This window comes from Myotis nattereri (assembly GCF_964212035.1).
Source record: "Myotis nattereri genome assembly, chromosome: 1".
NCBI classification, from domain to species: Eukaryota; Metazoa; Chordata; class Mammalia; order Chiroptera; family Vespertilionidae; genus Myotis; species Myotis nattereri.
In genome coordinates, this window is record NC_138075.1 from 78,294,500 (window position 1) to 78,346,932 (window position 52,433).

Here is a 52,433-nt window from a genome sequence, read left to right on the forward strand (position 1 = left end):
GTCAGGCTGTCCCTTTTCCATTTGGCTCTGGCTGTCCTGGCACCAGAAGCCTTTGATGACTAGGCTGTGGGGACCACTTCTGCCTTCAGCTCCCTCCACTCAGCTTGGTGCCCACATTGCCACCTTGGGTAACGATGAGGTTCTTCCCAGCCTGCTAGTCTGCAGGTTCTCAGCACAGCGTGCAGAGCAGGAGCTTAATAACACTTCGTGACTTCACAGAAGAAACGAGAGAAGGTTTTTGGTTCAAAATGAGAGGTGGCTATTTGAAAGTGCTAACATTGGGTCCCTGGGACAGAGCGAGGGCCTTCAGGAGTGCCATCTTGGAAGGAAACTGGCAACCTCCTGAAGAAGATAGGAAATGCCTGGAGACTCTGTCTCAGAAGGTCATTGAATTATCAATACCACCAACCTCATTTCCATTAAAAATTTTATTACATCAAAAGGAAAAATCCCAAGCCCTCCACAAAACCAACCAACCAACCCTCTAAAACCTAAACCAACTCAAAGACAAATTATTACCCAGATATAACTAACTCCCTGCTCCCCCAAACAACCTTACATTAAAAAATCCAAAAGAAATAGATATGCCAGCTTCAAAAATATTTATCCAAAAAGTAAGGCATCCACTAAAAAAAACACACAAAACAATAAATTGAAGGTGGGAAGGAGGTTGGAGGAATGAGAAGAAGGAATAAGAGGATGGTCCCCTGACCCTCCAGGGGCCAGCCCCAGTCTGCCTGGAGTCCAGTCAGAGGGACCATAACTCAGACCAAACCTGGCATCTCACCAGGGCAGGGGCAGGCAGGCTGGGCAGGAAGCTAGGAGACAGGAGTGGGCCAGAGGGGCTCCCTGGGTGTTCCAGTGTGATCAGATGAGATAGGGAATTGGGGGAACTCCTGCTTTGGGATAAAGGATCCTAGTTCTTAGCACAACAGGTGTGGTGGGAAGGCTCAAGGACTAGGGCAAACACTACCTCCTTCCTTTGGAGCACAGGGAAAGGCCGCCTCGGTCAGTCCTCATACCATGGACACAGGCTTTCCTGAGGACCTCCACAGAGGGCGCCTTTGGCCACTGCCTTCTCACCCTGCCCTGGAGGCCATCCAAAGGCAGGACAGTGGTGAGACCCGAAAGAGGGAAGGGTTGTTTGAGTTGGGGGGAGGAGGGAGGAACTGGCCTTCAGAACACACTTTCGCCCCAGATGGCACCTCTGGGGAGACGGGGAAAGCACCCTCTCTCCTGGGAAACTTTTCATACCAGGTCTGCCCTGAAGGTTAGAAATAAGGGAGTATTTTTAGGTCCAGTTCTTGGATGGGAGGTGACTTAAGGCAGATTTGGCTCAGGTTTCAGGCCTGAAGGGCTTGGGGAACCTTCACACCCAGTCTTAGGTTCAGGAGCCAAGGTCCAGAGAGGAGGAAAAGGGCACGATGGGGGCGCAGGCAGTGCTGGCTGCGTGGTATGTGCTGGGAGCATAGCTGCTGGGTGACAGGTGACTGTTCCTTCAGGGGGGTGGGGAGGGAGGAGGAGCTGAGCCGCTTTGTCATTAGGAGAGAACTTTCTGGCTTCAGGAAGCTTTGGCACCCAGTTGGGGGCAGGATGCAGGGGACAGGGACAGGGCTGGGTTTCTGCAATCTGAGCCTTTCCCAATCTGTTCTACAGGCCCGGCTTGGGGTCATGGGAGGGATAGTTCCCCTGCCTCATTGGTCCTTAGCTCAGAGGGGGTGTGGGGGAAGGTTGAGTAGGGGGTTGTAGGAGTGGGGGTAGTGTCCTAAGGAATCTTACTCTGTACAGGGAACCCACACTGGGGTGGGTAGAGGCTTGCGGGGAGGAGTGGGGAAGAGGGCAGAGGATTTCTTGGGTCCCTAGTGAAGGGAGGGAATACAGGTCTCTCCAGATGACTTTTAATGGTGACAGATTTGCTCGAGTCTGTCCCTCCCCAACCTACTCACTGTTGCTTGTTGCTGCCACTTTTCTCAGAGCTGAGGCCGTTGGCTCAGGAATGGAAAGAGAAGGCAGAACTGAACTCAGGCTCCTGAGGAGGCAACCAGGTGTGGGTCGGGGAGAAAGGCCCGTAGGGCGCTCCTGCAGCTCCACTCTCCTCTCACAGCTTGCACATGGGCAGCCCTGGTTTGGGGCACAGGTCCTGGGGGTGAAGGGCTGGTTCTTTGGGTACAAATGTCAGTGTCTTTGTTTATAGTTTCTCACCACTCACCCCCAGGTCCTGCCCCTGCTTGACAGAAGCAGAGGGGGGCGGGTGCTGGGGGGCCCCAGGCAAGGAAGGAGGGCAGAAAGGGGGTGAAGGAGGGCGGAGGCAACTGAGAGGGTACTCAAGGCTGGGGCTGTTTCACTGAGTTCTCGTCTTTGGAGGCAATGGGCTGGTTGATGGGCTGGTACTGCTCCTCCGTGCTCTCACTGATCATCTCTGTCTCCGAGCTCTCCCCGACATTGGGGTACACAACCACACACATCTTCTGGCTCACCAGGGTTATCAGCTCTGTGGGAAGAGAACACAAAAACTAGGTCAGTGCCAAGTGTCCCACCATGCTCTTCCCTGCTCTCCTGTCCTGGCTGTTGCCTTAGCAGAGCCACGCCTGCCTTCAGAGAATTCTCCCTCCAGGGGATGACCCTCACCCACCTCCTATATCTCTGGGCAAGATCCCAGTTTTCCACCATCCCCTTGCCCACTGACTACCAATTCCAGGGTCTCCACTGGTCTCCACCCAGCCCAGGGCAGCTCTTGATAGCGATCAAGTGGCCTATTCGTGCAGGCCTAACGTCTGTGTGGAAATGGCAGTTGTTCTTTCCTCAGAGGTACCTGGGAAGGCACCTGCCCTTTCCTGCCCACAACTCCTTCCCCAGAGTTCTGTGGCCCAGCCTTGGCCTCCTGATTCTGGTGGGGCTCTCCTGCCAGACTGCTGACCACTCTGTCCCAGACCAGGAGGCTCTCCTGCCACCCAGAGCCTTCAACTCACTGATGCAGTTATGGACACAGATGGGCTTGTGTTGCCAATAAACACCCAGGAAATAGACAGGCACTCCTGTCAGCATGATGGCCAGGCCAATGCCACACACTACGGGCTCCGACCACAGGCTGAAGACCAGCAGGAAGGCCCAGAACAGCAAGTAGATGATGGGGAACAGCAGGCTGATCTGTGGAGCAGAGGCGTGGTTAGCTGTGTGGACCCCATGGCCCCAGGATCAGGGCAACCTCCCTCTTCTTCACCCTCAGGGAGCCCCTGAGTGCAAAGGCTGGCTTCACTCAGCTCTGAGGCTCCCACACCCTGAGGGCTGATAGGGCAATGCTGGGTCAGCAGATGTTGGTGAACTTGGGCCGTGGGACAAGAAGAGGAGGGGGAATCTAAGGAAGGAACAATCCTCACTGCCCATCTCCTCCCTCCTGGGTAAGATCAATCAAGGCCTTGCCACCCAGGCCATGTGCCTGTGGCAGCCTGAGCAGCCCAAGGGGACTGGGAAGCTTGCTGGTGCATTGGTGTGGTATATGCTTGCTGAGAACCTAAGGTGGAGGAGAGGTGGGGAAATGAATGAGGGGCGAGGAGGAAACGACCTGGGTCAGTCAGGCTCCTTGCCCCTCACCCACATCTAGGCAGGGCCTTCATCTGGGCACATGGCAAATAACCATCCCTCTCCAGGATCAGTCCCAATTTGTTTCTCTCAAGCAATATGAAAAATCTTCCAAGACCCAAGAAATCAGGAAACCTAGCATAGTATAAGGCAGTCTGGGGCCTTGACTTTATTCAGAAAGAAGCACTGCTCTCTGGGCTTCATGCCTTCTTGTTAACCACAGGTGGGAGTTCCCAGTGGAGTCCTCATCAAGCCTCTAGATCAGCGGTTCTCAACCTTGGCTGCACATCAGAATCACCTGGGAATCTTTTTAAAATCCTGATTTCTGGGCCTCATCCTCCAGAAATTCTGTTTCTTTGTTACTAATGTTGTGGCCTCACCCCATAACAAAGAAACAGAATTTCCGGAGGATGAGGCCCAGAAATCAGGATTTTAAAAAGATTCCCAGGTGATTCTAATGTGCAGCCAAGGTTGAGAACCGCTGATCTAGATTCGACTGCCTTTCTCCTCCATGTCCTCTCCTCCCAGGGATAGTGCATGTGGTGGGGAGATGGGCTTCTTCTACCACCTCTTCCTCTAACAGGCTTCCTAAGAGTGGTAGAAAGTGGTAGTGGAAACAGAGATTTGGAGAGCCCTTGATTCTCAACTGGAAGAATCTTCTAGAAGCATCTAATCTCCCTCTGTTTCCAAAATAGAATTGTTCAAATAATTCAGGATTATACTCTATTCTTCCAATTTGCAGGAATACCACAGCACGATTGCATATTTCATTCTGAGCAATCTTGTCATTTCCATCACAAAGTTATTTCTTGTATGAATAGGCTCAGTGGGTACCCTACTATGTGTAGAGCCACAGTAGTTTAAAAAGGAAGGCTCACTCATGGCTGGCTGGAGCGAACTGGGAAGCTTCAAAGAAGAGGAGTTGCTTGAAGCTTATGTGGAAAATGGTTAGAATTTGGATAGGCAGATGGGAGGAGGAAACTTGTTCTGGGATAGAAACATTGCACAAGTGGATCTAGCTATCTGGAGGGACAAGGAGGAGACTAGCCAGACTAGGGGGTCCAGGGAAATGTTGGAGAGATAAAGGAGCCTTGAACAATCAGGTGGAGTTTAAGACAGCCATAGGAAACAAAGGAATGATGCGATGAAAATAGAATTTAAGCTAACTCATCTTTTCAGCTACAGTTTGCTCTGGTCCTATCCCCAGCAGAGAAAGGAAAGAAATGGCTGTCCCATTCACACATGGCTTTGCTTCCCAAAGGGTCTGTTACCATCATAGAGATGATCTATGATCAGCAGCTGAGAACAGGGTGATTGACAAATCTGTGCTGCAGCTAGAACCAGAAGGGGCGGGGGAGGGGGGACCTTCACCGGGAGGTTTTCCCACCTTGATGGGGCGGGGGATGTCGGGCTTCTTCCAGCGAAGAACTATCTGTCCAGCAACTGTGACCCCGTAGAAGAGATAGTTGATGAAACCCACATAGTTGATGAGTGTGTATATGTCGCCGGTGACCAGCATCAGCAGGGTGGAGATGCACTGTGGGGAGTGGGAGAAGCATGTTAGTGATAGAAAGGGTATTTGGAGACTGGAGCTGTTCATAGGTCAGGACTGTGCCCTTGCTTCAGGCAGATGGTGCCATTTCATAAAGGAGGTCTCAAAACAGAAAGTGTATAACCTCCCCTAGAAACCCAGGTCATTGCTAACACCTTCATTGCCAGGAAGTTCTTTTTGACTGCAGGGGGGATATTCAAAATATTTAATCATTGGTGTGGCATGGGCATTAACCAGCCAGAATAGAATTTGGCCAAAAATAACTGGATTGGCAACACGGATGGCACCCGGTTCCATGTCCACCCTAGTCTGATTTATATTTCTTCCTTGGGTATAGCTCTAATTAATTTCATTTTATCCTTTTAGGGAAGATTGTTGACTGCAGATTAAGGCTTTATCTTGCCTTTATCATCCTCCTCTCCTGTCTGAGTCATCGAATTTATTTTTTCCTTCCTTTTCTTTCTTTTTTAAACATGATAAACAGTTACAGCACTTATTAGGTGCCAGGCTCCATTCTTCACATTCTACAAATAGTAACTTGTTTAACCCTCATAACATCCCTGTGGAGTTTTCTTGATAGAATCTACTTTCCAACTTCAAAATCATCTCAGTGGCTCTCGGAACAATGTTCTTCAGCTGCCCCTTAATATGTTAAGGCCAATAGAAGGTTTAGTTTTCCTGTGAGATCTGAGGTGAAAATAATTGAGAAGATTTTAATGAATAAATAAGCCAGATTCTTACTGTACTTGCCTTGCAGTTATGGTGCTGCACCAGTGGCTCAAACTGAAAAAAGTCTGTGGCCCGCTGGGAATACTGAGTTTTCTCCAGCCACCTTTCACAACTAACCAATCATGATGACCTTTCTGTGCCCAACATTCCGAAATTCCCTCAATGTTATACAACGAATGCCCTTGACTCCCAGAAGCTCTACTATCCTAGTCTTACAGCTTCTCTGGTGGACCACAGTAATTTCCAATATTTTATTCAGGATCCAGAAGGAAAAACAAGAACTTATAAGGCTCATGGGGATAAATCTTTGTTCCTTCTTTTTTGCTCTCTCTAAAGGATTCTACTCTGGGGTCATTTTACTCCCATTCCCCCCCCGCCCCCCCCCCCGGATCCCAAGTTTCCTTTCCTCCATTTTCAGTGTACCAGTCTTCCTTTCTTTATTTTCCTTATTGGTGTACTCTTAACACTGAATTTGTTTCAGTGATATTTCCCAAGAGACTAGCAGAGCCTCCTAGGGCATGAAGATCAATGGGGAGGGGTAGGAGTGTGCGGTGATCGGCTGGGAGCAGAGACACAAAGTGGCAACCCTGTGGGCAACAGGTGCAGAGGAGAGCCAAAAAAGACGTTTCTTTGGGAGGTTATAAAATCTTGAGGAAATCACTTCATTCTTACCCCAAAAGATGGGAGAATGGAAATGACCTGGCCTGAGAGCCTTAAAGTCTTTCACAACTCAGGTTCTTTCCTTGCTATATCTCTTGATATTAGTAAAGCCTATGCATACCATCGCCAGACTATCTAGGACCAGTGAAACCCAGGAACAGAGGAAGGGTTACAGGGGTGTGTATGGGAGTGTGAACTCCCAGCTCAGAGCAAGCTCAAGGGGAAGGGTGTGTGTAGGACGGGCAGGAGGGGCCCTTACTGTAAAGAGCAAGGCTGGGATGGGGGTGCAACGCTTCACATGGATCATGGCCAGCACGCTGGGAAGGTGGCCCTCCCTGGCTCCAGCAAAGAACAGCCTGGCAGAGAGAAAAGCAGATCAGCCTGGGATGGCCCTCAGACGACAAAAGGAAGCTCCCTCATCCATGCCCCCACCCCCGCCTCTGCCCACGCAGGAGCATCACCCCTCCAAACAGATAACCGCCTTCCCATGCACATCTCTCAGCCCACTAGTCACAGGACCCACAATCCCAAATGCAGATGCAGGCAAACCGGAAGCAGCCGTAGGTAAGTGGATGGATCCTGGGTGTGTGGAGACCCTGAGCGTGGCCTGAGTGGCTTGGGGTTACGGATGATTGTGCTGTTACTCTGTGGGTCTCTCTTAATGCTAGAGTGCTGTTGTGGGAGTGCTTCTCTCCTTTGCCGAAGGCCTTAATCCCGCGGTTCTCAACCTGTGGGTCACGACCCCTTTGGCGGTCGAACGACCCTTTCACAGGGGTCGTATAAGACCATCCTGCATATCAGATATTTACATTACAATTCATAACAGTAGCAACATTACAGTTTTGAAGTAGCAACGAATATAATTTTATGGTTGGGTCACAACATGAGGAACTGTATTTAAAGGGCCAGAAGGTTGAGAACCACTGCCTTAATCCCATAAAAAAATGTACCTTCTGCATCCTCAATAAATACATGGGGATTGAACTGTACAAGGAAGGCCTTAAAAACATTCATATCCTAGTCAGAAAGTAGTTATCTCTGGGGCGGGAATGCTTGGTGGACCAGAAAGGGACACATGGGCACTTTGGGATATGTGGAGATGTCCTAGAGCAGCGGTTCTTAGCCTGTGGGTCGCGACCCCTTTGGCGGTTGAACAACCCTTTCACAGGGGTCGCCTAAGACCATCCTGCAGATCAGATATTTACATTACGATTCATAACAGTAGCAACATTACAGTTATGAAGTAGCAACGAAAATAATTTTATGGTTGGGTCACAACATGAGGAACTGTATTTAAAGGGCCAGAAGGTTGAGAACCACTGTCCTAGAGCTTGTGGATGGTGGTTACAAGTCTGTCTACAATTGTTGAAACTCATCCATCTGAACATCTACGGTCTGTGTATTTTTTTGTATGTAAATTGTACCTAAAAATTTATATCTTTAACTTACTTAACTTTTCCCAAAAAGCCATCCTAATGAAATGAATAGAGAGTTAGTGAAAGGTGTATATACAAAGATATTCTGATAATAAAAAAAAGGGAAATATCCGAAATGCCTAAAAGTAGGAGATTGATAACATTATGGTATATTCATTCTATGGAATATTGTGCAGTCATAACAATGTTATAGAAACGAAACTGATTACACCCAAAGCCAGTTACGCTGAGCAGATAGAGCGTCCGTCTGCAGACCAATGGGTCCCAGGTTCAATTCTGGTCAAGGGCATGTACCTTGGTTGCAGGCTCCTCCCCTGCCCTGGCCCTGGTAGGGGCTCATGCAGGAGGCAACCAATTGATGTGTTTCTCTCACATAGATGTTTCTCTCTGTCTTTCCCTCTCTCTTACACTCTCTCTAAAAATCAGTGGAAAAATATCCTCAGGTGAGGATTAACCAAAACAAACAAATAAGCAAACAAAAACTGGTTACATGAAACATGCTCACACTATAATGGTAAATGAAAAAAGCAGATGATTCCATACTTTATGATTCCAACTAATTGAAAAATTATTTATGGGGCATGTACAAAGATACATTATTATGCCAACTAATTATTTCTAGGTAGTGGGATTAGGAGTTATTTAAATTTTCTTCCTTAGATGTTATAGAAGCAATTTTAAAATTCTAAAATAGAAAAAAATTTTGCAATCAAAATAAATATTATATTTTAACTTTAAAAAATTAAACTTTTTATTTTAAGATAATTATAGATTCTCATGCAGTTGTAAGAAATAATACAGAGCAATCTTACATATCCTTTACCCAGTTTCTCCCATTAATAACATATTGCAAAACTATAATATAATATTAAGATCAAGATATTGATGTATTAGAGTTATTTATAAAAAGAGGAATTTTAACATAAAAAGCAGGCCTTCTTTCCCTTTCCTCTCCAGAAATAAAAGAGAATACTATAAACTATTAGGAGTCATTTATATATTAGTGTGAATTATACCACTTTTTAAAAAAATTGATTTCAGAGAGGAAGGGAGAAGGAGAGAGAGATAGAAACATCAGTGATGAGAGAGAATCATTGATTGGCTGCCTCCTGCATATCCCACACTGGGGATTGAGCCCGCAACCCGGGCATGTGCCATTGACCGGAATCGAACCCAGGACCCTTCACTCTGCAGGTCGACACTCTGTCCACTGAGCCAAACTGGCTAGGGCCACTTTTCCTTTTTTTCTAAGATTTTGTAGGGAAAGAAGTGCTTAAGGGCTAAGAGGAAGGGGAGGATGTGATGGAGACAGAAATGCATAGAACCAGCACACTGGGTGTTCTAAAGAGAACTGTCATTTACTTTGTAATTTGTGCATGGGGAGAGTGAAGCTAAAAGCAGTAGCTCATCAGACAGGTGGGAGTTGATTATGGTCCCAAATACCCAAATTTTCTTCTCTGAGTGAAAATTTTCTTATTCTTTCAGTTTATTTTAGGGTTGAATCTGTGTTCACATCTGATGAATGCTAAGTGAGTACTTGACAGTCACTAAATAGCTTATTTATTTTAAAGTAGAATTTTGGATATTTAGAATCAAAGACTGCTGAGAACTGATTTTGTTTGGTCATTCTCTGCAAATGGCATTAGGACCTTTTCATAATGTCATTGGTTTGGAGACATACTATAGGGAATATTTTTCCTTTGAGTGCCATCAGTTGCCATCATCAAATGCCTAGGCCAGTGCCACTAGTTTCATGCAACCACATGGCACTGGCCCTCTACAATGCAGCCTCATGCACCCATCTGAGCCCCAGGTGCTCTGCGGCCCTCATCATGCACATAGCCAGGGTCCCACATTCAGATCCCTCCTCCATAGGCAGCCAGGACCAAGTGGGGTTGTCCAGATCCAATAGCATTTGCAAGTGGTGGTGTCAAGTTCACAAGTAGCAATCCTTGCCCAGCTAGCTGACAACGGAGGAGACGAGGACAGTAAGCATGACACACACCCACACACACTCCTACTCCTCAGGAAGGATCATCTTCTCCATACTCCAAAGCACGAAAGAGTAAGAGAAAGAGAAGGAGGGAAAGAGGAAAAAGGAAAGAAGGAACTGGAAGATGAGCAGAGGAGGCCTGGTGGGTGAGCCGTGCCTCTGAATCAGAGGCTGATCACACCAGGCCACACCAGGCCACATCTCCTGCATGCACACACAGCTGTACCACATGCACGCAGACCACTGCTTGGCCTGCCTGAGGGACAAACCCCACTCTAAAGTGACTGTAGCCAGTCCCTCTCCTCCAATAGATCCCAGAGAGCCTCATGGGTCATTGCTCTTCCACCGCTCGACCTTGGCTGGGGCCTCCAGGTGGCCACTGCTCCTGTGTAACACGAGGTTGCTTTGGGTGTGTCATAGGGTCCTGGGGAACAGGGATACCCACACTCCCTTTTTCCTGCCTGGATCCTGAAAACATGGCACTCCTTTGTCATTCCACAGGAACTCCTCTCTGACGTGATGGGTGGCTTTAGAAGTAGCTGAACTCAGGGACTTACTCCTTTGGCTGTATCTTTTGAGTAGGACTGTGCCCCGGGTGCAGAGGGGTTTTCTAAGAACCCTGGGAAGACCCCTTGAACTACACTAATGGAATTTATCCAGCATCTGCTGTTCTCAGCAGATATATGGAGGCGGGAGATGGGGACTCCTGGGCCCACTTGAGTTTCTGGCTTCCCTAAGAGGGATGAGGGACATAGCTTTAGACAAATGCTTTCTTTTCACTCTTTCCCAGCCCTCTCGTTTCACATGAGTGAGTCCGCTTGGGTTTCAGGGGTGGCCACTCGAAGACCTCCCACAGCTGCCTGTCTGTGGAGCAGAGAGGAGCCTGCGCCCACAGGGCATTCAAAGATGATCCTATCCCACCTGTAGACTGGTCCCAGAACTTTCCTGGGAGGCCAGCCCAGAGGCCCCAGGCACAGGTCCCTTCTGATCCCTTTCAGAGTGGGGTTCCTTTCTAGCCAGCACAGCCTGTTTCCAGAAGGGTGGAAAAGGGGCTCTGGAGACAGTCCTGCTACCAATTGCAGTCCCTGACCTGGGACTGCGTCAGGCAGCCTGGACCTCCTCAGCCTCCTGCTCCTACTGAAATGAGGTGGAATGGGGCTTTTTACCACTGCATGTGAAGGCACATACATCATAAGTAACCACATAAGCAGCATACACCTTTCCACGTCTACACTGATACACACATGCCCTCATGTGAGCAATCACCCTCTGCAAGGTCACTGCCCAGGTGTCCACACAGACCCTGCTGACGGAGACAAGCCCCCTACATATACACAGAGCAATATGCACAGCAGTGTGGCCCCTGGCCCTGAATGGACCTGGACAGCACTCACCGGGAGGAGGTGAAGAGAGACCCATTGACTCCTCCAAATGTGGACAGGGCAACAGAAATGGGCATGATCCAGGACATGACCCCCAGGAGCTTCTCTCCAAACGTCTAGGAGAGAAAACAAGGGATGAGCAGCAAAGGAGAGGTTATATCTCTGCACCTGTGCATCACTGCTAGGAATGCTCCCTCCCAGGTCCACCCTTACTGAGTCTCTAACTAAGCCCCTGAGAGGAGAGATGGCGTTCATGCCCTGTCCCCCATCCTACACCACCACTTCCCGCAGAGACCACTACACAGCAGGGAGTCAATAACTGGTTTGGGCTAGCTAACTGAAGGAAGCAGTGTTTGGTCATAATACCAATACTAATACTGCTAATAATGAGCTAATACTTGTTATCCTCGATTTATGGATGAAGAAATTGAGGCACAAAGCAATTCAGTAGAATGCCTAAGGTTATACACCCAGGACTGGACACCAGCCATGCGAATCCAGGCCTCACTACAGTGTACATTGGTGAGGCAGGCTGGTGAGGGCTCCAATCTCAGCCCAAGACTTAGGAGCTGTAAGACCTTGAGCAAGGTTCTTAATTTTTGAGCCTCAGTTTCCCATCTGTAATTCATAGGGTAAGAATTTCTAAATTCATAGAACAAGTTATATTGGGGGGGATGATAAGAAGAGGCTATTAGGTAGACTGAGAAAGAAAAGGTGGTAAAATTATAGACTAGTCTTCATGTATGGAAGGAATATGAAATATCAGGGGACCAGTGTTTCTATATTCTCTGAACCAAGTACACGCTTGATCTATAGCATATTATGGGGAGTGGTTGTTTAAAATAGCTGTTCTGCTGGGGAAGGCTAGTCTGGAACACGCTGCCATGGGTCACTGGGGGGCCTCTTCCTTTAGTCTTCAAGGAGACACATGATGACGTTGTTTGGCAGGGAGAGGCCATGGCCCAGGTGAAGCCAGGTGAGGGCGCAGCATGTCTCCTAGGTCTTTCCTGGATATCAAGGACCCCAAAGCTTTGGACCTGCATGATCTCTTTCCCCAAGAGCACAATCCACCCTACTTCCTAATTGTTTACTGGCATACACTTTTCCCTGATGAGTGAAGGAGTGAAGGAGTCAGATTGAGTGCTTTCCCGAGGTGCAAATGGAGGCAGAGAGAAATGGCATGTCTTGTGCAAGACTGCATCTTTCTGGGGAGAAGCCTGTCTCCTTTATACAATCATCACATTTAGAGTTTAAAGTGCCCTAGATCAGAAGTCAGCCAACTTTTTCTGTGAAAGGTCGGATAATAAATAATTCGGCTCTGTAGGCCATACAGTCTCTGTGGTAACTACTCAGCTCTGCCACTGTGGCTCTTCTAGGTTCAGCGTGGCCATCAGCTTGCTTCTGGGCACCTGAAGGTGTGGTTTCTGCCCTAAGGACTTGGGATGACTTCCCATTCCACAAATCCACGGACCAGGGGAAAGTGGGGGTAGCTCAGCAGGCAAATCTATGTCAACCTTCCTGGTTTGAGGGACTGTGAGTTTGATTTCTTACCACAGCGACTGCGTTTGACGCCAGCAGCTCCTGGGGGGACATTGCAGTGACATAAGCGACATTGGCAAAGACATACACAAATGTGACCAGTGGGATGGAGATGAAGATGGCTCTGGGAAGGTTCCTGTAGAGGGAGAGGAGGTGAGAGGGGGAAGGGCTGGCACCTGGGACCATCTGCCTCATCATGAGGTCCAGGGAGTGCCTTCTGTTTTGCTGCATGAAGCTGACCTTGCAGCCTTCTGTGATGTTTCCTCCTCCTGAAGAGGTGGGGGGAGGAATTTATCTCAATATGGGCATGATAATTTAAAGGAAATGAAACAGCTTAGGCTGGAAATACATTCCACGCCTATTGATTTTTTTATTGACCAGAATCTCCACAATGCACCCCTTCCCCTGCCTCAAGACATAAAGACCCACCTGTCCCAAAACAGGTGAGTAAGATGCCTGGAAACCATTCAGGGCACATTTCATTCTCTAAGGCCGTAGTGTTATCTCAGCACCATTTTCAGCCTTTAATCTACTCTGGTAGAGTCACCAGGTCATTTTTCTTCTCCTGGCAGATTGAGTGGCAAGTGGTCTAAGTTCCTGGGAAATAACAGTTTCTTCAGGATAGACCAGGTCATAGTCAGAATCGGGGATGGGAGGAGGAGAATTGGGCAGTGGACACCTGGTTCCCTCTTTCCAGTAGCAGGTGCCTCGGCCTTTCCAGGGAGAGAGGAAGAGCTGGGCTATTTCAACTCACTTGTAGGGATCAACAAGCTCCTCAGTCACGTAATTGAGAAAGTTCCAGCCTCCGTAGGCAAAGGAGCCCTGAAGGAAAGCCAGTGCAATGAGGCCGATGCTCGGTTCTTGGAAAGTCGCAAATGCATTCTTTGGCTCCAGCCAGAAGTATTCTCCTGTGGACACAAGAGGCAGGAGGCTGCTCAGCGAGACCAGTCAGAGGCCTGGCAGCCACTGGCCTCCCTGGTCTGGTTTCCACCACTCCCTGCAGTGATGATCCAGCTCTTTGTCTTGTCTCCAGTCAGCCTCAAGGATTGGAGAAGTGGGACCCATATAGGAGGAGGGAAATACGACTTGAGGACCTCCCAAACCTGTTAACCATTAGTTCAATGGGGGCTCAGATTCAAAGCGCAGCTCTGAATGTTCTTTTTTTACAAAGCAAAGGGACTTGGAAGGAAAGGTCAAGGGAAGGTCACCGGGAGGGCAAAGTAACTTGAGGGACTAGCAGGGTAAATCGGAGCGGGCCTGCTGGGATTTGGAGAGGCAGGATTAGAGCCCTTGGCAGTCTCCTGAGCACTTTCCCTGATATTTAAATTTGTACATTTTCATAAAGAAAGTGTCAAGAACAACAAACATTCAAAACATAAGCTTCCATAATGCTATATTAGCTCAAACCTGCCCTGCTTTCTATGACAAGCTCCAACGGTCTCTAAGGGGTGTGTTTGGTCTCCCTTTTCATGGCATAGATTTGCTGAGGACAGGGACCTTCAGCCAAGAGTTTATACGTTTCCTTCCCATCCTGTAGCACAGTGCCCTGCACACAGAGGTCCCTCCAGAAAGGTTGCTGACTGAGGTTGTAGTGAGACACAGAGTAACTGCTCACACTTTACTTATTCATTTGTGATCTGGCACTGGGACAGTAATAAGGAGATTAGAATGATCAGGAGGCAGCACTGGGGCCAGATTAGGAGGGACTCTATTTTGAAAACACAGCGCAGTGATTTCCTTAAGTCTAAATTCCTGAAAACAATATAACCTGCTAAAGAACTTAATCCAACTGATTAAAATAACTGCGGACATTTTATATAGCAGAACCTTAATTATGTTTCCTGGAGTGAAAATCCAGGCACCCACACTGCCTGTGGGCTTGTCATCTGACTTTCTCCAGGAGGCAGTGACACTGGGCAGAGCCTTGTGGTGCTTCGGATCCCATGGAAACCAAATACAGACTGAGGCTTGAAAAGGGCCAAGTCCAGTGGGGAATGTTGGCAAGGGCCCCAGGAACGTAGAGCTCTCTCTGCAGAGATTATGAGGAATTTAAAAACATATAAAATCTCCTCCTCTGTCCCCCCATTTGAAGATATGGACAAGGTATGATATAAGATGCAGGTAGCTTCCCTGGGGTTGGGGTGAGAGGGCCATAGGAGTCCAGAGATCAGGGGTCTTCAGAGTCATGAGGTCAGCATGGAAAGACTGAATCTGCTAATAGGCAAGGCACATTCTACTTCCTGTGGAAAATGGTTTCTCTTCCCCTTTGTCAAGCAAGTGAGGAAGAGAAGTCATTTAAGGCCAGAATTGGGAAATCTCAGGGTGGGCACTCACCCAAAGACAGTATGAGGGGTGGGTGGGTGTACATTCAAGGGGCGGGGTCCCGTGGTTTCAATGACACTCACCTTTGCCGATCTGTACAACCCCCATGACGATGATCAGGGCCAGGGCCAGGAGCTTCCCAGCTGTGAAAATATCTTGAACCCTGGTGGCCCACCGCACACTGGAGCAGTTGACCCATGTGAGCAGCACTGAAATGAAAGACCCCAAACATACCATCAGGGGTCATAATGAAGCTGCAGGACACTCTCTGCACAGAAGCAGAAATGCTCGTTGCTCTTAATGATGGAATGGTAGTAGACGAGCCAAATCTGAAAGCTCAGCCCCAGTGTCCAGAAACTTTGGCTCGGTTAGTGGGTTATGAATGGGGATTACATGCCACAAATTAGAGCTTGGTCAGAATATGCCCTGCCCAGGGCTGGAAGCCAGAAGTAGGCATGGAAGTGTGGACCCTGGCTTTGGAGGGGAAATCAGTAGCTGATTAGGGCACCATTGTAGGTTTTGTTTTCAAGCCATTGTATATTCAAGGAGCATTCTGAGCAGCTGGTGGGATTCTTGATTTCATCTTTCTGAGCCTGGTTTTGGGGCAACAGAGGTTTAGGGGAATTGTTTGTTACTTAGGTTTATCAAGGCATTATACATATAGAATACAATTTGTTTTTTAAGTGTGCAATTTGTTGAGAGTTGACAAATGTATTCAGTTGTTTAATCACTACCACACTTTCTATTTCCAACACTCTTGTATGTTGTGTTTCTTTGACGTCAGTCCCTTCCCCTAACTGGCAATCACTAATTTGATTTCTGACCCTATAGTTTTGCTTTTTCCAGAATGTCACATAAATGGGATCATACAATGTGTAGCCTCGTGTCTGGCTCCTTTCACTTATCATCATGCTTCTGAGATCCATTCATGTTGCTATCTATATATATTAGTTTGTTCCTTCCTATTGTCAAGTAGTATTCTGTTGTATAAATGAATCAGTTTGATTTTCCATTTGGCAGCTGGTGGACATTAGGGTTGCTCCCACTTTTGGTTATTATTAACAAAGCTGCTATGAAGGCTTGCACAGAAATCTTTAAGTAGATTGTAGAGGTCTTTGAATGGGTTTTTCATTTCTCTCAAGTAAATACACAGTAGTGGGATTCTGGGCTATATGGTAAATGTATATCAAACTTTGTAAGAAACTGCCAAACTGTTTTTTCTAAAGTGGCTGCATCATTTTGCATTTCCAACAGCAATGTGTGCAAGTTCCTATTGCTGTACATCATTGCCAGCACTTACTACTGTCGGCTTTAAAAGTCTGGCTATTCTAATAGGTGTTAAGTGGCATTTTGTTATAGTTTTTTTTTTATTGTCTAAAGTTTTACATATGTCTCCTCCCCACTCCCCAACTGACCCCCCCCCCCTAGCCATTCCCACCCCCCGCCTCCTAGGGCAAGCCCCCCACTGCCCCAGTGTCTGTGTCCATTAGTTATGCTAATATGCATGCATACAAGTCCTTTGATTGATCTCTAACCCCATCCCCCCCACCCCCCACCCCTCCCTGCCATTTGTCTCTGGATCTATTTTTGTTTATCAGTTTATGTTGATCATTATATCTCACATATGAGTGAGATCATATGATATTTATCTTTCTCCACTGGCTTATTTTGCTTAGCATAATGCTCTCCATCCATGTTGTTGCAAAAGGTAAAAGTTCCTTCTTTTTTATAGCGGCGTACTACTCCATTGTGTAGATGTACCACAGTTTTTTAATCCACTCATCTGCTGATGGGCACTTATTTGTTATAGTTTTGATTTGCCTTTCCCTAGTGATTAATGATGTTGAACATGTTTTCCTGTGTTTCTTCCCACTATCCCTATATTTTCTTGGAGGGGATTGGGGAACTTTTAATCTGCCTCTTTTCCTAGGAGTCATAGGCTCTCACAGAGATACCAAGAATGTGTAACCTCCAGGGCTGCAGGAGAGCGCAGGCTGAGTGCTACGATGGAGGGGCCCACTGCTTTACCATCACAGTCCCTAAGTAAGCCACGGGAGCTCTGTGATACAGGAACAGGAGTCTCAGTCAACTTCCTGGTGGTTATGAAGTACTTGAGAATAAAGGGGGGAAAGTTAAAATCCTCTTCCTCTCCCTCTGAAACAGTGACCAGGATGCCCCTTAGTTCTCCAAGGGTACAATTCATATGCGTAAAAGCACAAGACTCGTTCTCTTCCCCCAAGCCACTAACCAGGCCTGATTTCACATACTAGTATACAGCTGATCAAGTTCTATCAATAGCTTATCCTGAAAGTGTGCATTTACTTTCCAAATATTTTCCAACCTTGATTCTGAGAACATTTTGGCAGAGTAAGGACCTGACATTATTCTTCTATAACCTTCTTCCCTGTGCCATCTCTACCTGGCAAACTCCTCATCTTTCAAGACCAGCTCAAATGTCACCTGTTCCATGAGTCGTTATTACTTTACTTATTCCTGACAATGTGCCTGTTAGGTAAGATTTATCAGCTGCATTTTATAGACAAGGACCAAAGTTTGTCCCTCCGCTGTCTTCCCAGACCACTCTGTTTATATCTAATTTTGGCACTTATTTCTTTATATTATAATGATGTTTCTATTTCTCTGTCTCCTTGTAGACTAGGAGGGCGGGGACTGTGACTTTTTCATGTTTTTAATCCCAGAGCATATTACTGATGCCTGCAGCTGCTAGGTGCTCAGCAAATATTTGATACTTGAATAAAGAAAATGTCTTAGTTCATTAGCCCTCCAATCTCAACAGTCTACACATTTCACAATGCACACTAATCCCCCTGCTCTCCAGAAACTCAGCAAAAGGGGACACAATCCTCAGCGGGTTTCACAGAGCCAAAGAGCAAGAGGAAACTTGACTTCAAGAGAAGAAGCTCTGAACTCGCCGTGGGGCTGTTATCCAAGATAACGTCATACCGGGAGAACCAACACATGTTGCGGGAGGAAGGATATTAAGCGCCTGAACAGGGAGAGCATTTAGTAAATACTCGAATGTTCCAGATGGACTGGGATGTCCTTGATAAATACACATTTCGTTTATCTTACTCAATTCAATAAGGATTTCAGGATCACATGCCTCCTGACAATCCAACCCAAATCACTCTAAGCAACTGGGTTTCTTCCTAGGGCTCTGAGGCATGCTAGGGATGAGGCTGGGCCCTGGGTCCCAGGAGTTCAGCAGATAGAAGTAATAATGACTAAAAAATAAAGGAGATTGATTTATGAAAGAAAGGAAGTTTAGAACATAAAAGCTATGCATGTGGCTCAGGGATAGGTAAGGGTTATAGAACAAGGGGCAGAGAAGAAAATTATTCTCCACCAATGGGAGGAGCGGGAGGCAAGGATGTGCCAAGAAAGTTCATGGAGGGAAATAAGGACAGAGCAGGACAACTAAGCAGGAGGGGAATGTGGCCGTTTTTCCATGTGCTGGGACAGAGAACACAAAATCATCTCCTTGTTAAGGCAGCCAGGAAGACTCCTTCAAAAGGTCAGCCCCACAGTAGCCTGGGAGGATCAGAGATGTTTCAAAGAAGGGACACTTGTCAAACAAACTTGAGGTATGTGTCTTCTGTCCTGCTTATCGCCACAACTTCGCGAGAACCCAGTCCTTGGCTAATACTTAACTTTTCCCCTTTACAGGGATCTTTCAGAAATAAAAAGAAAATTCCTGAGAATGAGTTGGGGAGACAGGCTGCCTATGAACTAATCTCCTTGGAACAATGGCTGCAGGCCTTGGATGACCTTTCACCCGAAGTTAGGCCACCACAGCATGTGACCAAAGGAAAAGAGGGTACTTTCAGTCTCCTGGTACCAAAGGACAGCTTCCCTCACAGCAGCTGAAACCTGAGCCTCCATCCAGAGAGGAAAGGTCAGTGAGTGAAGACAACACTTGCCAGGTGCTTGCCAAATCTCTGCCCTGCTCAGGCTTCCTGACTCTGCCGGTCTGCTATCCAGCATCCTTTTCTGTTGCTGACGGCTATGTTTTCTCTCTCTTCTCAGCCAGATCCTGAATTCTGTATGCTTGAGATATACAGTGATCTCAGGGAAGCCACATGTAGAAGGGGACCAGTGGCCACTGCAGCTTGCAATGTGAGGGTTTTCATCCATCCATCCATCCATCCATCCATCCATCCATCCATCCATCCATGGTTCCATCTATCCAGCCGGTCAGCCAGCCATCCATCCATCCACCTATCCATCCATCCATCCATCCATCCATCCATCCATCCATCCATCCGGTCAGCCAGCCATGCATCCATCCATCCATGCAGCTGTCATCTATAAAGGGCCTACACATGCTAGGCACTCTAGTAAGTGGGGGAGTTATAAATAAGATTCAAGTCCCTGACCTTAGGAAGTTGACATCATAAGAGGGGAGATGGGCGAGCTAAAAGACAATCACAAAACAATGTGGTAATGGTAGAGCTCTCGTGGAAGCCAGTGGGTGTCCATGAGGAGTCCCTAACTCAGCCCGGGGGAATCAGAGATGCTTCCTATATGAGGGGGAGACCTGAGCAACAGGGAGAATTTTATAATTTTAACCCAGCTGGACAAGATAATAAAAAGGCATAAAACTCTGGTTCTTGTTCATTGTAATCTGCCTGTTAGGGCAGGTGCTGCTTCTCTAAAAGTCCCCATGGAGGCCCAGGCTTGTCTGTATTTCTTGGGCTTTTTCTTCTTTGTTTCCTGGCTTAAAAAATAAAGGTGAAAAGACTATCAAAAAGATGCTTAAGTCAGGGGTTGGTTTTAATTAGCCCAGTTTGAAAAGCCTAATGTCAAGGTGACAGGAGGGATTAAAAAAATGAGTCAGGCAAGAGTAACCCCAGTAATCTCATGCCCTGCCCAGAGCCCAGGGCCTCTCAACTGCCAAGTAGGAGGGGTGGGCTCCAAGTTTCCTGCAGAGAAGGCGTTTCTGGCCCCATCTCAGCTCTGAGCCTCAGACTCTGCTCCCTGGGGAGTCACAAAAGCCTCTAATTTACTTCTTCCCTCTGACAATAGCATCAGAACTCATGGGACAGGCAGAAGAATTGCATCCCAGAAATGTCAATATCTTAATCTTGTGAATATGTTACCTTACATAATGTAAGAAATTCTGCAAATGTGACTAAGTTAAGGATCTTCAGATGGGGAGACTATTTTGGATTATCTGACTTGGTCCAATGTAATTATTTCCCCCCCAATGTAATTATGAATCCTTTAAGAAGGAGGCAGGAGGGTCAGAGTTAGAAAAGGAGATATGATGACCAAAACAGAGATCAAAGAAGGAGAAAGAAAGCTTTGAAGATGCCATCCTGCTGACTTTGAAGATGGAAGAAGGGGCCATGAGTCAAAGAATGTAGGGGGCCTCTAGAAGCTGGAAAAGTCAAGGAAACAATTCTCTGCAGAGCGTCCAGAAGGAACACAGCTTTCCTGACCTTGAATTTAGGACTTCTGGCGTCCAAAACTATAAGAATAAATCTGTGGGCCCTGACTGGTTTGGCTCAGTGGATAGAGTGTTGGCCTGCGGACTGTGGGGTCCCGGGTTCAATTCTGGTCAGGGGCATGTACCTTGGTTGCGGGCACATCCCCAATAGGGGGTGTGCAGGAGGCAGCTGATCCATGTTTCTTTTTCTTTTTTAAAAATATTTTATTGATTTTTTACAGAGAGGAAGGGAGAGGGACAGAGAGCCAGAAACATCGACGAGAGAGAAGCATCGATCAGCTGCCTCCTGCACACCCCCTACTGGGGATGTGCCCGCAACCATGGTACATGCCCCTGGCCGGAATCGAACCCGGGACCCTTCAGTCCAAAGGCCGACGCTCTATCCATTGAGCCAAACAAGCTAGGGCGATGTTTCTTTCTCATCGATGTTTCTAACTCTCTATCCCTCTCCCTTCCTCTCTGTAAAAAAATTAATAAAATATATTTCAAAAAAAAAGAATAAATCTGTGTAGTTTTAAGCCACTAAGTTGGTGGTAAGTTGTTCCAGCAGCAACAGGAAACTAATTCAGGGCCAAACACCATACAGATAGACCAGGAAGCAGGATGCCTACATATCCTTAAAGAGAAAAGCTTTTAAAGAGCAACCAGGCAGCATATACCAGGACCCCAAAGGAGTCCCTCTCTTGCCTTGCAAGACACCAAGTGGAGGGAAGTGGTGTTGATCTCTGTAAGTGGGCAGTGAAAGGGAGATCAGCCATGTGCTGATCTAGTTGGCAAATTTTCACACCACACGAGCATCCCAGCTCTTCCACACCCTGCTCTTGTCAGTGGTACCATGGGCATTGCTGACAGTGCCACTGGGCTCTGAGTCTGTTACCTGAAGACACTGACCAGGTTGCTTTCTGGGCAGCTGGACATAAGATGTGGCAAAAAGGTGAAGATTAAGATGACTGCTCCTCAGAAACCAAGAGAGTCATGTCCATTATCCTCAGGGATTTAGAATGTAACTGTTCACAGGCAGACTTGTTTCTCTGCCTTGTGTCCTCTCCCCTGGGCCCTTGTCAATGTCATCGTCACATGTTCCTGGAACTCAGGGAACTCCATTTGGATTTCTTGGTCTTGCTGGCCTGCCCCTTTCTCAGGACTGGGCTGGAGGGAACTTGGAAAGCCCTGTTTTCCTTTAGAATTTCCAAAACCAGGCCTCTCCTTGTCTTTTCAGAAAAAGCAGGCAGTAGGGAGGGTGAAGACAGATGGTGAAGAAGAGAGAAGAGTGAGCATGAGAAACAATAGAAGGGAGGAAGGAGGGAGGGGGAAAGAGAGAGGGGGAGAGGGACATCAAGGTGGGGGGGAGATCTTGAGGTGCAGAAGAGAGAGAGAAGGGGCCAGGACAGAAAAAAGAAAGATGGAATGTACTAAGCAGGCAGTTACTGAACAGGGAAGCTAGTGACACCACTTTGTAGAAATAGAACAGCCTGTTCCTTTCCATAACTTCAAAGTAAGCACCTTTCTGGGAAGGAGCTCCTCAGCCCTCCCAAGCAGCGAACGTTTCACCTGGTTATGTGCCTGGCAGAGTGCAGGTCTGTCTCACCTTTGGCTGTGGTGTGCCCTTCTCTGCCTTCTGCCACGCTCTGGCCAGCTTCCCCTGACTCCCTCCCTCTGGACCTGGAGCAAAGGGGGCGAGCTGACGCCCCTCAGAGCAGCCCTCCTGTGCCCAAGCCGAGCGCGGAGAGCGCCCAGCCAGCGGAGGGGACGGGAGGGGAAGGGGTGTGGCGACGCTCCGCTCTGTGATAGGCTGGACGGGCTCCTTGGCCGTCTCCCTTTGCTCTTGGAAGGAACTGGGCACGTGTTTCTAATTGTGGAAAGGCTGCTCTGGGCTGGTTTGCCTAACCGTTTCCAGATCTAGGAGGTAACTAGTGCCGGCTGCCAGAAGGCACTGATAGGCAAAGAAAACACGGAGCCCTGTTTGAGTTCTAAGGGACACAACCCAAGGCTCAGATAAGGTCCCCGTTCCGCCCGTGCAGACCAGCCCGAGCTCGTTCCTCAGAAAGGCTGGAGGAAACTGTGGTAGGACTGTGAATACAGAGCCAGCGTCCTAATCCTTCCCTGCTCGCCTGGGGCCAAGGCGGTTTCATAAGGGGTGAGGAGCCGCCTTATAAAGTCTCAAGTCTCTAAAAACAAACGTTAGTATTATTGTACGCGTAAATAATTTGATTGGTGAAAGACAAATCTATCAGAATAAAGCAACAGCAACCCAAAATATCAAAGTAGCCCGTACTTATAAACTAAGCTTTGCTCCCAGCTCCTGTTAGGTCCATAAACAGGCTTTGAAATAGACCTAGCCCATCACCCACACCACAGTAACATTTTGCCCTGCTCACCCAGCCCCTTTCTTCTTGAAACATTGAGAAGTCTCAGAAGCCCCTCTGAGAAGAGGAGTTGTGCTGAGCCTTCTGGAAGGGCCTCTCTCCTCCAATGACAAACAAGCAGAGGAGGAGTGGTGCAGAGACGCTGTGAGCTTTTGGAGGCCCTGAATCACAGCTGTTCCTGGAACTTTCAGCTAAGCTCCTACTTCTACCCCTTCCTTTGATGGCTCTCCCTTCCCCTTCCTTTTTATCCTAATCCCTCCAATGGCAAGTGCCAGTTGCTGGACCTGGAGCTTTTGCTGAATCACCATCCAGTACTGAGTTCAGCCAAGAAGCCCAAACACCCTGCTCAGCATTTTCCAAGAGCTGAATAGTTCTCTCTCCAGCATGAGCTTAGCAAGGCTCCTGAGCTGAGAGGAGGAGAGAAAAACGGGACACTCAAAAAGCAGGGAGACAGAGTGCACCATGCCACCTCGGGGAGCCCCATTTTAATCCTGTTCATTACTGTTCCAGCCCAGGCCTGAAGATAACTCCTGTTATCTCACACCCCAATTCTCAGGGCTGATGCCTCCCAGACTCGTAGCAAGGGGGATGGGAAGAGTTCTGAGGGGGTCTGCACAGAGCTTGGGAGGGCTAGTCCGACTCTCTCATCCTCAGATAGTATCCACCAAAATCTGCAGATCCTTAAGTCTCTTATGTCAAATGGTCTATAAACCTGGTCTATAAACCTGAACGCAGGCTGCAGAATTCCCAAGACTGGACAGTGTGGATGAAAAAAGGGATTCTGGGGAAAGTAACCGCACAGGGTGGTCTGATCATAAATTCCTAACTGGGCAGGTCATGGTAAGTAGTCATGCCCCAGGCATGTAACTTCTTTAGTAAAAGGCTTATCTTTGCCTTACGCAAGCCCTGGGCACTGTTTCTGTGCATCTAGGTTAACACACTTTTGAAATGTCCCCTTTTAGACTCTTCCTTCTAATACCTGACCACCCTTTCAGACCCCTGCTTCTAAAGCATGAGAACATAATCTTAACTATCCTGTAATCCAATCCGTGCCTTGCTTTCTCCCGCCTTCATGCAATCTTCCTTACATTCCCTCCTTAATCTGAAATGCATAAAAGAAATAGCAAACTGTTATTCTCAGAAGCATTTATCTCAGTCTTCTGAGATCTTGCTTCCAGGTGCATCTTCTGTTTAACTCAAATAAATTTTAATAAAAGTTCTCTACAGGTTCTTATGTCAACACCAGTTATAACCCAATTCCAAGGACAGCTTGTGCTCAAGCTTGCTAAGCTCTCAGAACAAATCTTGCCCTCTCTCTTGTTCCCAAAGCTCCCAGTACCACTAGGCTTCACTCTGTGAGTGGTCTGATTTTATGTTCTTGGGCATAGGATATAAATGCGGTGTGTCACGTTAGCCCTTGAAAGTTTATCAGACACAATTAATGGGTGAGTTCATACACCATAGGTGCCGGCTCCTCTGGGGGGAGGGGAGGAGAGGAGTGATCCTTGAGAGTCAGCAGCAAAAGGCCAGTGGAGAATTTAAGCGGCTAGGCTGGTTTCAAAAAGGCAGCAAGTTGTTTCCATACTGGTGAAAGCTGAACGCCAGGAAAACTGTTTCAGGGAACCTCAGTCTCATTCTGTTATTTTTCCAAGCAGGGTGTGGACCCATTCTCAGGAATAAGCTCCTCGTTCCTCAATTTCCAGGACTTGGGCTATGTACACCCTTTGAACAGAAGAATTCCAGTTTGAGAGCAAGAACTGGAGACCAGGAGAGACACTATGGGAAGCCAGGAAAGAGGAGATGATCTGGACCAGAACTGAAGCATAGTGAAACTAACACAAACAGATTGTCAAACTGCAGCGGGAAGGCCGGGGAGGGTTGGGGGGCAGGAGGTAGGGGGTTAAGAGATCAACCAAAGGACTTGTATGCATGCATATAAGCATAACCAATAGACATAAGACACTGGGGGATAGGGGAGGCTAGGGGACTGTCTAGGGCGGGGGGGGGGGGAATGGACACATATGTAATACCCTTTGTATTACTTTAAGAAATAAAAAAAAGGAATAGAGATGTAGTTGATGTTGTTATTTGTGTATACTAGTATATCTGTCCATTTAACAAACAAGAAGAGTCTACTATGTGCCATGTTCAGTGAGCACACATGGCCTTCATCTTGACTGATAGTGTAATATGGTTCTCATGAAAATATTAAATGCACAGAAATATTTATTGTCAATAAATGTCATGGGTGACTGGGAAAAGAAACTAACAAGAAGGCCCCGACTTCTCAGGTAGCCAGGGGCTAAATCCTGATCTGAGAATAGATTGGATTTTGACTAATGGGCAGAAGTGTTCAACACCAATGGATTTCTCAGGAAGGAGAACTCTTTGTAATTGCTAACTACAATATAGAAACTTAAAAGCACTATACCAATAGTTGTTCAACTATTGAATTACTCTGACAGAAATGTAAAATGAGGGCAACTGAGATATCTTCATTCCCAGGGCTATAGGCACAAGGAATACTCCAGAGGCCGAATAGGTCAGGGAGGAGATGAAATAGCACTGAATGGGTACTTACTCTGCCATCAGAGGCATGGAGTCCAAAAGCATAGGGGATGTCTTCCTCAAGGGTTAGCAATGAATCTTAAGTATTAGAGAGTGACTAGAAAGGGTGACAAAGACCGAGGAGCCAACTCAACCCAGTCTGAACCACACCAATGAGAAGACATTAAAATATGATCCTGCCCTGGCCATTGTGCTCAGTGGTTAGAATACCAGCCCAAGCACTGAAGGGCTGCAGATTCAATTCTCAGTCACGGGCATATACCTGGGTTGCAGGCTCAATCCCAGCCCCAGTTGAGGCGCATGCGGGCAGCAACCAATCCAGGTGTCTCTCTCATATCAATGTTTCTCTCTCTCCCTCTCTCTCTCTCTCTCTCTCTCTCTCTCTCTCTCTCTCTCTCTCTCTCCTTCCCTTCTTTCCTCTCCCTCCCTTCTACTTTCTCAAAAAATCAATGGAAAAAATATCTTTGGTTGAGGATTAACAACAACAAAAATGAGCCAGTGTTTTTCTTGATCTATTTCACCTGTATTCCAATAGGAATGTGCCATCCTTGACTCTCTCACCATTAACCACTAAATCCTGCTAATGCTATTTTGTAAATGCTAAATACAGTTGATTCTTGAACAACATGGGGTTAGGGATGCCAACCCCATCCCCCATCCCTGTGCAGTTGAAAATGTGCATACTACTTTTGTCTCCCCAGAAACTTAACTGCAATCCTCCTTGGGTATCCAAGGGGGGTTGGTTTCAGGACCCCACCTCCCATACCAAAATCCTGAATAATCAAGTCCCTTATGAAAAATAGTGTAGAACAATGCACCCAGTCAGCTCTCTGCATCCACAGATTCATAACCACAAAATGAAGATACTGTTTTTGACCCAAGGTTAATTGAATACATGAAGGTGAAACAGGGAGATATGAGGGGCCAACTCTATATTTATTGGAAAAAAAAATCAATGTATAAGTAGACCTGTGTAGTACAAGCCTGTGTTGTTCAAAGGTCAACTGTACATCTACTCTCCACTTCCACTGCTCCATCCCTAATTCACATCATTGTCATCTCTAACATGGATTCCTGTAACCACATTGTAACTGGTCTCCTTGCCTTTGATCTTTAAAAAAATTTTTATTTTATTGCCCGGCTGGTGTGGCTCAGTAGTTGAGTGTCAATCTATGAACCATTCCTGGTTTGGGTATATGCCGGGGTTATGGGCTCAATTCTCAGTGGGGGGCATGCAGGAGGCAGCCGATCAATGATTCTCTCTCATCATTGATGTTTCATCTCTCTCTCCCTCTCCCTTCCTCTCTGAAATCAATAAAAATATGTTTTAAAAAATTTTTAAATTGATTTCAGAGAGAGGAAGGGAAAGGGAGAGAGAGAAACACCAGTGATGAGAGAGGATCATTGATCATCTGCCTCCTGCACTCCTCCTACTGAGGATTGAGCCCAAAACCCCAGCATGTGCCCAGACTGGGAATTTAACAGTGACTTTCTGGGTCAATGCTCAACCACTGAGCCACACCGGCCAGGTTCCTTGCCTTTGATCTCTTTTCCCTCTTCAATCCATCCTTTACTCTTTCAGCTTTGATTCTTTTAAAATATAAATATGATAATGTTAATTCTCTGTTTGAAGCCCTTGAATCCCTTCCCATTGCTCTTAGAGTAAGTCTCGCTAGCATAGCCCATGAGGTCCTTTATGTCCGGCTCTTCACTTCTATCTACAGTTCTTACCTCCTCATCTATGCTGTGGCTATCCAGAACTACCTGGAGCTCCCCCAGAGAACCCCCATTTCTGTTACATCCAGCTCCCTGAATGTTGTCCTCTTGGAGGAACTTACTACTTGGAACTGAAATTCCCTATGTACTTGTCATAATCATCCATTGGACTGAGCGTGCCTAAGTATTCTCCTGCCTAACACAGTGCCTGGAGCAGAAGAGACATTTGAATATTTGATAATGACTACCCTGCAGTACCGTTAGAAGACACACAAGTGGACTCAATAAACACTTAAGAGAAAAGGTTTAATTTTCTGCTGCTGCAGCAAATGAGAATCAAGATTTTCTGGTTCATTGCTGTATCCCCTGTGCCAAGAAGAGTATCTAGCACATCCTGGGCCTTTGATAAATATTTGTTGAATGAACAAAGTATTGTGATTTTCATTTATGTAACACCTCCCGAGAGTCCCAACCCCTGTTAAGTTATATTACTCTAGAGCAGGCTTTTGAGCAGCATCCTTCCTCAACCACCCTGAGGAGACTCCAACCAAAGACTATTCAGTGCTCCTCTGGGCTTTGGAGAGGACATGGGAGGCAGAAACACAGAGAATGTGTAACTGCTCATCACAAATGCAGGAGACAGTTAGTTGAAACGTATTTCATTTTGATTTGTAGATAAAATAGTTTCCCGCCTCTTAGTATCAATCAATCAACATGGCCAGCTGATTCTACCCCTGGATCTTTTTCATTTTTCCCCCTTGTAACTTTGCTTTTATTTTAGGCCACTGCCTCTCTAACCTAAACAAATGCTTAGTCTGCTAACGCATCTCCCTGCTTCAAGGGTCATGGTCTTTTCTTCACTCAGATGTGAACCTAAGCATGTTACTGATCAAGATCCTTCAGTGGTTCCCCACCCCTTGAATGAAGTCTGCTCTTTTCTACATGATGTACAGGATCCTTCAAGGTTTGGTTCCTGCTCACCTGTTCAGCTTCATTTCCTGCCACTCTCCTTGGCTCCACCGACTCAAAAGCACTTGCTTCTCTCCAACAGGCCATTTCCTTCTTGACCCCAGGTCTTTTTTTTTTTTTTTTCCTAAGACACCTTTATGCTCTTCTTACTTAGGAAATACAAGAGTTTTTGCTTTGTTTTTTAAATCCTCACCTGAGGATATTTTTCCGTTGATTTTTATTTTATTTTATTTACTTTTATTTTTTTAATATATGTTATTGATTTTTTACAGAGAGGAAGGGAGAGTTAGAAACATTGATGAGAGAGAAACATCAATTAGCTGCCTCCTGCACACGCCCTACTGAGGATGTGCCCGCAACCAAGGTATAGGCCCTTGACTGGAATCGAACCTGGGACCCTTCAGTCCACAGACCAATGCTCTATCCACTGAGCCAAACCAGTTAGGTCTTTCCATTGATTTTTAGAGAGAGTGGAAGAGAGAGGAAAAGACAGAGAGAAATATTGATGTGAAAGAAACACATCGATTGGTTGCCTCCTGCATGAGCCCCGACCAGGGCCCGGGCCAGGGAGGAGCCTGCAACCAAAATACATGCCCTTGACCGGAATCGAACCTGGTCCGAATTGAACCTGGGTCATTTTGGTCCGCAGGCCAACACTCTATCCACTGAGCCAAACTGGCTAGGGCTTGACCCCAAGTCTTGCCTGTGTCCTTCCCTCTACCTGCCTGTTCTATTTATGCCCATCTGCAGCCTACCTACTTGCCTTTCAAGATTTAGCTCAACCTGGGAGCCTTCCCTAAGGATTCGCTCCCAACGTTTTTTGTTGTTAATCCTCACCCAAGGATATTTGTCCATTGATGTTTTAGAACGAGTGGAAGGGAGGGGAAAAGGCAGAGAGAAACATCAATATGAGAGAGACATATCGATTGGTTGCCTCCCACACATGCCCCAACCAAGGCTGGGGATTGAGCCTGCAACCCAGGTATGGCTCTTGACCAGAATCAAACCTGGGACCCTTCAGTCTGTGGGCCGATGCTCCATCCACTGAGCAAAACCGGCTAGAGGTCTTTCCCAACTTCGAAGCAGCTTTTGTCATCACAGTGTATTGTAATTATTTGTTTGTACACCAATCTCTTCACTAGCCTTTAATTTCTCCTAAGACTATATAAATAATGCCACAGCTCCACTCAGTATAGGAATTCAATATGATAATTAAATGATGGATTTGCAGTTTCTTTTCTTTTTTCTTCTAGAAAGTCCATTTACAAAGTAATTTTCATCTTAATACATTATAATAATAAAAATAGGATTTTAGTCAAATTGATCGTTGTGTAAAAACCAAGAGAGTTGAAAACCTAAGAGATTTATATTTTAAATGTTGGCTAGTTAGAAGATGTACAGAAAAAATGGGGCTAAGCTATATGGGAATCGAATCTAGTTCACTCTGTATTTGTCTGGATTCATATATGTATACAAGGCTGATGAGACACCCAAAGAACTTTCTGGGGATGAGAGAAGGGCAAGAAGGCAGTGCTGCCCAGGCATCTGAGGCAGTATGTGTAGTGCTCAGGGATGAGAAGTTTGAGGGTCAAGAATATAAAGTCTCAAAGGAAAATGAAAGGAGATTAAGGGATTTAGACGCTAAGAAAGACTGTTGAATCCTCTGATGTCAAGGGGTGAATTTGTAAGAGACATGCAAACCAACACACACAGTTTATCTATAACAACATCTTGCATCAAGCACCAGGAAACTTTCTTGGAGAGTCGCCTACCCTTTCTATAGAGGAATTGCAGAGCAGCTCAGGGCTGAAGTAATGCGTACAGTGAAGTCCGTAAGAAGAAAAAATCTGCTCCTGGAAAACTAATCTTTCAGGAATCTCAGTAGAGAGATAGAAAACAAGATAAGCAGCATTTTTACTTGTGAAACCCATGAAGGGTACTCTGTTCTCAGGGTGAGAAAGGAAAAGGAGTTTTTTTAGTACAAGGCATGAAGGGAGAAGAGGGGAACTTGAACAAGAAGAAAACAAATCTACTTCAGATACTGGACATGACTCCAGCTCCAAAAGAGAGAAAGGAGGCCAGGAAGCTGCCTGAGTGTAAGGTGGTCTGGTCCCTAGGAGGGGGGTGGGGGCGGGGGCGGGGGGGAGACAAACAGATCCCAAAGGAAAACCCAGTGTTAGGAAGCGAGAAGCTCAAACGGGGGACCCCAGAACACCGGTGCTCCTCTGTGGCACCGGGACAACTTTGTTTATAACCAGAAACTCAGGTAATAACCAAAAGAGCTGTTGGTGAAAGATCAAGCTGCAGAAATAACCAATCAATATGGATGTCTATATACCCAGATAGGTACATTGAGAGATGCATTTTATTTAGAACTGTAAGGATAACTATCCATTGTTACCAGGACTGCTGGACAGGGAAGAGGGTGAAGATAAGAGGACCACTGTCTCTTTTACCTAGAGAATACAGTTATTTACTTAGGAATACTAAAAAGTAAAACAGAAAGAAAAAGAAAAAAAAACTCAAACAGATTACAAAAGAAGGTACCAAAACCAAGTTTTAATACCTCCTGTTCCCCTCCTTCCTAACTCCTCCCACTAATATGCATGCTCTGGAGAAAGGAGAAAGGCTTTTCATTTAATTAAAACGTAAAATACTTTCTTTTTTTTTTACTGGCTGGTGGCTAGGAACATTCTGCTGACTCAGCAGTGAATAATCAGCTTTGACCTAAATCATAAAATAACTCAAAGTGGCAGCTGCAGTTGCATAAGCATGATACAAATCCGCAGTTCCTTCTCTCTCTCTCCCTCTCCCTCTCCTCTCCTCCCCACCCCCTCCAGACTTGGAGCAGGCAAGCCAGTTACAGCAGGTTCTTTCTGTCTCTCCACCCCCATCTGGTTCGTCTACCATCATTTTTCATCTGATCTATTTTAAAAACGCTCCATGGAACCAGATTTGACCTCATCTCCTCCCTCCCACAGCAAACCCCAGCCAGGGGCTTTGCCACACCGGTTCTCCCTGCTGGGCTCCTGCCCTGTCCTCCAGCTCCCTCAACCTGATGCCCTCCGTTACACACCAGCAAGCCAAAATGACACAGCAGAAAGCAGCGCTTCTTATATCAGTACATACAGACCATCCCCAAACTCTCTACTGCTTCTCTTAAGAATACAGCTGGACTGGGCCAATTTCGGCTCTACTGCCAAGGAACACTGGGCCTATTCTACACGGCTGACATGCCTGGCACTTGCTGAGAGGATGGGGTGAGGCTGTAGGATGGTGGGAGGGGTGCTGGAATAAAAGATAGCAGCATTTAATAAAAGGTAGCATCCGCCAAGCCTTTCTAACAGCCTGGTTCGGATTTATTTTACTGGATACTTTAAGGGAGGATTTGAGGGGCCTGTAAAAGTGGGCTACCAAAAAAAAAAAAGCACTTGATGAACCAGAAAACAAAATCTTTGCACACAGACTCAAAGCATCTGGGAGTGTCTGATGAGGAAGTATGGGTGTGCGGCTATGTCCACCTGTGTACCCCTGTGGAGAGAGGAGTTGGGGACTCCACATGGCCTTCACATCTGGGTGGAAGCGGGGGACACACAAGGTGAAGCGAGGAGCTGTTTTGCATTTCCCCCAAGGAAATAAGGAGGAATAAGTTTGGGTTTAAGGACATTTTTCTGTGTATGCAGGTGGAAAATTATTTGAACACATATCTGGAGAACACTGGAAAATTCCTATCTCGGGAGGGCAAGACTGACCACTGTTAAGTTGGTCAGAATGTCTTTGCAGTTCTACTTAGAAGGCAGAGGACCAGCCAGATAAGCTTTCTTGAACCTTTGATGTCAGGAATTGGGAAAAGGGAGGATCTTATAATTTTTGTCATTAGAGTTTCTAAAGTCCTCCTAGCTTGGTGCTGGCAGTGTCCAGGGGAGGTGTGGGCTGCCAAAGGGACTGTGTACAACCTGTCTTTCTGGAACAGGGCTACAGGCAGGAGCAATTTTCATATCTTGGGAGGGTTTGTACCTATCTGGCCTGAGGGGATCTGCTAAGCTATACTACTCCAGAAGGTCTTTGCCTAAGATGTCGCCTACCCTCAGTGGGTTTGGGGAATGCAAAGGGACCTGTAGCATCCAGCTGCCCAGAGAACTACCCCCTGTGGCCTGGTTTCTCTCTGAAGGGACAGACTGAACAGCCTCAAGATTCTTGATTTCTAGTTGGAATGTAAGGGTAGTTCTTGTCTCAGACACTAGCAGCATCAGCAGGAAAAAGGAAGCCGTGTCTGTGTGCACGAGACACTGAAATAGCAGTGGCCAGCACTCATGTGGTCCCCCTTCTAAGCCCCATTAGCCTGTCTGGTGGCAGAAATAGCAACTCTTCCTGCATTCCCACATCCTCTCCCCCCTCCCCCACCTTCTCTATCTCTAGATCTAGCTAGCAAGCAACCACCAAGTAACTACCCTCATTGACCACCTTCATTGACTAATGGTTGGGCTACAAGCTGCCCAAGTGTCTCATGCAATCCTTGCAACCACACACTCCTGTGTAGGGTGAGGCAGGTTACTTTGCCAAGCACTCACAGCCATAGAAAAGTGGTAGAGAGATGCAGTCTCCAGCAGCCTGGCTCGGAGATTTCTGATATCAGAGATTAAATGTTGAAACTTCCTAGAAATATAAGTTGCAGAACTTCTCTATAAAGCCTCTCTAACCTATTCCAGCTCACAGAAATCCTTCCCATTCTTTGAACTTTACTGTTCTTGAATCCTAACCACAGAATCTGTCTATTAGCTTTTCTTCCCAGTTAGATATAAAATTTATCAAGGGACCACTGATAATTCATTTGTTTTGCCCCAACTCACACATCTAAACTCTCCTTCCAAAGAGTTTTAAGATGTGAGTGGGTCCTGGCTGGCATGGCTCAGTATTTGAGCATTGACCTATGAACCAGGAGGTCACGGTTCATTCCCTGTCAGGGCACATGCTCAGGTTGTGGGCTCAATCCCCAGTGTGGGAGCAAGCAGGAGGCAGCCCATCAGTGATACTCTCACCTCATTAATATTTCTATCTCTCTCTCCCTCTCCCTTCCTCTCTGAAATCAATTTAAAAAAATGATATGAGCTGGCAGGTTGAGGTAGAAGTGGACAATGTCAGAAAAATCTTACAATCAGCAGAAGCCTCCAGGACAGTGGTTCTCAACCTTCCTAATGCCGTGACCCTTTAATACAGTTCCTCATGTTGTGGTGACCCCCAACCATAAAATTACTTTGGTTGCTACTTCATAACTGTAATTTTGCTACTGTTATGAATCGTAATGTAAATATCTGATATGTAGGATGTATTTTCATTGTTCGCGACCCACAGGTTGAGAATTGCTGCTCCAGGACAATGTGTGTGCTAGAAAGAGAAGGAATCAGGAGACCAGGGCTCTACTCAGGGCCTGTCATTTGGGTGAGTCACTGCTTGGTTCCATTTCCTTATTGGTACTAGGAAAATTGTAACACTGCCCAGCTTAGCTCCTGGACTTGTCATTTGCTCCTATCAGATCATATAAGTGGAAGTGCTTTGTATAAAGAGCCTGCCAATGAAAATTACTATGCCTGTGAGCAGCTACTTAAGTATCTTCTTTTTTTAACACCAGGTAATTGTATGCAAAATTCATTCATCTAAAGCACACATGTAGGAAATGGGGGGGGGGGGGAGAGATAAAAAAGGGAAGAAAAGAAAGAGGGAGAGGAAGAAGCGAGTATGGAGACCACCAGGAAGGCTAAAAGAGACCCCCCTGAGAGCATGGCCCAGATGGTACTTACATAGGCAGATGGCAGCCAGGAGTCGGAGGCCAAACTCTGGGGGAAAGCAGGTGGGGAAGAATGGCTGTAGCACGTAGTTAGAGAAGGTGAGGGCGATGACAGCTTGGTTGGTGGGGTAAATCACCAGCACAGCAATCCATAGCCTCAGGAACCTGAAGAGGGAACAGGACAAGATTTGACCCAAGATAGCAATGGAGACCCCCACTCCCACCGAAGGCATGGCAGGTATTTAGAAGTCATCAGGGAAAGCCTGGGCAAGTCACAGGGCAGCATAAGGAGGGCAGGTGGGCTAAAGAGATGCATTTCCCTTTTGTTTTCCAGATGCTGAAGAGCCCAGTCCCGCCCAACCCCCACCCTGAGATGGTACACCCAGCCCTCGGCACTGACAATAAAATCCTATATAATAAAAGGCTAATATGCAAATCGACCAAACAGCAGAACGACCGGTCGCTATGATGTGCACTGACCACCAGGGGACAGACACTCAACGCAGGAGCTGCCCCCTAGTGGTCAGTGCGCTCCCACAGGGGGAGCGTTGCTCAGCCAGAAGCCAGGCTCACGGCTGGAGAGTACAGCAGCAGTGGTGGGAGCTCTCCCGCCTCCGTGGCAGCGCTAAGGATGTCCAACTGACAGCTTAGGCCTGCTCCCCATGGGTAGTGGGCCTAAGCTGTCAGTCAGACATCCCCCGAGGGCTTCCGGACTGCGAGAGGGCGCGGGCTGGGCTAAGGGGCCCTCTGGGTGCACAAATTTTGTGTACTGGGCCTCTAGTGATTTAATGATAAAAAGTTAAGTTTTAACTAGTGCTAACACACATCTTGGCTTTATTTAATTCTTCCCTCTTCTTTCATTATCTCTTCTTTACCATTTTGGCCCCCAGCATCCAATGGTGGAAAATAAAATTTGCAACCTCAGAATTTTAAAAGCCAGGACATGCAACTGCCAGGGGAGGCACTGAGCAGGTGTTGCGGGAATAGTGTCCTCCACATCCTTGGGCTCATCAGGTGCGGGTTGAGTGCTTCAGTAGCAGGGACGCAGAAACTGAGGAAATTCAAGATCAGAGCTTGGCTCGGAGGGTGGCCATTATCCTAGGTAATGTGAGAAGAGAGCACCTCTGTCTCTTAGGTGGGCCCTCTCATTTGTCAAGATAAAAGAGCTTTGTTTTATGAAGTGCTTTTCCTTGAAATCTCCAGAGTTATATTTGCTCTCACTCATAGACTCTTGACCACTAAGGTCAACAGATTAAAACTACAACCTGGTTCCTCTGTCACTCTCAGGGGCATCAAGGGGACACAAGGCTTTGCTAGCAAGCATGGAGGCAAAAGAGGAATCCCATTCTCTAGCTCTCCTCAGCACATTGGAAACCCCTGACCTTGGCTTCCTAGACCACTTAGGTCTCCACAGAGCCTCTTACCCAGCCAGTCCTCCAAAGATGTCCTTGACGTAGGAGTAGTCACCTCCAGATTTGGGGATGGTGACCCCAAGCTCAGCATAGCAAAGGGCTCCCACAGCTGTAATGAGACCTGTCACGATCCAGATGATAAGAGCAAGGCCCACGGAGCCCGCATTCTCCAGCACACCCTTTGGCGAGACGAAGATTCCAGAGCCAATGATGTTCCCTGCATGAGGCACCAAAAGTGACAGGGAGACAGGAGCATCAGCACAGGTGGCAGGACCAGCATTTGCGGGGTGATCTCATCTCTGAGCTGATTCTAAAATACTGGCTGTTGGGTTGTGTGATTCAGGGAGATGTGTCTAGCAATAATTCTTCTTAGAAGCAGAGGAGGAGGAGCAGACAACAGGCACTTAGAGACCAGGAACGTGGTCAGGTGCTCTACATTTCTTCTTTAATCCTTAGGATAAACCTATGGGGTCAGATATCATTTCTCCCACATTACAGAGGAGGAAACTGAGTCTCAGAGATATCAAGTGCATTGCCCAAGTCCACACAGTAACAAGTGCTAGTGCAAGTACTGAACTTCAGGACCCTCTGACTGGGCTGCAATGATCTACCCCAGGCTAGAAAAGGCAGGGCTGGAAAAGTGGGCTGCCTCAGAGACCAGCTGTCAGTTAGCTTCAAAAGTGAGACAAAGGGTCCTGGACCACATGTCTCATTGGTTAGAGCTTAGATCATGGGTCTGTGCACCAGAGGGTCTCGAGTTCAATTCCTAGTCAAGGGTACATACCTGGGTTTTAGGTTCATTCCGCGCCCCAGGTTGGGGCACGTGTGGGAGGCAACCAATCGATGTACCTCTCTCACATTGATGTTCCTCTCTCTCCTTCTCCTCTCTTGTTCTCTCTGTTCCCTTCTCTCACTTCCTTTAAATATCAATGGAAAAATAAAATATCCTCACTCCTTGGGTGAGGATTAAGAAAAAAAAAAAAGTGAGCCAAAGAGACAGAGTGTGGTCACACCCCATGACTGGGGGTTTTCTAGACCCATGGCATGGATAGCACTCCTGGAGGCTAGCCTCTACCCTAAACATGACAGCTCCACCCTTGGTGAGAAACAGAAATAAACCCCATAAAAAGTCCTAGTCATTTGAAAGTGGTTTATAGGCGTGCAATCAGTGCAAAGCCTCAGCACTATATTCTTCCAAAGGTCGTTCTCCTCCACTGTTTCATGTCACCCTCACAACAACATTATGAAATTCAGGAAGAGGAAGAAATTTTATTTATTTTATTTATTTATAAAGTGAACAGGATTTTGTTGTTTAAATATTTTTTAATTTATTGATTTGAGAGAGAGAGAGGAAGGTTGCTTCTTGTTTGTGCCCTGACTTGGGACTGAACCCAAAACCTTGGTTTATGAGGAAGATGCTCTAACCAACTGAGTTACCTGCCCAGGACCTATTTGTCTATTTTTACAAACTAAGAAACTACGAGGGGTTAAGTGGCTTTCTCCAAATTTCACAGCTACCGACAAGTAACACTGGATGTAGAAGTCAGTCTCCTGATGCTTAACCCAGCACTTTTTCCATGAATCCACTTCTGTGTCTGTACCCGAGGCTGGGCTTCTCCAGAGAGGGGAGGCCAGCAGCAAGCACTGAATGTGTATATTGGGCAGGGGAGGAGTAGGAGTGTGGAGGAAGCAACGACATGCTCCTTCCTAAGCTTTCTTTGTCTACTTCTTACGATTTAAGATGGGATCAGGGTCTATTGAACAGATGCTTTGAAAGCTACCTTCGAACCCCACCCCAGCTGCACCACGAAAGGCCTGGAGAAGGAAGCAGAAGCTAAGTGGATCCAGGTAGAAATGCAGAGTAATTATGAGGCCAGTTGGATTTGACAGTGTTCTGAGGACATCTCAGCTCCCCACCATATCCTTCTAGTGATTTGGAACTAGTGCTTAGCTGAACCAGATGCAGAGTATAGAATATTATGCTCAGTTTTCAAAAACAGTCTTTCAGACCTCAGCTATAACTCAATCTCAATCCAGTCCTGAAACTCACTTCTAAACCAAAATTCAATTTTTAATCCCAGGTCATACATCCAGTTATTTCAGCCAAAGGGAAAGAGAGAATATTTACATTCTAAAAACAATTGTGTCCTATTCCTCTAGGATGCAAAAGAAGCTGTCCCTTTACAAACTAAAAAATTGCAGCATGAAATGAGTAATGGTAAGGGGGGGAGGTGGTTCTAAACAGTCCGCATTTGTGCTTTGCATGAATGTTGGGTTAATGGAGACTAAAAGGCACTAGTATCCCGGGACTCAAGACTCAGTCACCCTGTCAAGTGACCCATCAAATGCAGAACTAAATATGCTGCTGGGAACTGAGAACAAGTGCTGAAAGATGATAGTAAATTCCTTGCCTAGCAGGTATTTATCAGAAGAGTGATCTGTAGGTCATTTCAAAGTCAGCCAAGAAGAGAGCAATACAACTAGGGTTAAAAAACTAGCTCAAGAGGTTAAAAAAGCAATCATTATAAGAGAAAACCTAGGTTTGACTTTGGTCTTGAAAGTGCTGAAAGGGAGGTTAGGGAACAGCTAGGCGGTTCTCAGAGCCGGGAATGGCTGTCGCAAGGAGGAAGTGGGAATGGATGTTATTGAAAAGACCCCATCTTGTCAAGAATAAAGAATGTTAATGTTCCACTAAGGGCTCTTGGAAAACACATTTTTCAGTGGGAATCAGAAGCACTTCTGTTCTAGATTATCACACTGACATTTCTAGAGTGTGTGCTCCCATGTGGAGGGAGCCACTGGAAGGTGGGATGTGCAACACTAGCAGCCCATTGCAGCGTGTGACCACTGCTTGCCTCCTCTTACAGTCTTCTTGGGTGACAAACATGTCTTTCCATGGAGTTGCTGGAATGATGGTGAGAGTTGCAATAGGTTAGCATTGAGACAAGAATCTTCATTTTATAAAAATTGGGTTCTCTCCTCCCTCCAACAATATTAATTTTGACCAAATGAAAATTACAATGATAAATGCTTAAAATATTTTATTTATTCTAAGGAACAGGAAGGAAAAGAATGCCTCTCCCAGATTCTATGAAGCTGCTACCTACAAAACCAGAATCAGGTAACATTTCCTCCACATTAGTGGCCTCTAGAGCTTCTGCAAGGGGCGGAATGTCATTCACAGCACAGCTATGTTCTGGAGCTGCAAGAATATCCATATTACTTTTACTCAAGAGCAATGCCTACTATATCAATTTTTAGTGTAATTACTTGATTAATATTATCTCCCCCACTAAACTGTAAGCTCCACGAGAAAAGGAACTATATTACTTCCCCTCACCTGTGAAGTGTCACTTAGTAGACACTCCATAAATATTTACCAAATGGAAGATCTAGAACTTATCTGCACAGAGCAATTTAATATACCTGTTTCTTTGGAACCTCCAAATCTCATGAACTATGTCAAGTGTATACTGCAGGCAAATGAGTAAAGCAATCCAGTTATTTCACTGCTGAGCAGAATAGACTGGCTATTACTACTACCTCCAATACGTAGGGGAAGAAGGTAGGGCAACTATATTCCCATTTTCCAAATGGGGAAAATGAGGGAGATATTATTATCCCTATTTTATGGATGAAGAAATAGACTCAGGTAGTTATTTGCCTACCTCATAGAGTGAGTTAGTAACAACTGGATTAGGACCTGAATCTGTCACAGCTTCAAGCTCTTCCCTGAAAATAGTTTTACGTGCTCCACTGTATAGGCAATGAGAATGGTTCACAGGAAATGCTTATTTAAAAAATGGAACACATGCTCTAGCTGGTTTGGCTCAGTGTCTAGAGTGTCAGCCTGCAGACTGAAGGACCCTCGGTTCGATTCTGGTCAAGGCCACACACCTCAGTCGCTAGCTAGATCCCCGGTTCTGGTCAGGGAGTGTGTGGGAGGCAACCAATTGATGTGTCGCTCTCACATCAATGTTTCTTTCTGTCTCTCCCCCTCCCTTCTACTCTCTCTAAAAATCAATGGAAAAATATCCTCCAGTTAGAATTAACAACAAAAAAAACCCCAAAATTGGAACACAGATCTGATTCCTTTCTTCTATTGCAATACCACCTTTAGTGGTGATTTACAAAACATTCACATCCATTACCTTACTTGACTCTCATAACTATTTTCTTAGGTGCATAGGTCAGGTACTATTATTCTTATCTTCCTTTTCAAAGACTGAGGTTCAGAGAGGTGAGGAGACTTGATCGAAGTCACATATTGCATATGTAGCAAAGCCTGGTGAGAGGCCAAGGCCTTGGACTCCTGGCCCAGGATCTCCTCAACTATCCCATGTTGCCTCTCCTCTAGAAATTGCACAACACACACTTTAGCTGCAGGGCTTTTAAGCTTGGACACTATCTAAAGGAGATTTTTCTGGAGTGGCTTTGAAAAAGGAAAACTGGGAAAGGGCTTCCACCTAGACTCGGAAACTTGCTTGATGAAAGGTGGGAAGTAAGTTTATTAAGATGGGATTTTTTTCCCCTCCATTGTTTTACTCTTAGACTCAGTGTCTACAAAACCATTCAAGAATGAGATGGCCACCCATTTGGTATAGCCAAGGTACTGGAGATCAGGTTTCAACCCTCTTTTTCATCCACACCAATTAATAAAATAATCATCTTATCACACAGATCTTCTTTAGTGAAAAATGAGTCCTAGGATGCCTAGACAATGAGGCCCGTTTGGGCTTGTTCTGGGAAAGAAAAACCAAGCAAACCACTCCATTAAAATGGGGCCAATTTGTATCAGTGGGCAAGTCTTCACTAGAAAAATTGCCGGAATTGAGAAAATCTACATTTGCTATGAAGAACCACTAACTTCTCCACCTGTGACTCCTATTAAAGGCATTACTCACATCCAGGCCTGTCCACACTGGAATGCTATAGCCATGAAATAATTTCCTAGGACATGGAATTAAACTTCTAATGCCCAACAGGCCCTCAGATCCAAAAGGCTTTGGCCTTCCTTACAAAATCATGCTAATCTTGAAATCTAACCAGAGCTCCTCCTAGGGTTTGGAGGTTCCGTGCATTTTCACCTTGTCCAGAGAAAGCTGAGGTGAACCTTCTTTGTGCTCCTCCCTTAAAGTGGCTGGATCTGAGGACTTCCGGGACTCGGGGAGCAGTGTGGAAGGAGGGGCTAGTAGGTTGAAGCCGGGCTTTGATCCTGACAGCAGGCCTGGAAGCTCACCATGCCTCTCTCCCTGGTGAGAGCAAGTCAAGACTGACATATGCCCTAGGAGCTGCCATCTACTACAGAACACAGATGTGGAATGTGCTGCAGGGCTCTGCTATCTGAAATTTCTTACTGAACAGTGAAAAGGACACTAGACTTAGAGTCAGGGAAGCCATTGAATCCTTGCTTTGCCACTCTTATGCCATGTGACCTGGCTTTTTCTGAGAGTCCCTTCCTTTATCTGCTGAATGGGGAAAAATTGTTTCTGCCCTGCCTACCTCACATGGTTGTTGTGGGGATCAAAGATTACATTTGTGTGGGAACACTTTATAGTCTACGAAATGCTAGGATTTATAGCAATAGGAATAGAGACCATCCCTAGAAGAATCTGAGGTTTGGCTCCCAAATAGCACTGTAGAGCCAGGACCATGAAGTATCCTCTGAGTCATTTGTCTGCTTGTCTAGGTATAATTTTTAGATGCCTCAGGTGGGCGGCCAACATGTAATTGCATCTCGAGCAGCATTTATTGTGCACCCACTCTGTACATGCTTGCTTTAAAAGGTAATTGGGAAGCACTTGTTCACACATGGATTTTTAACAAAATAGAGGGAGCCAACCACTACCCACCAGCCACTAAAAGACAGGCATCCTGGCCTGCGGGGCTAAGAGTGCTGAGTCCTCAAATATGTCCATTAAAGATTTACATCTGGCCCCTAGCGTCTCCCTGTCTGGTTGGGGAACCAGGCGCCAACTGTGAAGGCTTTGTCTACCTCGGTGGTTCACATCCGGGGGCAATTCTGCATCTTTCTCCCACCCCTACGGGACAGTTGGCAATGTCTGGAGACACTTTGGTTGTCCCTACTGGAATCTAATGGGTAGAGGCAAGGAATGCTGCTAAACATCCTACAATGCACAGGACGGCCCTCCATGACAAAGAAGTATCTGCCCCAAAAGGTACTAGTGCCAAGGTTGAGAAACTCCGCTCCACCTTCATGCCTCAACATCATCATCTGGAAAATCACTATAGTGCCTTTCAAATTTAAATTTCACTAATGTGGGTTTTTGTTTTTTAAATCAAGCACAAAAATGTATTGTTCATAGGAATAACTCATTTTTAAGCTAAAACTTTTTTTTTTTTACTATGGTAAAATATATAACATTAAATTTACCATCTTCATCATTTTTAAGTATACAGTTCAGTAGCATTAAGTATATTCACATTGTTGGGAAACATATCCCAGTGGGTGATTTGTTTTTGACTGACTGCTATTATTCAACAAATACTTCCTAAGCACTTACCATGTGCCAGGCTGAATATGTGGGGATGTGAAAATGAGTAAGACTCAGTCCCTGTCATCAAGGAATTGTGTGGAGAAGTGAAGACATGTACACAACACCAGGTTAGAGCATAAGTTACATGAGGTCAATTGCAAGATATGACAAGACATTGTATTAGGAATGGAAAAGGTCTCTGGTGTGTGCTATTCAAAAAAGGCTTCCTGGAAAAGGAGAAGCACAAGACGAATGCTGATTAGTAGGTTGACTCAAATCAACAGGGAGAAAAGGAAAAGCATTGGCTGGTTGATAAGCAGGTCGGACTCGGCCTGAACTGGCCAATTTTCATCACCTGGTCAGTTTAATAGAAATTTCTGACCCAGAAGGGGGAGGGGGGAGGTGGAGGATGAGCTTAAGGAGAGAAAAAAACCCTAATATATATTGAACATATACCATAGGACACCAGCTTTATTTTAATATTCCACGAGAAACTTCCATTTTACAGGTAAGTAAATTGATAATCAACTTGTCCCAGGTTAAAAGCTTGTCAATAAGGAAGCAGTTTACAAACCCAATACTATCTCCAAAGTCCTTCCTCCTCTGCTGTACTATGGATGGTTCCTCCCTTTCCACAACACACTGACACAAGTCATGGAAAAAATAATTATACGCTTTCTACTTCCATCATCAGGTCCCTCTTAACAAAAGCTTCCTTTTCCCTAAGGCAACCTGGTCTACCTATATCAGTTGCTTACTAAACACCCTAGGCAGAATTATACTCTAAAGAAGTAGCTAAAGCATTTATGTATTTCAAAGACGTACAAAAAGGCACCTTTAAAATCTATATATAGTTGAGAAAAGTACAGTAATAATTCTGCATCTGTGGTACTCTCTCTGGGTAATCTGCCTTCACAGTTCAGTGTGAGGTTGCCCTGAACACTTTAACACATATTGTAAAACCCTCTCCCTGGAAGTCACTGCTAATGCTGAAAATATTTAAAGCAGGGAGCAAACCAATAGGAAGACTTGTGACTGTGACAAAGAATGAGGGATGAAATATAATCAATAAAGCTTTTTGGCTCACATTTTATTTCTTCTATAAATAAAACAGCATAAAATAGATTTGAAGGATAATTTCACTTCTTTTAAAATTATATATATATATATATATATATTATTGATTTCAGAGAGGGAGAGGAAGAGATAGAAACATCAATGATCAGAATCATTGATAGGCTGCTTCCCAGCACACCCTGCACTGGGAATTGAGCCCCTACACTGGGCAGTGCTCTGACCAGGAATTGAACCTAGCAGCCCAGAGCCTTGCATATAATGTGCTCAATAAGGGTTTGTTGAATGTGAAACTATGGACAGATCTTGAATCCTATGACCAGCAGCTCCCATCCCTGTGCCAGGGAACGGGCTGCAACTAGCCATTTCCAGATCACCAGAGGGTGGGGGTGACTTCTCTATAAGTATGTTCTGGGAGAGGAACAAGGATGGTCCTTCTTGCTCTGTATGCTCAACCAGGAGTTAAAAATTGGAATGGGCCCTAACCAGTTTGTCTCAGTGGATAGTGTGTTGGCCTGCGGACTGAAGGGTCCCGGGTTTGATTCCGGTCAGGGGCATTATCTTGGTTGCGGGCACATCCCCAGTAGGGGGTGTGCAGGAGGCAGCAGATCGATGTTTCTCTCTTATTGATGTTTCTAACTCTCTATCCCTCTCCCTTCCTCTCTGTAAAAAATCAATAAAATATATTTTTAAAAAAATTGGAATGGAACAGTTTCTAGGGCTCCTGAGTCATTGTTGTTTTAAGTAGCTCAGAATATATTCTTTGGATTATTTGCTCATGCCTGCCTTTTTTTTTAAAAAAACACCCCATCACCACTCCAAACAATAACAACAAAATAACAGAAATTCCTGAGGCATTTCTTAGTAGGCAGCCATGTTGTGGATTAGCCCTCAGAGGAAAGCAGAAAACCTTAGTAGCCAGGCAACCCAAGCAGCCCCAACTAGCCTACCTATACCTGTATGCTGCTTCAAGGAGCCGATTCAGAAAAGTAATATACTATATGGGGCCAGCCTCTCCAAGAAGGTCATCTGGTCTGGGTATGGGTGTTTTTGTTGTTTTTCTAAATAAAATGGGCTGTTTAGTTCTGCTTCTTAGATACATTTTTTTGAAAACAGGAGAAAAACACACAAATTGTATTAATTTTTATATGTACGTGGTAGCCTTGACAAGAGAATAATGACCTGAAGAAATTACCAGAGCAGGGAGCTTGTATACCTTTTGGACAATAAATGTGTGAAGAATTGACCAGACCTAGGGGTATGGGCTAGACATAGTAAATGCTAAAGAGGTGACTAGGAAGATAAGGGTTGGTTTGCACAAATTTCTCAGCCCCAAATTCCTTGTCTCTGGTGAGTAGAATGTCTTTCCCCCTTCTGCTGCAGGGAAGTAGCCTTTCACATGGCAGATTTATCTCTTGCTTTTAGGAGGATGAAGGTAGACACAATTTTTTATCTGCTGGATTCCTACTTTCTTTCCCAACCCTTATCATCTCCTGCTCGTCACTCATCTGTATAACTCTGCTTTCTGAGAGAACATATGGTGGTGCTGCCAGTAGTAGGCCACAGACTGATCCTTGAGTGCCCTGGTTGCTGGGGGCAAGAAGCACGTAACAGGATTCCTGGCTCCAGCCACCCTGAGTTCCATGTTGTGAAGCATTTTGATTAAACCCAGTAGCCTCAGAGTTCAATGACCTGGGTGAGAATCCTGATTCTGCCTTTGCCCAATTACTTATTCACTCAAACCCTTCCTTTTAATAACACTACTTATTTCGTGGAATTAGATGAGACTCGCTTAAAGCACTGGTCAGGTACTACATGCCTGATGCATGGTAGTGCTCAGCGAATGGTAGCTACTTATTATTATTACGCTGTTGGGTGTAGCCTTTCTCCATCCACCAAGATGTGTTTGTTTTAACAAGCCTCCTCCTTGGCTTCTGTCTCAGACTTTCCCTTAAGAACAATCAGATTTTTAAACATGTTTTCATCCTGAATGAACCATGTATAAAAAAATAATTGGAGTGAAAACTCAAGAAGCAGTTTTCACACTCCATCCCCCTCGTTAACATCCAATAGACATTTTGGGGATTAGAAAGCTAATATAGCATATTAGGCTCTAAAATGTAAAATCTTCTAAAGTGGTGTAAAACACATGAGTCTGAAAATCTTTTGGGCTTGAAAATTTTCCAAATTAGCCCAGTGCCATTGCAGTATGGTTATAATTTTAGCCAAACTTTTTTTGTTGACAAATAGCCTTAAAAAAAGTTTTTTCCCCAAATTTTTCAGTATCAGAAAGATCCATGATCTTTCCAGACTCCAACCTCTAGGTGATGGATGGTCCTTCATTGTCCATTCTCCCACCACACAATACACACCAGCCTCTCTCCCTCCCCTCTCAGTTACCAGTGAGAAATGGGGAATGGCTAAGAGCTTTGGCCATGGAGTTAGGCCATCACAGTAATCAGTTGTGTGATCTTGGGCAAATTACCAGCTCTTCCCCGTATTTAAAATAGAGATAGTTGTAATATCTACTTCCATGGGATTGTGGTCAGGATTAAATAAGGTAATATACATACAGAGTTTAAAGCACAGGAAGCAGCATTTAGTTAGAGCTCAATAAATACTGTTTTTAAACATCTTGTTAGTTGGGAGACAGCCGTTTAGTAGCTAGAACCACATCCAGTATTGCTCTGCAGCAAATGGATCAAGTTCCCCCATAAACACACACTGTACTAAAAACAAAACGGTCGAACATAGTATGAATATTTTTCTTGAGGCTCTGCAACTGGCCTGGTGGCCTTGAGACCTAGATTCTGGGCATGTACCTAAATATGTAACTGGGATAAAATGATGTAAACAGCCAGGAACTCTGGGCCCCTCTTTGATGGTTGGGAAGACTGCTGGTCCTGAGAGGAATGATGAGCCTGTGGGAGAGCTCACGGAATGTGTTCTGTGCCGGCCAGATCCTGTAGTAGCTGAGCGACACACTTCCCTCCAGGTCTTCCTGTGATTGCACCAGGAATCTTACCTTCTTCCACCCCAGCTGATTGCCCAACATCCTTTTACACTGGGACACTTCCTCACAGGGAATACAACACTAACTGCTTCATCTATAAAAATGATAAGGACTTCTGCCCAGAGTCTAAAGGAAAACACACTTTTCAGGACATAAAAACAGAAATAGCAGAGAATAATGCTTAAGAGCTTGATTCAGGATTCAGACAAGCTTTAGGTTTGAATCTTGGCTTCCATACTTTTCAGCTGTGTGACCTTCACCACCTTGTGACTTTCTCCCTCTGAACCTCTATTCTCTTATCGGGAAGAAGGGTTAATAAGTGTCTACCTCAGGGTTATTGTGAGGGATAAATTAGATAATGTATGTTAGGTAATTGGATGAGTACCTGGCATATAATAAGTGTTTCATAATGGAAGCTATTAACAGTAGCTTTGGTACAATTAATAAATGGATTTTGATGCTCCTTCACATGCTCTTTACATTCATGGAGAAATCTAAGTTCATCTATTGCCAACAGGTTTTCTTAACCAAGTACATGGAGAGCAATTGCTTGTTTAGCTTAGGGCAAAAGTGATGTTAAAGAATGAAAATGGGCCGAAACCGGTTTGGCTCAGTGGATAGAGCGTCGGCCTGCGGACTGAAGGGTCCCAGGTTTGATTCCGGTCAAGGGCATGTACCTGGGTTGCGGGCGCATCCCCGGTGGGGGATGTTTCTGATTCTCTGTCTCTCTCCCTTCCTCTCTGTGAAAAATCAATAAAATATATTTAAAAAAAAAAAAGAATGAAAATGGTACAACCTGCCCTGGCTGGCGTGCTCAGTGGTTAGAGCATCATCCAGTGCAACAAAAGGTTGTGAGTTTGATTCCGGGTCAGAGCACATACCCAGGTTTTGGATTCAATCCCCAGTCAAGGTGCGTATGGGAGGTAACTGATCCATGTTTCTCTCACATAGATGTTTCTTCCTTTCCTTTCTCTCTAGAATCAATGCGGGGGAAAATCGCCTCAGGTGAGAATTAAAAAGAAAGAAAATGGGACAACCTAATTGTCCAGGTTGATGAAATTATTCCTATCTTAAAAGCCCCTCAGATAAATACTTTTTATTACTACTGTCTTCTGACTTTTGTCCGAGTCAATTAAATTCAATAATTATTTAAGTAATTGCTCTATGTCAGGCACTCTGCTAAACACTAAAGACTCAGAGATGAATAAGAAATAACAGTTTAGTTGTTTTTTTTTTCTCCAGAAAATAACAGTTTAGTTATTGCCCCTTTACCTACAAAATCTTCCCAAATCATCTTCTCTACTCCATCTTTTTCACATCCTTCAAGATGCTTTTTAATCTAGTTCTGGGTGAGAACCTCTCTCTCTCTCTCTTTGTGCTTCCACCATTCACCTAACTTTGCCTTCCTTCATCTCTTACACAACTCTATCATATAATGCATGTTCAATGTTCTCTGTTTAATGCATATGAATTTCATCTCCCTAAGAGACTCTAGGGCATGAGTCTTCTATTAGTTCATTATATATTCCTATAGCATCTGCCATTCTGTTATTTCTATAGGGTGTCCCAAAAATATATATACATTTTAACAACTGATAACTCAATTTTGAAAATGAACTGTATGTTAATAAACACTGACTTTATATAATCATTCAAAGTGTGTATACATTTGGGGGGGCACCCTGTACTTTAGATCATCAGTGATGATTGTGAATGAAGTTTTATGAGCTTGTATGAAATATACTTTCACTTATCCCTCTAAGTCAATTGAGATAGATAGACTTGAGGCCAAATTGCTACTTTCACATACCGCTTTATCTGATTCACTTAGGGAATTTCCTTTCTCTTTTTGCCTTCTAATTCTATTTCTTCCATAGTGTTGATGTTGAACACTGAATTCTGTTTAGAAAATGCATTTATTTTTTGCATTTGGTCTTGATAAAACTTGAATAACTATCATCCACTCAGAAACTCCTCTAGAAAAGGATAAGGCAGCTGCTGTTCAGCACACTTGTACTAATAACTCAACAACCGAAAGGATTTTTCCCCCATATCATCCTAAAAGGAAAATTTGCATCTTATCCTAGCTTAGATGTAGAATAGTGCCTAGTAACTAAAAGGATTCTCTCACTCTGGAAAAATATCCAGTTTTCTCTGAAATCACATATCTGGCATCTCTTTTCACCATACTGCCATTCATGAGGTTGTGGATAAGTCAGTAGTAACGTTCACTCAAATTGTACTTTCTAACCTGAACACTCACATTTCTTCATAGTCTTAGAAAAATGTTAAAGAGATAAACCAATCTGAATCTACAGGAAAATATCCTCTGCCCTTGAAAACCTCCACATATGTAGGTGTGGGTGAGCAAAGCTGAGGCAGCAAGAAGGCAGTTGTGCTTGTGTGCGTGTGGGTGTGCACATCTGTCTATGAATCAGAACCTTCCCAAAGGGAGGAAAATGCTTAATCCTATCAGTCAAGCTGGTGAAAGAGGTAACAGGCTCTGCTATTTATATAACATAAATTGGCGTGTGCTGTACAAATGGAGTACTTTGCTGATCTCATTTTTTAGAGCAATTGGGATTAAGGAGAGGCAAAGAAAGGGTAATGAGAGATTCAGATCATGACTATAATTTTTTAAATAACATTGCTTTTCTTACACTGTACCTCCAAGAGACAGAGAATTAGATAAAGTGGAATTCTATTTTAAAAGCAGGGTGATAATAACAGTATCACTGAAGCCTGGGTGTAGAAGTGAAGAGGATTATCTGAATACTGTACTGATTTTATTTTATTTCAAGGGTGTTCTCCAGTGTCACTATTGCACAGGTGCCAAAAATGTCTCTGTGCTAATAAATGGACCATTGGGTCATCCAGAGAAATTGGTTCGTGGGCACCATGACACAATGAGGCATCAAAAAGAACTCTGGAGAGCCCTGGCAGGTTGCCCAGTGGTTGGAGCATGGGTCCCGTGCACCAAATGGTCTCAGGTTTGAATCCCAGTGGAGGGCACGTACTTGTTGGGGTGTGTGTGGGGGGGTGGGAAACACATTGATGTTTCTCTCTTTCTCCCCCTCCCTCCCTTCTACTCTCTCTAAATGGGAGCGGGGATTAACAAGATGATGCAATATACCCAGCTTGTCTGTCTCGCACCCCTTCCCATGGGGAGAAGGTGAAGCCCTCTGCCAAAGACAGCAGGAGGAACTCTCACCCTCTGAAGTGACGACAGTAATGTGCCATTGCCCATCCAAATCCAGAGCCTCTCTGGAAAGAGGAGGATGTGTTTTCTAGAAATGAAGCTGTACTTGGAACCCCCTGCTGAGTACAGTTAGGGGGTTGAAGTGGCCTGCACTGCACTCTCTGGGGCACCCAGGCTCTCCATCGTCAAAGCCTCTAAGCTGGGGTGCATTTTATCCATCAGTTCCTCCCTGACTCCACATTCTAGTTCAGCGGTTCTCAACTTGTGGGTCGCGACCCCTTTGAGGGTTGAACGACCCTTTCACAGGGGTCGCCTAACACCATCAGAAAACACATATATAATTACATATTGTTTTTGTGATTAATCACTACGCTTTAATTATGTTCAATTTGTAATAATGAAATTCGGGGTCACCACAACATGAGGAACTGTATTAAAGGGTCGAGGCATTAGGAAGGTTGAGAACCACTGTTCTAGTTCCTCCCAATTCAAGAACCCACAGGGTTAGGAGACAGGGGACTTCACTAGGCAACTAGAGAAAGTGCAAACTATACATTTACAAGAAGACATGAGCCGTCTCTTCTTGCATAATTTATTTCCTCATCTGTGAAATGGGAATAAGGGCCCTGTCACATTTACTTCACAAAGTGCGTCAAGTGGAAAAGCTATAGAAAGGCAAAGTATTATCATGGCCGTTGTAGCTATCTTTATTATTACACATCCCGTAGGCCCATAGTTTCATATAACAGAAAATAACCAAATATCTACTAACATGCCTCAAAAGCGAGTCCAGAGTCTGCTGAGGAGATGGCTGCATAAAGCTTGTTAAAATTCAGGTGCCCTAGCCCTACGTGGAGCCTGCTTAATGAGAACCTTCAGGTGGGGAGCCCAAAAGCCTGTGTTTTTTTAAAAAAAACGCTCCCAGGCAATGCTGACCATCGGCCAGGTGTGTGATCCCTATCTGCCTATTCTATGAGCACTGGACCAAACTATTCAGCTTGGTTTGGACAAACCTTGACTAGCAAGGGGTAGGTTACAGCACAGGTGACTGACAATCATTTTCTAAGAGAACAGGAAGCGTAAATAGTATTTTAGAGGGGTTAAGGTTCCGCAGGAGGACCACCAGGACGGGAGGGAGGCGGGTGGCGGGAGCGGGAATTGCACTCACCTACGATGATACCGCAAGCACTGACCAATCCAATCTCCTTCTTCAGGGATACTCCGCCCTCTCCGGACCCAGCCTTAGACTCGCTCCCCGCCGGGTGGTTCTTGTCGGCGTTGGTTCGGTGCCTGGCTCCTTTTTCCATCTTTCTCAGTAGGATTTCAACCTCCGAAAGATATCTCTTTCTAAATGCGAATGGGTGTAAATATATTTATAGAGCGAGCCTTTCAAATTAAAGTGTCCCTTTCCAGTATAAGAACCACCCCTCCCCTCTTAAAAAGACAAAGGCAGATAAAAGAGAAAATTGAAAATATTTCTACTCTACACTGACACTTTCTTGTCACTCGTGCTTATGAACAAGGAAAGTGTTAAAAGGGAGGAGAAAGAAGAGACATAGATATTTAAATACAAACGTAAAACTGTACCAGCGACTCCGGCTGGAATGCTCCTGGGAGGGATGTAGCTCTTCGGAAAACAGGATGGTTCTGCAATGTGTACCAGGCTTATTTCAGACGCTTCAAAAAGGGACAGTCTGGATTTCCCTCAGCTCTCCCCTTAAGAAAACAGACTTCTGCCTCCCCCTAGCCTTTTCTTTTAGGAGGATAAAAGTACTTTTCATTAACTGAAGGGGAAAAGGGCGATCCTCCGCCACTTCTCTTGAAGGAAAACAACTGTGGATCCGACTGGTTTGCTCTGGATCTTGTTTCCACCTGCTGTGGGTTTCTTTTCCTCTCCTGGGCTTCTGCTTTCCGATCTGCCCAGATGTCCTCTCCTGTCTCGCTTGTCTTCTTGACCTTGTTTTCCCTCTTCCGATCTCCGTGCTCACGGCACAGACGGCCCCATCTCTCTTGGTCGCAGGAGAGTGGCTCAGGCACACACAAACGTGCTTCCTTCTCTAGGGCGATTTTATGTGCCGAGCTAGCTCCGCCCTCTCCCTTCCATTCCTCTCCATCCTCCGTCTCCTCCCTCCTTTTCAATTTAAATAGTTCTCCTTATAATCGTCTCTTTTTCTCCGTGTCAACTGTTATGGGAGAGTCCACGAGCTAGTATTGCGCTATAGATCAGACAGCTTTATAAATAAGGGACTAGTGCGGACACTTTCAGGCCCTCTGAAAGTCACTGGCGAAGGCACTAAAATATTTATATCTGGATCATTAGAGGATACTGGAGAGAAGGTTGTAAGGACATCATCTTCAAGTTTCTGCAAGTAGGAGGAAATCCACCAGTGGGGGTGGGAAATGGAAAGAATTAAAAATAATGGAAAAGGAGTTCATCTAGTATGATTGCGAACTGTGAAGAGTACAGTGGAAACAAGCTCACCAAGAAGAGGTAATGGGCTCACTGTTCACAGTTTTTGTTTAACGTTAGACAAGACAGGAATAAAATGACCCCCACCTTGGTCCCAGGAAAGAATGACACAAAATCTGGTAGAATGGGGCCTTTCACAGCTTCCAATATTTTTTTTGCATCTATAAATTATTTGAAAGGCAGACCCGGAAGGTTGTGGGGAGTTATCAGCACCTCTCTGTTTATGAACAGATTGTTGATCTTAAGGGATGACTAATTTATGACCAAATTAAGATTGTGTCTTGGCTTCCCTGAATAATTTCACACAGAAATTGCTGCCTTAAGAGTGAGAGCAATGATGTCTATCTATAACTGTAAAGTACTTTGGAAAAACAGCAAGAAGCAATACAACAGACAACACAATAAATCTAAAATAAAATTATTTTTCATCTGTATTAAATACATTATGCAAAAGTACTTGATTTTAAAGCAGGTCTAAAAAGTTCCCCAAGCTAACCACTAAGTATAGAAATTTGGCCTCACTTTTTTGGAATATGTTCCAAAATATTTTTTACTTTTTAGGAAAATAAATACTTCTTTAAAACATGGATGTTCGAGCTATAGTAGCAAAGGCTTTTCCAAATGGGGTAAAGTTCAATCAGCAGTCTTTTCTACTTTGCTCCTTGACTACTCAGCAAGTATCAAAAGATTTCAAAGGTTGAG

General features: G+C 45.3%; 1 protein-coding gene across 1 annotated transcript; it reads right to left on the reverse strand.

Moving 5' to 3' along the window:
- Positions 1 to 409: 409 nt before the first annotated feature.
- SLC7A8 (solute carrier family 7 member 8) lies at positions 410 to 51,320 on the reverse strand. Its single transcript, XM_081093652.1, has 12 exons — positions 50,849 to 51,320; positions 50,430 to 50,608; positions 35,491 to 35,695; positions 34,080 to 34,231; positions 15,276 to 15,401; positions 13,625 to 13,778; positions 12,883 to 13,006; positions 11,344 to 11,447; positions 6,780 to 6,876; positions 4,967 to 5,116; positions 2,970 to 3,147; positions 410 to 2,491 (listed from the first exon to the last, which is right to left on the reverse strand). The coding sequence occupies exons 2-12, from the start codon at positions 50,566 to 50,568 to the stop codon at positions 2,325 to 2,327; spliced, it is 1,596 nt and encodes a 531-aa protein (XP_080949778.1). The 5' UTR covers positions 50,569 to 50,608; positions 50,849 to 51,320; the 3' UTR covers positions 410 to 2,324.
- Positions 51,321 to 52,433: the final 1,113 nt, after the last annotated feature.

What these genes read in the sequence shown, in the direction of transcription:
- SLC7A8 (XM_081093652.1), bottom strand. Translation starts at nt 50,568, where the DNA reads ATGGAAAAAGGAGCCAGGCACCGAACCAACGCCGACAAGAACCACCCG. An exon ending in TGCTTGCGGTATCATCGTAG is followed by an intron (nt 35,696 to 50,429) that starts GTGAGTGCAATT and finishes TGCCTCATGCAG; the next exon opens with GGAACATCATTGGCTCTGGA. An exon ending in TCTCTCTTCACCTCCTCCCG is followed by an intron (nt 6,877 to 11,343) that starts GTGAGTGCTGTC and finishes TCTCTCTGCCAG; the next exon opens with GCTGTTCTTTGCTGGAGCCA.